This window comes from Phyllobates terribilis, unplaced genomic scaffold (genome assembly GCF_046119375.1).
Source record: "Phyllobates terribilis strain yellow unplaced genomic scaffold, ASM4611937v1 Scaffold_644__1_contigs__length_891845, whole genome shotgun sequence".
Taxonomy (NCBI): Eukaryota; Metazoa; Chordata; class Amphibia; order Anura; family Dendrobatidae; genus Phyllobates; species Phyllobates terribilis.
The window spans coordinates 588,969-661,057 of record NW_027363404.1 but is presented as its reverse complement, the minus strand read 5'-3'; the positions used below and the strand labels follow the sequence as shown (position 1 = coordinate 661,057).

Here is a 72,089-nt window from a genome sequence, read left to right as displayed (position 1 = left end):
ATGTGTGTGTTTCTTACAGTCTAGAGGCTGCTTATTCTGATGGAGGAAAACACTGACAGCATCCTTCATGATCACTGAAAGAACTGTTCTCCTTTCTCCTGCCCCACACTGATCTATCTGATCGGTGCAGTGCAGGGGAGAAAGTCACCAGGACTTGCACGGATGTTGCGCATCCTGTGTAGCTGAAAAAACTTCTGCAAGACTAGCCCTTGGACCTCTTTATGAAAAGAAGAACGACACTCCTGATATGTGAGGTGGCATGGATAGGGTCCCAATCAAACAAAGTTGTTGATTAGCCATTGAACCTTTCAGGTCATGTGATCAGTCACATTCCTGGAAGGAATTTCAAGATGTGGTAATGTATACGATGGATGAGTGTACATATATATATATATATATATATATATATATATATAAGTGTTTGTGTGTGTGGAGCTGCATGAGTATATAAGAGAGCTGTTGGTGTATGTAAGAAAGCTGTGTACAAGTATGTAGCAAAACAGTGCGTGTATGTAACAGAGGTGTAAGTGCATACTTCAAAGCTGTAGAAAAGCTATATGTGTTAGAACTGTGTTTGTGTATGGAGGAGAGTTGTGTGTGTATTTCGGAAAATTGCGTGTGTGATAGTAGTAGAGTTGTGTGTATGCAGGAGAGATGTGTGTATGTAGGAAAGAGGGTGGAAACTTATCAATGCTATAGGACCTATGCAAGAACCTAACATGATCAAATTTGACTCATGACAATACAGCTTTAAAAAATGCATTGGCAGCAATTGTACCGATCATCTACTTTCAATGAATTATCAGCAAATTGGTGAAAGTACACCTATTAAAAAAAAAATAACAGCCTCCTCCATATCCCCTCTAGCTGTCCTGTCCATCACCAAGATAGGTGCGTTTTCTGCCATTTTAGGTAGAAGTAATGTTCAACCAATTTGCTTCTAATTTAGACAAAGTAGTAGGAAAGTTTATCAAACAAACTCTACATATGAGCTCTATCTATTTTACAATACGTGTAATATGTATTCACAAAATGTCCATTTTCTATATGTGTGAACTTCACATCTTTTTTTTTTTTAGTAAGTTTTAGTGCATGATGAGGTGGTGTTTACCTATAGGATCCACCATCTCTTGGACTGGGCACCATTGATGGTATTTATTGGGCCCCACGTTCTTAAGTAAATCTCAATATTGCTTCAAAAAGGTAGCTATGCATATACAGTTTACAGACAGAATGTTAACATATTAAGCAAGAGTGTGACAACTTATCAGTGCTAAATGTGCCATAAAAAAACCCAGCATGTAAAATTCTTAGCTTTGACAAGTGACAACATATCTGGCAAAATGCATTGTAAACCAAATGTAATTTTTAGCTGCAGTAAATTTTAGACAATCAAAATGATGTTAAAATGTGTGTGTTTCTTACAGTCTAGAGGCTGCTTATTCTGATGGAGGAAAACACTGACAGCATCCTTCATGATCACTGAAAGAACTGTTCTCCTTTCTCCTGCCCCACACTGATCTATCTGATCGGTGCAGTGCAGGGGAGAAAGTCACCAGGACTTGCACGGATGTTGCGCATCCTGTGTAGCTGAAAAAACTTCTGCAAGACTAGCCCTTGGACCTCTTTATGAAAAGAAGAACGACACTCCTGATATGTGAGGTGGCATGGATAGGGTCCCAATCAAACAAAGTTGTTGATTAGCCATTGAACCTTTCAGGTCATGTGATCAGTCACATTCCTGGAAGGAATTTCAAGATGTGGTAATGTATACGATGGATGAGTGTACATATATATATATATATATATATAAGTGTTTGTGTGTGTGGAGCTGCATGAGTATATAAGAGAGCTGTTGGTGTATGTAAGAAAGCTGTGTACAAGTATGTAGCAAAACAGTGCGTGTATGTAACAGAGGTGTAAGTGCATACTTCAAAGCTGTAGAAAAGCTATATGTGTTAGAACTGTGTTTGTGTATGGAGGAGAGTTGTGTGTGTATTTCGGAAAATTGCGTGTGTGATAGTAGTAGAGTTGTGTGTATGCAGGAGAGATGTGTGTATGTAGGAAAGAGGGTGGAAACTTATCAATGCTATAGGACCTATGCAAGAACCTAACATGATCAAATTTGACTCATGACAATACAGCTTTAAAAAATGCATTGGCAGCAATTGTACCGATCATCTACTTTCAATGAATTATCAGCAAATTGGTGAAAGTACACCTATTAAAAAAAAAATAACAGCCTCCTCCATATCCCCTCTAGCTGTCCTGTCCATCACCAAGATAGGTGCGTTTTCTGCCATTTTAGGTAGAAGTAATGTTCAAACAATTTGCTTCTAATTTAGACAAAGTAGTAGGAAAGTTTATCAAACAAACTCTACATATGAGCTCTATCTATTTTACAATACGTGTAATATGTATTCACAAAATGTCCATTTTCTATATGTGTGAACTTCACATCTTTTTTTTTTTTAGTAAGTTTTAGTGCATGATGAGGTGGTGTTTACCTATAGGATCCACCATCTCTTGGACTGGGCACCATTGATGGTATTTATTGGGCCCCACGTTCTTAAGTAAATCTCAATATTGCTTCAAAAAGGTAGCTATGCATATACAGTTTACAGACAGAATGTTAACATATTAAGCAAGAGTGTGACAACTTATCAGTGCTAAATGTGCCATAAAAAAACCCAGCATGTAAAATTCTTAGCTTTGACAAGTGACAACATATCTGGCAAAATGCATTGTAAACCAAATGTAATTTTTAGCTGCAGTAAATTTTAGACAATCAAAATGATGCTAAAATGTGTGTTTCTTACAGTCTAGAGGCTGCTTATTCTGATGGAGGAAAACACTGACAGCATCCTTCATGATCACTGAAAGAACTGTTCTCCTTTCTCCTGCCCCACACTGATCTATCTGATCGGTGCAGTGCAGGGGAGAAAGTCACCAGGACTTGCACGGATGTTGCGCATCCTGTGTAGCTGAAAAAACTTCTGCAAGACTAGCCCTTGGACCTCTTTATGAAAAGAAGAACGACACTCCTGATATGTGAGGTGGCATGGATAGGGTCCCAATCAAACAAAGTTGTTGATTAGCCATTGAACCTTTCAGGTCATGTGATCAGTCACATTCCTGGAAGGAATTTCAAGATGTGGTAATGTATACGATGGATGAGTGTACATATATATATATATATATATATATATATATATAAGTGTTTGTGTGTGTGGAGCTGCATGAGTATATAAGAGAGCTGTTGGTGTATGTAAGAAAGCTGTGTACAAGTATGTAGCAAAACAGTGCGTGTATGTAACAGAGGTGTAAGTGCATACTTCAAAGCTGTAGAAAAGCTATATGTGTTAGAACTGTGTTTGTGTATGGAGGAGAGTTGTGTGTGTATTTCGGAAAATTGCGTGTGTGATAGTAGTAGAGTTGTGTGTATGCAGGAGAGATGTGTGTATGTAGGAAAGAGGGTGGAAACTTATCAATGCTATAGGACCTATGCAAGAACCTAACATGATCAAATTTGACTCATGACAATACAGCTTTAAAAAATGCATTGGCAGCAATTGTACCGATCATCTACTTTCAATGAATTATCAGCAAATTGGTGAAAGTACACCTATTAAAAAAAAAATAACAGCCTCCTCCATATCCCCTCTAGCTGTCCTGTCCATCACCAAGATAGGTGCGTTTTCTGCCATTTTAGGTAGAAGTAATGTTCAACCAATTTGCTTCTAATTTAGACAAAGTAGTAGGAAAGTTTATCAAACAAACTCTACATATGAGCTCTATCTATTTTACAATACGTGTAATATGTATTCACAAAATGTCCATTTTCTATATGTGTGAACTTCACATCTTTTTTTTTTTTAGTAAGTTTTAGTGCATGATGAGGTGGTGTTTACCTATAGGATCCACCATCTCTTGGACTGGGCACCATTGATGGTATTTATTGGGCCCCACGTTCTTAAGTAAATCTCAATATTGCTTCAAAAAGGTAGCTATGCATATACAGTTTACAGACAGAATGTTAACATATTAAGCAAGAGTGTGACAACTTATCAGTGCTAAATGTGCCATAAAAAAACCCAGCATGTAAAATTCTTAGCTTTGACAAGTGACAACATACCTGGCAAAATGCATTGTAAACCAAATGTAATTTTTAGCTGCAGTAAATTTTAGACAATCAAAATGATGTTAAAATGTGTGTGTTTCTTACAGTCTAGAGGCTGCTTATTCTGATGGAGGAAAACACTGACAGCATCCTTCATGATCACTGAAAGAACTGTTCTCCTTTCTCCTGCCCCACACTGATCTATCTGATCGGTGCAGTGCAGGGGAGAAAGTCACCAGGACTTGCACGGATGTTGCGCATCCTGTGTAGCTGAAAAAACTTCTGCAAGACTAGCCCTTGGACCTCTTTATGAAAAGAAGAACGACACTCCTGATATGTGAGGTGGCATGGATAGGGTCCCAATCAAACAAAGTTGTTGATTAGCCATTGAACCTTTCAGGTCATGTGATCAGTCACATTCCTGGAAGGAATTTCAAGATGTGGTAATGTATACGATGGATGAGTGTACATATATATATATATATATATATAAGTGTTTGTGTGTGTGGAGCTGCATGAGTATATAAGAGAGCTGTTGGTGTATGTAAGAAAGCTGTGTACAAGTATGTAGCAAAACAGTGCGTGTATGTAACAGAGGTGTAAGTGCATACTTCAAAGCTGTAGAAAAGCTATATGTGTTAGAACTGTGTTTGTGTATGGAGGAGAGTTGTGTGTGTATTTCGGAAAATTGCGTGTGTGATAGTAGTAGAGTTGTGTGTATGCAGGAGAGATGTGTGTATGTAGGAAAGAGGGTGGAAACTTATCAATGCTATAGGACCTATGCAAGAACCTAACATGATCAAATTTGACTCATGACAATACAGCTTTAAAAAATGCATTGGCAGCAATTGTACCGATCATCTACTTTCAATGAATTATCAGCAAATTGGTGAAAGTACACCTATTAAAAAAAAAATAACAGCCTCCTCCATATCCCCTCTAGCTGTCCTGTCCATCACCAAGATAGGTGCGTTTTCTGCCATTTTAGGTAGAAGTAATGTTCAACCAATTTGCTTCTAATTTAAACAAAGTAGTAGGAAAGTTTATCAAACAAACTCTACATATGAGCTCTATCTATTTTACAATACGTGTAATATGTATTCACAAAATGTCCATTTTCTATATGTGTGAACTTCACATCTTTTTTTTTTTTAGTAAGTTTTAGTGCATGATGAGGTGGTGTTTACCTATAGGATCCACCATCTCTTGGACTGGGCACCATTGATGGTATTTATTGGGCCCCACGTTCTTAAGTAAATCTCAATATTGCTTCAAAAAGGTAGCTATGCATATACAGTTTACAGACAGAATGTTAACATATTAAGCAAGAGTGTGACAACTTATCAGTGCTAAATGTGCCATAAAAAAACCCAGCATGTAAAATTCTTAGCTTTGACAAGTGACAACATATCTGGCAAAATGCATTGTAAACCAAATGTAATTTTTAGCTGCAGTAAATTTTAGACAATCAAAATGATGTTAAAATGTGTGTGTTTCTTACAGTCTAGAGGCTGCTTATTCTGATGGAGGAAAACACTGACAGCATCCTTCATGATCACTGAAAGAACTGTTCTCCTTTCTCCTGCCCCACACTGATCTATCTGATCGGTGCAGTGCAGGGGAGAAAGTCACCAGGACTTGCACGGATGTTGCGCATCCTGTGTAGCTGAAAAAACTTCTGCAAGACTAGCCCTTGGACCTCTTTATGAAAAGAAGAACGACACTCCTGATATGTGAGGTGGCATGGATAGGGTCCCAATCAAACAAAGTTGTTGATTAGCCATTGAACCTTTCAGGTCATGTGATCAGTCACATTCCTGGAAGGAATTTCAAGATGTGGTAATGTATACGATGGATGAGTGTACATATATATATATATATATATATATATATATATAAGTGTTTGCGTGTGTGGAGCTGCATGAGTATATAAGAGAGCTGTTGGTGTATGTAAGAAAGCTGTGTACAAGTATGTAGCAAAACAGTGCGTGTATGTAACAGAGGTGTAAGTGCATACTTCAAAGCTGTAGAAAAGCTATATGTGTTAGAACTGTGTTTGTGTATGGAGGAGAGTTGTGTGTGTATTTCGGAAAATTGCGTGTGTGATAGTAGTAGAGTTGTGTGTATGCAGGAGAGATGTGTGTATGTAGGAAAGAGGGTGGAAACTTATCAATGCTATAGGACCTATGCAAGAACCTAACATGATCAAATTTGACTCATGACAATACAGCTTTAAAAAATGCATTGGCAGCAATTGTACCGATCATCTACTTTCAATGAATTATCAGCAAATTGGTGAAAGTACACCTATTAAAAAAAAAATAACAGCCTCCTCCATATCCCCTCTAGCTGTCCTGTCCATCACCAAGATAGGTGCGTTTTCTGCCATTTTAGGTAGAAGTAATGTTCAACCAATTTGCTTCTAATTTAAACAAAGTAGTAGGAAAGTTTATCAAACAAACTCTACATATGAGCTCTATCTATTTTACAATACGTGTAATATGTATTCACAAAATGTCCATTTTCTATATGTGTGAACTTCACATCTTTTTTTTTTTTAGTAAATTTTAGTGCATGATGAGGTGGTGTTTACCTATAGGATCCACCATCTCTTGGACTGGGCACCATTGATGGTATTTATTGGGCCCCACGTTCTTAAGTAAATCTCAATATTGCTTCAAAAAGGTAGCTATGCATATACAGTTTACAGACAGAATGTTAACATATTAAGCAAGAGTGTGACAACTTATCAGTGCTAAATGTGCCATAAAAAAACCCAGCATGTAAAATTCTTAGCTTTGACAAGTGACAACATACCTGGCAAAATGCATTGTAAACCAAATGTAATTTTTAGCTGCAGTAAATTTTAGACAATCAAAATGATGTTAAAATGTGTGTGTTTCTTACAGTCTAGAGGCTGCTTATTCTGATGGAGGAAAACACTGACAGCATCCTTCATGATCACTGAAAGAACTGTTCTCCTTTCTCCTGCCCCACACTGATCTATCTGATCGGTGCAGTGCAGGGGAGAAAGTCACCAGGACTTGCACGGATGTTGCGCATCCTGTGTAGCTGAAAAAACTTCTGCAAGACTAGCCCTTGGACCTCTTTATGAAAAGAAGAACGACACTCCTGATATGTGAGGTGGCATGGATAGGGTCCCAATCAAACAAAGTTGTTGATTAGCCATTGAACCTTTCAGGTCATGTGATCAGTCACATTCCTGGAAGGAATTTCAAGATGTGGTAATGTATACGATGGATGAGTGTACATATATATATATATATATATATAAGTGTTTGTGTGTGTGGAGCTGCATGAGTATATAAGAGAGCTGTTGGTGTATGTAAGAAAGCTGTGTACAAGTATGTAGCAAAACAGTGCGTGTATGTAACAGAGGTGTAAGTGCATACTTCAAAGCTGTAGAAAAGCTATATGTGTTAGAACTGTGTTTGTGTATGGAGGAGAGTTGTGTGTGTATTTCGGAAAATTGCGTGTGTGATAGTAGTAGAGTTGTGTGTATGCAGGAGAGATGTGTGTATGTAGGAAAGAGGGTGGAAACTTATCAATGCTATAGGACCTATGCAAGAACCTAACATGATCAAATTTGACTCATGACAATACAGCTTTAAAAAATGCATTGGCAGCAATTGTACCGATCATCTACTTTCAATGAATTATCAGCAAATTGGTGAAAGTACACCTATTAAAAAAAAAATAACAGCCTCCTCCATATCCCCTCTAGCTGTCCTGTCCATCACCAAGATAGGTGCGTTTTCTGCCATTTTAGGTAGAAGTAATGTTCAACCAATTTGCTTCTAATTTAAACAAAGTAGTAGGAAAGTTTATCAAACAAACTCTACATATGAGCTCTATCTATTTTACAATACGTGTAATATGTATTCACAAAATGTCCATTTTCTATATGTGTGAACTTCACATCTTTTTTTTTTTTAGTAAGTTTTAGTGCATGATGAGGTGGTGTTTACCTATAGGATCCACCATCTCTTGGACTGGGCACCATTGATGGTATTTATTGGGCCCCACGTTCTTAAGTAAATCTCAATATTGCTTCAAAAAGGTAGCTATGCATATACAGTTTACAGACAGAATGTTAACATATTAAGCAAGAGTGTGACAACTTATCAGTGCTAAATGTGCCATAAAAAAACCCAGCATGTAAAATTCTTAGCTTTGACAAGTGACAACATATCTGGCAAAATGCATTGTAAACCAAATGTAATTTTTAGCTGCAGTAAATTTTAGACAATCAAAATGATGTTAAAATGTGTGTGTTTCTTACAGTCTAGAGGCTGCTTATTCTGATGGAGGAAAACACTGACAGCATCCTTCATGATCACTGAAAGAACTGTTCTCCTTTCTCCTGCCCCACACTGATCTATCTGATCGGTGCAGTGCAGGGGAGAAAGTCACCAGGACTTGCACGGATGTTGCGCATCCTGTGTAGCTGAAAAAACTTCTGCAAGACTAGCCCTTGGACCTCTTTATGAAAAGAAGAACGACACTCCTGATATGTGAGGTGGCATGGATAGGGTCCCAATCAAACAAAGTTGTTGATTAGCCATTGAACCTTTCAGGTCATGTGATCAGTCACATTCCTGGAAGGAATTTCAAGATGTGGTAATGTATACGATGGATGAGTGTACATATATATATATATATATATATATATATATATAAGTGTTTGCGTGTGTGGAGCTGCATGAGTATATAAGAGAGCTGTTGGTGTATGTAAGAAAGCTGTGTACAAGTATGTAGCAAAACAGTGCGTGTATGTAACAGAGGTGTAAGTGCATACTTCAAAGCTGTAGAAAAGCTATATGTGTTAGAACTGTGTTTGTGTATGGAGGAGAGTTGTGTGTGTATTTCGGAAAATTGCGTGTGTGATAGTAGTAGAGTTGTGTGTATGCAGGAGAGATGTGTGTATGTAGGAAAGAGGGTGGAAACTTATCAATGCTATAGGACCTATGCAAGAACCTAACATGATCAAATTTGACTCATGACAATACAGCTTTAAAAAATGCATTGGCAGCAATTGTACCGATCATCTACTTTCAATGAATTATCAGCAAATTGGTGAAAGTACACCTATTAAAAAAAAAATAACAGCCTCCTCCATATCCCCTCTAGCTGTCCTGTCCATCACCAAGATAGGTGCGTTTTCTGCCATTTTAGGTAGAAGTAATGTTCAACCAATTTGCTTCTAATTTAAACAAAGTAGTAGGAAAGTTTATCAAACAAACTCTACATATGAGCTCTATCTATTTTACAATACGTGTAATATGTATTCACAAAATGTCCATTTTCTATATGTGTGAACTTCACATCTTTTTTTTTTTTAGTAAATTTTAGTGCATGATGAGGTGGTGTTTACCTATAGGATCCACCATCTCTTGGACTGGGCACCATTGATGGTATTTATTGGGCCCCACGTTCTTAAGTAAATCTCAATATTGCTTCAAAAAGGTAGCTATGCATATACAGTTTACAGACAGAATGTTAACATATTAAGCAAGAGTGTGACAACTTATCAGTAGAGATGAGCGTTGTTCGACTAGAACTGTTCGCCAATCTCAAATTCGAGCTGTTTTGGGCGGTGTTCGAGTTGTTCGACGAACCCGAACGATTTGCAAAAAATTCGGCTGTTCGAGGTTATGTTCGATAACTGTTCGTGCACCAAAAGCTTGTCCTGCATGTCTGGCGCTATTTAGAGCACCAATCATGCAGGGATTGTCTGCCACTCACTGTAATGCCACAGCCATGGTGGTTGTGGCATTAGTGATTGCCCAAATCGATGGGAACAGTGCCAACAGTGAAACATGAAAAGCCGGCAATTCAGCAGCGGCATACACCTGTACCCGACAATTTAGAACCGAAAGAATAGAGCTTCACACATAGATTAGATAGATAGAAACATGTCAGCCACATATATACGAAGTACAGTGAAAGTGCTGCTTACTGTACTTGTCATTTAGCGTAAAGGATTTATCAAAAAAAATAATAGTGTTTTCATGCACCGTCTCTTTAAAAAAGCCGGCCGGCAATTCAGCAGCGGTACCCGACAATTTATAACAGACAGAATAGAGCTTCACACATAGATTAGATAGATAGAAACATGTCAGTCACATATATATGAAGTACAGTGATAGTGTTGGTTACTGTACTTGTCATTTAGTATTAAAATAAAGGATTTATTATTAAAAAAATTGGCGTGGGGTTCCCCTTAATTTTAGGCTCTAGCGGAGGTTAAGCAGACAGCTGGGGCAGATGTTTGAAGCCTGGGAAGGGGGTAATACCCACGGAGCTTCCCAGGCTACTAATATCAGCCCCCAGCTGAATACATAGCCTTTACTAGCTATTAAAATGGGGGACCCCCCCCAAAAAAATGACGTGGGGTCCCCCCTAATTTAATAGCTAGCAAAGGCTAGGCAGACAGCTGGGGGCTGATATTAATAGCCCAGGAAGGGAGCCATGAATATTGGCCCCCTCCCAGGCTAGAAACACCAGCCGTCAGCCGCCCCAGAAATGGCGCATTCATAGGATGCGCCAATTCTGGCACTTAGCCTCGCTCTTCCACGCTGCCCTGTAGCGGTGGCAGGGGGTAATAGGGTTGGGGTTGATGTCAGCTTATAATGCCAGCTGACATCAAGCCCAGGTTAGTAATGGAGAGGCGTCTATAAGACACCCCCATTACTAACCCCATAGTCAAAGTTAAAAAAAACACAAACACCCAGAATAAAGTCCTTTAATTGAAATAAAGACACAATCCTTTATTGTTCTAAATTAAACCATACTTACCGTCACGCCCATTCCAGCTGAAGCCAACGATCTCCTGCAATAAAAGAAAAATAATAAAGCAACCTCATCCTTACCTTTCCATGGTTCCCACGACAGCTTCAGCTCTGCTACATCGAGATGACAGGCTGGACCGCAGCAGAACGCTGCCATCCAGCCTCTCATCCCGCAGACACTGAGAAGCGCAGGCTTACTTGCGCTGCTCAGCGTCTCTCTGTGACGACATCCAGATGAGCCGAGGTCATGTCCAATGAACTCGGCTCACCTCATGCACGTCACTGACAGCGTGGGAAAATTCTCACGCTGAAGCGGTGAGTGCAGGAGAATTCTCCCACGCTGTCAGTGACGTGCATAAGGTGAGCTCATGTCCAATGAACTCAGCTCACCTCCTGCACGTCACTGACAGCGTGGGAGAATTCTCCTGCACTCAGCGCTTCAGCGTGAGAATTCTCCCGCTGAAGCGCTGAGTGCAGGAGAATTTTCCCACGCTGTCAGTGACGTGCATAAGGTGAGCTCATGTCCAATGAACTCAGCTCACCTCCTGCACGTCACTGACAGCGTGGGAGAATTCTCCTGCACTCAGCGCTTCAGTGTGAGAATTCTCCCACGCTGAAGCGGTGAGTGCAGGAGAATTTTCCCACGCTGTCAGTGACGTGCATGAGGTGAGCCGAGTTCATTGGACATTAACTCGGCTCATCTGGATGCCCTCACAGAGAGACACTGTGGAGCGCAAGCAAGCCTGCGCTTCTCAGTGTCTGCGGGATGACAGACTGGATGGCAGCGTTCTGCTGCGGTCCAGCCTGTCATCTCGATGTAGCAGAGCTGAAGCTGTCATGGGAACCATGGAAAGGTAAGGATGATGTTGCTTTATTATTTTTCTTTTATTTCAGGAGATCGTTGGCTTCAGCTGGAATGGGCGTGATGGTAAGTATGGTTTAATTTAGAACAATAAAGAATTGTGTGTTTATTTCAATTAAAGGACTTTTTTCTGGGTGTTGTGTTTTTTTTAAATACTTTACTAGAAATTCATGGTGGTCATGTCTAATATTGGCGTGACCCCATGAATTTCGGGCTTAGGGCCAGCTGATAATGCCAAGCTGGCCCTAACCCCTTTATTACCCAGTGAGCCACCGCATCAGGGCCCTGGATGAGTTGGGTACAGCGCCAGAAGATGGCGCTTCTATGAACGCGCCATTTTCCGGGGTGGCTGCGGACTGCAATTTGCAGCGGGGGTGGCCCAGAAAGCTTGGGCCTCCCTGCGCTGCGGATTCCAGCCCCCAGCTGCCTAGTTGTACCTGGCTGGACACAAAAACAGGGCGAAGCCCCACGTCAATTTTCTTTAAATTATTTCATGAAATAATTAAGAAAAAAAGGGCTTCCCTATATTGTTGTGTCCGGCCAGGTACAAATAGGCAGCTGGTGGTTGGGGGCAGCCTGTTCCTGCCTGCTGTACCTGGCTGGACACAAATATAGTGCGAAGCCCCACGTCAATTTTTTTTAAATTATTTCATGAATTTCCTGAAATAATTTAAAAAAATTGAAGTGGGGCTTCGCACTATATTTGTGTCCAGCCAGGTACAGCAGGCAGGAACGGGCTGCCCCCATCCACCAGCTGCCTATTTGTACCTGGCCGGACACAACAATATAGGGAAGCCCTTTTTTTCTTAATTATTTCATGAATTTCATGAAATAATTAAAAAAAATTGAAGTGGGGCTTCGCACTATATTTGTGTCCAGCCAGGTACAGCAGGCAGGAACGGGCTGCCCCCATCCACCAGCTGCCTATTTGCACCTGGCCGGACACAACAATATAGGGAAGCCCTTTTTTTCTTAATTATTTCATGAATTTCATGAAATAATTAAAAAAAATTGAAGTGGGGCTTCGCACTATATTTGTGTCCAGCCAGGTACAGCAGGCAGGAACGGGCTGCCCCCAACCACCAGCTGCCTATTTGTACCTGGCCGGACACAACAATATAGGGAAGCCCTTTTTTTCTTAATTATTTCATGAATTTCATGAAATAATTAAAAAAAATTGAAGTGGGGCTTCGCACTATATTTGTGTCCAGCCAGGTACAGCAGGCAGGAACGGGCTGCCCCCATCCACCAGCTGCCTATTTGCACCTGGCCGGACACAACAATATAGGAAAGCCCTTTTTTTCTTAATTATTTCATGAATTTCATGAAATAATTAAAAAAAATTGAAGTGGGGCTTCGCACTATATTTGTGTCCAGCCAGGTACAGCAGGCAGGAACGGGCTGCCCCCAACCACCAGCTGCCTATTTGTACCTGGCCGGACACAACAATATAGGGAAGCCCTTTTTTTCTTAATTATTTCATGAATTTCATGAAATAATTAAAAAAAATTGAAGTGGGGCTTCGCACTATATTTGTGTCCAGCCAGGTACAGCAGGCAGGAACGGGCTGCCCCCAACCACCAGCTGCCTATTTGTACCTGGCCGGACACAACAATATAGGGAAGCCCTTTTTTTCTTAATTATTTCATGAATTTCATGAAATAATTAAAAAAAAAGTACGTGGGGCTTCGCCCTATTTTTGTGTCCAGCCAGGTACAACTAGGCAGCTGGGGGCTGGAATCTGCAGCGCAGGGAGGCCCAAGCTTTCTGGGCCCCCCCCCCGCTACAAATTGCAGTCCGCAGCCACCCCGGAAAATGGCGCGTTCATAGAAGCGCCATCTTCTGGCGCTGTACCCAACTCATCCAGGGCCCTGGTGCGGTGGCTCACTGGGTAATAAAGGGGTTAGGGCCAGCTTGGTATTATCAGCTGGCCCCAAGCCCAAAATTCATGGGGTCACGCCAGTATTAGACATGACCGCCATGAATTTCTAGTAAAGTAATTAAAAAAAACACAACACCCAGAATAAAGTCCTTTAATTGAAATAAAGACACAATTCTTTATTGTTCTAAATTAAACCATACTTACCATCACACCCATTCCAGCTGAAGCCAACGATCTCCTGCAATAAAAGAAAAATAATAAACCAACCTCATCCTTACCTTTCCATGGTTCCCACGACAGCTTCAGCTCTGCTACATCGAGATGACTGGCTGGACCGCAGCAGAACGCTGCCATCCAGCCTGTCATCCCGCAGACACTGAGAAGCGCAGGCATGCTTGCGCTCCTCAGTGTCTCGCTGTGACGGCATCCAGATGAGCCGAGGTCATGTCCAATGAACTCGGCTCACCTCATGCACGTCACTGACAGCGTGGGAAAATTCTCACGCTGAAGTGCTGAGTGCAGGAGAATACTCCCACGCTGTCAGTGATGTGCATGAGGTGAGCTCATGTCCAATGAACTCAGCTCACCTCCTGCACGTCACTGACAGCGTGGGAAAATTCTCCTGCAATCAGCGCTTCAGCGTGAGAATTTTCCCACGCTGTCAGTGACGTGCATGAGGTGAGCCGAGTTCATTGGACATGAACTCGGCTCATCTGGATGTCGTCACAGAGAGACGCTGAGCAGCGCAAGCAAGCCTGCGCTTCTCAGTGTCTGCGGGATGAGAGGCTGGATGGCAGCGTTCTGCTGCGGTCCAGCCTGTCATCTCGATGTAGCAGAGCTGGAGCTGTCGTGGGAACCATGGAAAGGTAAGGATGAGGTTGCTTTATTATTTTTCTTTTATTACAGGAGATCGTTGGCTTCAGCTGGAATGGGCGTGATGGTAAGTATGGTTTAATTTAGAACAATAAAGAATTGTGTCTTTATTTCAATTAAAGGACTTTATTCTGGGTGTTTGTGTTTTTTTTAACTTTGACTATGGGGTTAGTAATGGGGGTGTCTTATAGACGCCTCTCCATTACTAACCTGGGCTTGATGTCAGCTGGCATTATAAGCTGACATCAACCCCAACCCTATTACCCCCTGCCACCGCACCAGGGCAGCGTGGAAGAGCGAGGCTAAGTGCCAGAATTGGCGCATCCTATGAATGCGCCATTTCTGGGGCGGCTGACGGCTGGTGTTTCTAGCCTGGGAGGGGGCCAATATTCATGGCTCCCTTCCTGGGCTATTAATATCAGCCCCCAGCTGTCTGCCTAGCCTTTGCTAGCTATTAAATTAGGGGGGACCCCACGTCATTTTTTTGGGGGGGTCCCCCATTTTAATAGCTAGTAAAGGCTATGTATTCAGCTGGGGGCTGATATTAGTAGCCTGGGAAGTTCCGTGGGTATTACCCCCTTCCCAGGCTTCAAACATCTGCCCCAGCCGTCTGCTTAACCTCCGCTAGAGCCTAAAATTAAGGGGAACCCCACGCCAATTTTTTTAATAATAAATCCTTTATTTTAATACTAAATGACAAGTACAGTAACCAACACTATCACTGTACTTCATATATATGTGACTGACATGTTTCTATCTATCTAATCTATGTGTGATGCTCTATCTTTCTGTTCTAAATTGTCGGGTACCGCTGCTGAATTGCCGGCCGGCTTTTTTAAAGAGACAGTGCATGAAAACACTATTATTTTTTTAAATAAATCCTTTACACTAAATGACAAGTACAGTAAGCAACACTCTCACTGTACTTATTATATATGTGACTGACATGTTTCTATCTATCTAATCTATGTGTGAAGCTCTATTCTTTCTGTTCTAAATTGTCGGGTACAGATGCTGAATTGCCGGCCGGCTTTTTTAAAGAGACGGTGCATGAAAACACTAATATTTTTTTAATAAATCCTTTACACTAAATGACAAGTGCAGTAACCAACACTGTCACTGTGCTTCTTATATGTGTGACATGTTTCTATCTATCTAATCTATGTGTGATGCTCTATTCCTTCTTGTCTAAATTGTCGGGTACCGGTGTATGCCGCTGCTGAATTTGCCGGCCGGCTTTTTTAAAGAGAGTGTCTTCTGAGCAGTTTGTCAGCTTTTGGACACCTTTGCAGGTGTTTTCTATGTGTTTCTATGTGTTTTTGTTTGCCTGCCATTGGTTTTAACGGTGTTCGACGGTGTTCTAAGGTGTTCGACGAACAGTTCGACGAACAGTTCCTCGAACATCCCGGTGTTCGACGAACCGAACCGAACCCGAACACTACGGGGGTGGCTCAACACTACTTATCAGTGCTAAATGTGCCATAAAAAAACCCAGCATGTAAAATTCTTAGCTTTGACAAGTGACAACATATCTGGCAAAATGCATTGTAAACCAAATGTAATTTTTAGCTGCAGTAAATTTTAGACAATCAAAATGATGTTAAAATGTGTGTGTTTCTTACAGTCTAGAGGCTGCTTATTCTGATGGAGGAAAACACTGACAGCATCCTTCATGATCACTGAAAGAACTGTTCTCCTTTCTCCTGCCCCACACTGATCTATCTGATCGGTGCAGTGCAGGGGAGAAAGTCACCAGGACTTGCACGGATGTTGCGCATCCTGTGTAGCTGAAAAAACTTCTGCAAGACTAGCCCTTGGACCTCTTTATGAAAAGAAGAACGACACTCCTGATATGTGAGGTGGCATGGATAGGGTCCCAATCAAACAAAGTTGTTGATTAGCCATTGAACCTTTCAGGTCATGTCATCAGTCACATTCCTGGAAGGAATTTCAAGATGTGGTAATGTATACGATGGATGAGTGTACATATATATATATATATATATAAGTGTTTGCGTGTGTGGAGCTGCATGAGTATATAAGAGAGCTGTTGGTGTATGTAAGAAAGCTGTGTACAAGTATGTAGCAAAACAGTGCGTGTATGTAACAGAGGTGTAAGTGCATACTTCAAAGCTGTAGAAAAGCTATATGTGTTAGAACTGTGTTTGTGTATGGAGGAGAGTTGTGTGTGTATTTCGGAAAATTGCGTGTGTGATAGTAGTAGAGTTGTGTGTATGCAGGAGAGATGTGTGTATGTAGGAAAGAGGGTGGAAACTTATCAATGCTATAGGACCTATGCAAGAACCTAACATGATCAAATTTGACTCATGACAATACAGCTTTAAAAAATGCATTGGCAGCAATTGTACCGATCATCTACTTTCAATGAATTATCAGCAAATTGGTGAAAGTACACCTATTAAAAAAAAAATAACAGCCTCCTCCATATCCCCTCTAGCTGTCCTGTCCATCACCAAGATAGGTGCGTTTTCTGCCATTTTAGGTAGAAGTAATGTTCAAACAATTTGCTTCTAATTTAGACAAAGTAGTAGGAAAGTTTATCAAACAAACTCTACATATGAGCTCTATCTATTTTACAATACGTGTAATATGTATTCACAAAATGTCCATTTTCTATATGTGTGAACTTCACATCTTTTTTTTTTTTAGTAAGTTTTAGTGCATGATGAGGTGGTGTTTACCTATAGGATCCACCATCTCTTGGACTGGGCACCATTGATGGTATTTATTGGGCCCCACGTTCTTAAGTAAATCTCAATATTGCTTCAAAAAGGTAGCTATGCATATACAGTTTACAGACAGAATGTTAACATATTAAGCAAGAGTGTGACAACTTATCAGTGCTAAATGTGCCATAAAAAAACCCAGCATGTAAAATTCTTAGCTTTGACAAGTGACAACATATCTGGCAAAATGCATTGTAAACCAAATGTAATTTTTAGCTGCAGTAAATTTTAGACAATCAAAATGATGCTAAAATGTGTGTGTTTCTTACAGTCTAGAGGCTGCTTATTCTGATGGAGGAAAACACTGACAGCATCCTTCATGATCACTGAAAGAACTGTTCTCCTTTCTCCTGCCCCACACTGATCTATCTGATCGGTGCAGTGCAGGGGAGAAAGTCACCAGGACTTGCACGGATGTTGCGCATCCTGTGTAGCTGAAAAAACTTCTGCAAGACTAGCCCTTGGACCTCTTTATGAAAAGAAGAACGACACTCCTGATATGTGAGGTGGCATGGATAGGGTCCCAATCAAACAAAGTTGTTGATTAGCCATTGAACCTTTCAGGTCATGTGATCAGTCACATTCCTGGAAGGAATTTCAAGATGTGGTAATGTATACGATGGATGAGTGTACATATATATATATATATATAAGTGTTTGTGTGTGTGGAGCTGCATGAGTATATAAGAGAGCTGTTGGTGTATGTAAGAAAGCTGTGTACAAGTATGTAGCAAAACAGTGCGTGTATGTAACAGAGGTGTAAGTGCATACTTCAAAGCTGTAGAAAAGCTATATGTGTTAGAACTGTGTTTGTGTATGGAGGAGAGTTGTGTGTGTATTTTGGAAAATTGCGTGTGTGATAGTAGTAGAGTTGTGTGTATGCAGGAGAGATGTGTGTATGTAGGAAAGAGGGTGGAAACTTATCAATGCTATAGGACCTATGCAAGAACCTAACATGATCAAATTTGACTCATGACAATACAGCTTTAAAAAATGCATTGGCAGCAATTGTACCGATCATCTACTTTCAATGAATTATCAGCAAATTGGTGAAAGTACACCTATTAAAAAAAAAATAACAGCCTCCTCCATATCCCCTCTAGCTGTCCTGTCCATCACCAAGATAGGTGCGTTTTCTGCCATTTTAGGTAGAAGTAATGTTCAACCAATTTGCTTCTAATTTAGACAAAGTAGTAGGAAAGTTTATCAAACAAACTCTACATATGAGCTCTATCTATTTTACAATACGTGTAATATGTATTCACAAAATGTCCATTTTCTATATGTGTGAACTTCACATCTTTTTTTTTTTTAGTAAGTTTTAGTGCATGATGAGGTGGTGTTTACCTATAGGATCCACCATCTCTTGGACTGGGCACCATTGATGGTATTTATTGGGCCCCACGTTCTTAAGTAAATCTCAATATTGCTTCAAAAAGGTAGCTATGCATATACAGTTTACAGACAGAATGTTAACATATTAAGCAAGAGTGTGACAACTTATCAGTGCTAAATGTGCCATAAAAAAACCCAGCATGTAAAATTCTTAGCTTTGACAAGTGACAACATATCTGGCAAAATGCATTGTAAACCAAATGTAATTTTTAGCTGCAGTAAATTTTAGACAATCAAAATGATGCTAAAATGTGTGTGTTTCTTACAGTCTAGAGGCTGCTTATTCTGATGGAGGAAAACACTGACAGCATCCTTCATGATCACTGAAAGAACTGTTCTCCTTTCTCCTGCCCCACACTGATCTATCTGATCGGTGCAGTGCAGGGGAGAAAGTCACCAGGACTTGCACGGATGTTGCGCATCCTGTGTAGCTGAAAAAACTTCTGCAAGACTAGCCCTTGGACCTCTTTATGAAAAGAAGAACGACACTCCTGATATGTGAGGTGGCATGGATAGGGTCCCAATCAAACAAAGTTGTTGATTAGCCATTGAACCTTTCAGGTCATGTGATCAGTCACATTCCTGGAAGGAATTTCAAGATGTGGTAATGTATACGATGGATGAGTGTACATATATATATATATATATATATATATATATATAAGTGTTTGTGTGTGTGGAGCTGCATGAGTATATAAGAGAGCTGTTGGTGTATGTAAGAAAGCTGTGTACAAGTATGTAGCAAAACAGTGCGTGTATGTAACAGAGGTGTAAGTGCATACTTCAAAGCTGTAGAAAAGCTATATGTGTTAGAACTGTGTTTGTGTATGGAGGAGAGTTGTGTGTGTATTTTGGAAAATTGCGTGTGTGATAGTAGTAGAGTTGTGTGTATGCAGGAGAGATGTGTGTATGTAGGAAAGAGGGTGGAAACTTATCAATGCTATAGGACCTATGCAAGAACCTAACATGATCAAATTTGACTCATGACAATACAGCTTTAAAAAATGCATTGGCAGCAATTGTACCGATCATCTACTTTCAATGAATTATCAGCAAATTGGTGAAAGTACACCTATTAAAAAAAAAATAACAGCCTCCTCCATATCCCCTCTAGCTGTCCTGTCCATCACCAAGATAGGTGCGTTTTCTGCCATTTTAGGTAGAAGTAATGTTCAACCAATTTGCTTCTAATTTAGACAAAGTAGTAGGAAAGTTTATCAAACAAACTCTACATATGAGCTCTATCTATTTTACAATACGTGTAATATGTATTCACAAAATGTCCATTTTCTATATGTGTGAACTTCACATCTTTTTTTCTTTTAGTAAGTTTTAGTGCATGATGAGGTGGTGTTTACCTATAGGATCCACCATCTCTTGGACTGGGCACCATTGATGGTATTTATTGGGCCCCACGTTCTTAAGTAAATCTCAATATTGCTTCAAAAAGGTAGCTATGCATATACAGTTTACAGACAGAATGTTAACATATTAAGCAAGAGTGTGACAACTTATCAGTGCTAAATGTGCCATAAAAAAACCCAGCATGTAAAATTCTTAGCTTTGACAAGTGACAACATATCTGGCAAAATGCATTGTAAACCAAATGTAATTTTTAGCTGCAGTAAATTTTAGACAATCAAAATGATGCTAAAATGTGTGTGTTTCTTACAGTCTAGAGGCTGCTTATTCTGATGGAGGAAAACACTGACAGCATCCTTCATGATCACTGAAAGAACTGTTCTCCTTTCTCCTGCCCCACACTGATCTATCTGATCGGTGCAGTGCAGGGGAGAAAGTCACCAGGACTTGCACGGATGTTGCGCATCCTGTGTAGCTGAAAAAACTTCTGCAAGACTAGCCCTTGGACCTCTTTATGAAAAGAAGAACGACACTCCTGATATGTGAGGTGGCATGGATAGGGTCCCAATCAAACAAAGTTGTTGATTAGCCATTGAACCTTTCAGGTCATGTGATCAGTCACATTCCTGGAAGGAATTTCAAGATGTGGTAATGTATACGATGGATGAGTGTACATATATATATATATATATAAGTGTTTGTGTGTGTGGAGCTGCATGAGTATATAAGAGAGCTGTTGGTGTATGTAAGAAAGCTGTGTACAAGTATGTAGCAAAACAGTGCGTGTATGTAACAGAGGTGTAAGTGCATACTTCAAAGCTGTAGAAAAGCTATATGTGTTAGAACTGTGTTTGTGTATGGAGGAGAGTTGTGTGTGTATTTTGGAAAATTGCGTGTGTGATAGTAGTAGAGTTGTGTGTATGCAGGAGAGATGTGTGTATGTAGGAAAGAGGGTGGAAACTTATCAATGCTATAGGACCTATGCAAGAACCTAACATGATCAAATTTGACTCATGACAATACAGCTTTAAAAAATGCATTGGCAGCAATTGTACCGATCATCTACTTTCAATGAATTATCAGCAAATTGGTGAAAGTACACCTATTAAAAAAAAAATAACAGCCTCCTCCATATCCCCTCTAGCTGTCCTGTCCATCACCAAGATAGGTGCGTTTTCTGCCATTTTAGGTAGAAGTAATGTTCAACCAATTTGCTTCTAATTTAGACAAAGTAGTAGGAAAGTTTATCAAACAAACTCTACATATGAGCTCTATCTATTTTACAATACGTGTAATATGTATTCACAAAATGTCCATTTTCTATATGTGTGAACTTCACATCTTTTTTTTTTTTAGTAAGTTTTAGTGCATGATGAGGTGGTGTTTACCTATAGGATCCACCATCTCTTGGACTGGGCACCATTGATGGTATTTATTGGGCCCCACGTTCTTAAGTAAATCTCAATATTGCTTCAAAAAGGTAGCTATGCATATACAGTTTACAGACAGAATGTTAACATATTAAGCAAGAGTGTGACAACTTATCAGTGCTAAATGTGCCATAAAAAAACCCAGCATGTAAAATTCTTAGCTTTGACAAGTGACAACATATCTGGCAAAATGCATTGTAAACCAAATGTAATTTTTAGCTGCAGTAAATTTTAGACAATCAAAATGATGCTAAAATGTGTGTGTTTCTTACAGTCTAGAGGCTGCTTATTCTGATGGAGGAAAACACTGACAGCATCCTTCATGATCACTGAAAGAACTGTTCTCCTTTCTCCTGCCCCACACTGATCTATCTGATCGGTGCAGTGCAGGGGAGAAAGTCACCAGGACTTGCACGGATGTTGCGCATCCTGTGTAGCTGAAAAAACTTCTGCAAGACTAGCCCTTGGACCTCTTTATGAAAAGAAGAACGACACTCCTGATATGTGAGGTGGCATGGATAGGGTCCCAATCAAACAAAGTTGTTGATTAGCCATTGAACCTTTCAGGTCATGTGATCAGTCACATTCCTGGAAGGAATTTCAAGATGTGGTAATGTATACGATGGATGAGTGTACATATATATATATATATATATATATATATATATAAGTGTTTGTGTGTGTGGAGCTGCATGAGTATATAAGAGAGCTGTTGGTGTATGTAAGAAAGCTGTGTACAAGTATGTAGCAAAACAGTGCGTGTATGTAACAGAGGTGTAAGTGCATACTTCAAAGCTGTAGAAAATCTATATGTGTTAGAACTGTGTTTGTGTATGGAGGAGAGTTGTGTGTGTATTTTGGAAAATTGCGTGTGTGATAGTAGTAGAGTTGTGTGTATGCAGGAGAGATGTGTGTATGTAGGAAAGAGGGTGGAAACTTATCAATGCTATAGGACCTATGCAAGAACCTAACATGATCAAATTTGACTCATGACAATACAGCTTTAAAAAATGCATTGGCAGCAATTGTACCAATCATCTACTTTCAATGAATTATCAGCAAATTGGTGAAAGTACACCTATTAAAAAAAAAATAACAGCCTCCTCCATATCCCCTCTAGCTGTCCTATCCATCACCAAGATAGGTGCGTTTTCTGCCATTTTAGGTAGAAGTAATGTTCAACCAATTTGCTTCTAATTTAGACAAAGTAGTAGGAAAGTTTATCAAACAAACTCTACATATGAGCTCTATCTATTTTACAATACGTGTAATATGTATTCACAAAATGTCCATTTTCTATATGTGTGAACTTCACATCTTTTTTTCTTTTAGTAAGTTTTAGTGCATGATGAGGTGGTGTTTACCTATAGGATCCACCATCTCTTGGACTGGGCACCATTGATGGTATTTATTGGGCCCCACGTTCTTAAGTAAATCTCAATATTGCTTCAAAAAGGTAGCTATGCATATACAGTTTACAGACAGAATGTTAACATATTAAGCAAGAGTGTGACAACTTATCAGTGCTAAATGTGCCATAAAAAAACCCAGCATGTAAAATTCTTAGCTTTGACAAGTGACAACATATCTGGCAAAATGCATTGTAAACCAAATGTAATTTTTAGCTGCAGTAAATTTTAGACAATCAAAATGATGCTAAAATGTGTGTGTTTCTTACAGTCTAGAGGCTGCTTATTCTGATGGAGGAAAACACTGACAGCATCCTTCATGATCACTGAAAGAACTGTTCTCCTTTCTCCTGCCCCACACTGATCTATCTGATCGGTGCAGTGCAGGGGAGAAAGTCACCAGGACTTGCACGGATGTTGCGCATCCTGTGTAGCTGAAAAAACTTCTGCAAGACTAGCCCTTGGACCTCTTTATGAAAAGAAGAACGACACTCCTGATATGTGAGGTGGCATGGATAGGGTCCCAATCAAACAAAGTTGTTGATTAGCCATTGAACCTTTCAGGTCATGTGATCAGTCACATTCCTGGAAGGAATTTCAAGATGTGGTAATGTATACGATGGATGAGTGTACATATATATATATATATATATATATATATATATATATATATAAGTGTTTGTGTGTGTGGAGCTGCATGAGTATATAAGAGAGCTGTTGGTGTATGTAAGAAAGCTGTGTACAAGTATGTAGCAAAACAGTGCGTGTATGTAACAGAGGTGTAAGTGCATACTTCAAAGCTGTAGAAAAGCTATATGTGTTAGAACTGTGTTTGTGTATGGAGGAGAGTTGTGTGTGTATTTTGGAAAATTGCGTGTGTGATAGTAGTAGAGTTGTGTGTATGCAGGAGAGATGTGTGTATGTAGGAAAGAGGGTGGAAACTTATCAATGCTATAGGACCTATGCAAGAACCTAACATGATCAAATTTGACTCATGACAATACAGCTTTAAAAAATGCATTGGCAGCAATTGTACCGATCATCTACTTTCAATGAATTATCAGCAAATTGGTGAAAGTACACCTATTAAAAAAAAAATAACAGCCTACTCCATATCCCCTCTAGTTGTCCTGTCCATCACCAAGATAGGTGCGTTTTCTGCCATTTTAGGTAGAAGTAATGTTCAACCAATTTGCTTCTAATTTAGACAAAGTAGTAGGAAAGTTTATCAAACAAACTCTACATATGAGCTCTATCTATTTTACAATACGTGTAATATGTATTCACAAAATGTCCATTTTCTATATGTGTGAACTTCACATCTTTTTTTTTTTTAGTAAGTTTTAGTGCATGATGAGGTGGTGTTTACCTATAGGATCCACCATCTCTTGGACTGGGCACCATTGATGGTATTTATCGGGCCCCACGTTCTTAAGTAAATCTCAATATTGCTTCAAAAAGGTAGCTATGCATATACAGTTTACAGACAGAATGTTAACATATTAAGCAAGAGTGTGACAACTTATCAGTGCTAAATGTGCCATAAAAAAACCCAGCATGTAAAATTCTTAGCTTTGACAAGTGACAACATATCTGGCAAAATGCATTGTAAACCAAATGTAATTTTTAGCTGCAGTAAATTTTAGACAATCAAAATGATGTTAAAATGTGTGTGTTTCTTACAGTCTAGAGGCTGCTTATTCTGATGGAGGAAAACACTGACAGCATCCTTCATGATCACTGAAAGAACTGTTCTCCTTTCTCCTGCCCCACACTGATCTATCTGATCGGTGCAGTGCAGGGGAGAAAGTCACCAGGACTTGCACGGATGTTGCGCATCCTGTGTAGCTGAAAAAACTTCTGCAAGACTAGCCCTTGGACCTCTTTATGAAAAGAAGAACGACACTCCTGATATGTGAGGTGGCATGGATAGGGTCCCAATCAAACAAAGTTGTTGATTAGCCATTGAACCTTTCAGGTCATGTGATCAGTCACATTCCTGGAAGGAATTTCAAGATGTGGTAATGTATACGATGGATGAGTGTACATATATATATATATAAAGTGTTTGTGTGTGTGGAGCTGCATGAGTATATAAGAGAGCTGTTGGTGTATGTAAGAAAGCTGTGTACAAGTATGTAGCAAAACAGTGTGTGTATGTAACAGAGGTGTAAGTGCATACTTCAAAGCTGTAGAAAAGCTATATGTGTTAGAACTGTGTTTGTGTATGGAGGAGAGTTGTGTGTGTATTTAGGAAAACTGCGTGTGTGATAGTAGTAGAGTTGTGTGTATGCAGGAGAGATGTGTGTGTATGCAGGAGAGATGTGTGTATGTAGGAAAGAGGGTGGAAACTTATCAATGCTATAGGACCTATGCAAGAACCTAACATGATCAAATTTGACTCATGACAATACAGCTTTAAAAAATGCATTGCCATCAATTGTACCGATCATCTACTTTCAATGAATTATCAGCAAATTGGTGAAAGTACACCTATTAAAAAAAAAAATAACAGCCTCCTCCATATCCACTCTAGCTGTCCTGTCCATCACCAAGATAGGTGCGTTTTCTGCCATTTTAGGTAGAAGTAATGTTCAACCAATTTGCTTCTAATTTAGACAAAGTAGCAGGAAGGTTTATCAAACAAACTCTACATATGAGTTGTATCTATTTTACAATACGTGTAATATGTATTCACAAAATGTCCATTTTCTATATGTGTGAACTTCACATCTTTTTTTTTTTAGTAAGTTTTAGTGCATGATGAGGTGGTGTTTACCTATAGGATCCACCATCTCTTGGACTGGGCACCATTGATGGTATTTATTGGGCCCCACGTTCTTAAGTAAATCTCAATAATGCTTCAAAAAGGTAGTTATGCATATACAGTTTACAGACAGAATGTTAACATATTAAGCAAGAGTGTGACAACTTATCAGTGCTAAATGTGCCATAAAAAAACCCAGCATGTAAAATTCTTAGCTGTGACAAGTGACAACATACCTGGCAAAATGCATTGTAAACCAAATGTAATTTTTAGCTGCAGTATATTTTAGACAATCAAAATGATGCTAAAATGTGTGTGTTTCTTGCAGTCTAGAGGCAGCTTATTCTGATGGAGGAAAACGCTGACAGCATCCTTCCTGATCACTGAAAGAACTGTTCTCCTTTCTCCTGCCCCACACTGATCTATCTGATCGGTGCAGTGCAGGAGAGAAAGACACCAGGACTTGCACGGATGTTGCACATCCTGTGTAGCTGAAAAAACTTCTGCAAGACTAGCCCTTGGACCTCTTTATGAAAAGAATAACGCCACTCCTGATATGTGAGGTGGCATGGATAGGGTCCCAATCAAACAAAGTTGTTGATTAGCCATTGAACCTTTCAGGTCATGTGATCAGTCACATTCCTGGAAGGACTTTCATGATGTTGTAGGAGAGCTGGGTGGTTATATTAGAAAACTCTGTGTATATATGTAGCAGAGCTGTGTATGCATATATAGCAGAGCTTGGTGTGCATGTCCTGTGGATGCAGAAGTGATGTGTTTGTGTGCATTGTAGTGAATGCATATAATTTGCCTGCTGTAAAGCTGTATGAGTATAATACACATGCTGCAGAGAAACATTAATATTAGATCTCTAACTACTCTATTGTACCCTAAAGCATTAAAATTAGTGTAATTGACTTCTCCACATATCTACACCTCCAGGAAATTTGTAATTAGTTGGAAAAGTGTTTTTCCTAATTTTTTACTATGTAGTCCTCCTGAGTTTTTTATAGAAAGCATTAAAGTGAAAAATATGATAATTTATGCTAAGTATTAGGAAAATGTTGAAATTACACCTATCAAAAAAACAGCCTCCTCAATTTCCCTTAAAGCTGCCCTATCCATCTCCATGAGTAGCGGGAGTATATATCATTCAAACTCTACATGTGAAGTTCACCTATTTTTCAATATTTGAAATTTGTATTCACAACACTTTAGTTTTTTATATGTCTGAAGTATGCGGCTATGTGCCCACGATGTAGATATGCTCAGGATATTTTCCTGAGCGCTTCTGCATCTCCCTGGCAGAAAAAACGCATGTGGATTGTACATGCGGATTGTACATGCGTTTTTCCTGCCAGGGACATGCGGATGTGAAGCGTTCTTCACATGCATTTCCGCATGTGGGTTGACAAGCGCTTTCCAAGCGATTTTAGCATCACTTGGAAAGTGCTTGTCAACTTGGTCACACTATATAAATCCATGCAAACAGCATGGATTTATATAGTGTGACCCCCAAAGAATGTGAAAATATAAAAAAAATAAATCTATACTCACCTTCCGATGGCCCCCGCAGTCTTGCTACGCTCCGTCCTGGCTGCCGGCAACTCTCGGTGCACTGTACTGAAGGACCTGCTGTCACATGACTATGACGTCAGCGCAGATCCTACAGTTCACCGCGAGATGCCGGCAAAGGAGGACGAGCGCTGCGGGGGCCGCCAGAAGGTAAATATGATATTTATTTTTTATTTTATTTTTTTTTCACAGGTTCTATGGTACCTGGGTCCAGAGGAGAGTCTCCTGTCCTCCACACCCGGGTACCATCCACACATTTCATCTGTAGATGTGCCTTCCATGCGTTCCAGTGATGCGTAATCCATGCGTTCCAATGCAAGTCAATGGCGGCGAAAACGCAGCGTTTCCGCAAAATTAATGGACATGCTGCGTTTTTTTCCGCAATGATAATCCGCAGCGGAAATTTCCGCAGCATGTGCGCAGCACATGCGGATTATCATTGGGGAGCATGGCTGGCCTTCTACCATGCATTTTTTAAGCATTTCTGCAGCGTTTTTGCCGCTGCGGAAACGATTAAAAAACGTATCGTGGGCACATAGCCTACTACGTGTTTTGATAATCAGGTATTAGTACATAATGACGTGGTATTAGCTTATAGGACCCATCCATCTCTTGGATTGGGTGTCATTAACGGTACTTTTTAGGCCACAGGTACCTAATCATGTCTCAATATTATTTGGCCACAGGTACCTAGTCATGTCTTTATATCAGTGTTGTGAAACCAAAATCAAGAGTGAAACATAAACATAATCTATTATGAAAAGATCTGCACCTGTTTTGGGTTTTTCACCCACTCCTGATTTTGGCTTAGAAATACCGATGCCAAATCCAAGCCAAAATGTGTCTGTGTCCTTACAGTGTAAGTATCCAAAGCATGAAGAATGACAACTGTGTTGCAAAATGCATGAGTTACAGCATCAGTTATCACAACCTCCCCCACCCCCTTGTCTCATAAATGTGTAACAGTGTTGGATGAAGCTTCGGGAGCTCTGCGATATTGATGTGAGCGCAGAAGATCAAGTCCTATGGAAAGGATTTATTCCTGTACCCACAGAATGGTGGCAGTAATATGGGATAGGGTTTACATGGTTTCTCCCACAGTTCCCACAGCTTCAGCCGTACAATAAACAGATATGATATGAGGCAACCTCTGCAATCCTGGTACTCAGCAGTACTTCGGTCATTGTTCTGGGGTCCTAGAAATTTATACTATAGGGAGCACAGTGGAGGGGAGAAACACTGACAGGAGAGACAAAGTCTGAATGTTGCTACCTACCTTTTGTAAACGTTTAGAACTTGATTATTGATACTTACCTGTGACTTTGTGATTGGCTTTTTGTGCAGAGTCTGAGATTATTCAATCATAATCTTCCATCTATGGCATGAAGAAAATGCTGGTCTTGTTTGGCATCTAAGGCGACACGTCTATTGGGAAGAAGACTTGTCTGCTCAAGTGATCGGCTGCAACTGGTGCATGTGGAGGATCCAGCTGTGTTATATAGGAGGAGGCTATGATGTCATAAGAGAGAAAAGAGAAGCCAATGAGGTCATAAGAGAGAAGCCGATGATGTCATAAAATAGAATCTGATGATGTCATAAGAGAGAAAAGAGAAGCTGATGAGGTCATAAGAGAGAAGCCGATGATGTCATAAAATAGAATCTGATGATGTCATAAGAGAGAAGAGAATCCTAGTACTAGCATGGCAATATTTCCTACAGCAATTCATTATATAATCTGGAATAAATATTTATTTAGAGATATCTCCTTGTTAAACTTTTTCACCCCAAAAAACTCACTATGGCAATTTACTCCATAACTACTATTATTATTATTGACATGATAAAATGTATAAATATTTAAAGTGCTCATCCTGGCACTATTAATCAGAACTCATTTTACCTGATGCAGTTACACTATACAGATAAATGAACATACACTGTATACTCTATACCTATATACTATATATACACAAACCTACCATATATACTCTATATGCAAATGCATGTACACTGTATATTGGATACTCTATATCTATATACACAAACCTACCATATATACTCTATATGCAAATGCATGTACACTGTATATTGGATACTGTATATCTATATATACAAACCTACCATATATACTCTATATGCAAATGCATGTACACTGTATATTGGATACTCTATATCTATATACACAAACCTACCATATATACTCTATATGCAAATGCATGTACACTGTATATTGGATACTGTATATCTATATATACAAACCTACCATATATACTCTATATGCAAATGCATGTACACTGTATATTGGATACTGTATATCTATATATACAAACCTACCATATATACTCTATATGCAAATGCATGTACACTGTATATTGGATACTCTATATCTATATACACAAACCTACCATATATACTCTATATGCAAATGCATGTACACTGTATATTGGATACTGTATATCTATATATACAAACCTACCATATATACTCTATATGCAAATGCATGTACACTGTATATTGGATACTGTATATCTATATACACAAACCTACCATATATACTCTATATGCAAATGCATGTACACTGTATATTGGATACTGTATATCTATATACACAAACCTACCATATATACTCTATATGCAAATGAATGTACACTGTATATTGGATACTGTATATCTATATACACAAACCTACCATATATACTCTATATGCAAATGCATGTACACTGTATATTGGATACTGTATATCTATATACACAAACCTACCATATATACTCTATATGCAAATGCATGTACACTGTATATTGGATACTCTATATCTATGTACACAAACCTACCATATATACACTACATACTAATGTACATAGACTTTATATATGCTACACCTACATATCTGCATATTTTCACATCCACCTTATATACATTACACGCATATATACTCACTCTCATACACTGTATAAACACATTCACCTTATATATAAGTAAAAACATAGAACTGGATTATTGATATTTACCTGTGACTTTGTGATGAACTTTTTCTGCCGAGTCTGAGATTAGTCAATCACAATCTTCCATCAATTTCACAAAGAAAATGCTGGTCTTGTTTGGCATCTAAGGGGAAACATCCGCTGGGAAGAAGACTGCTCTGCTCAAGTGATCGGCTGCAACTGGTGCATGTGGAGGATCCATCTGTGTTATATAGGAGGAGGCTATGATGTCATAAGAGAGAAAAGAGAAGCCAATGAGGTCATAAGAGAGAAGCCGATGATGTCATAAAATAGAATCTGATGATGTCATAAGAGAGAAGAGAATCCTAGGACTAGCATGGCAATATTTCCTACAGCAATTCATTATATAATCTGGAATAAATATTTATTTAGAGATATCTCCTTGTTAAACTTTTTCACCCCAAAAAACTCACTATGGCAATTTACTCCATAACTACTATTATTATTATTGACATGATAAAATGTATAAATATTTAAAGTGCTCATCCTGGCACTATTAATCAGAGCTCATTTTACCTGATGCAGTTACACTATACAGATAAATGAACATACACTGTATACTCTATACCTATATACTATATATACACAAACCTACCATATATACTCTATATGCAAATGCATGTACACTGTATATTGGATACTCTATATCTATATACACAAACCTACCATATATACTCTATATGCAAATGCATGTACACTGTATATTGGATACTGTATATCTATATATACAAACCTACCATATATACTCTATATGCAAATGCATGTACACTGTATATTGGATACTGTATATCTATATACACAAACCTACCATATATACTCTATATGCAAATGCATGTACACTGTATATTGGATACTCTATATCTATGTACACAAACCTACCATATATACTCTATATGCAAATGCATGTACACTGTATATTGGATACTGTATATCTATATACACAAACCTACCATATATACTCTATATGCAAATGCATGTACACTGTATATTGGATACTGTATATCTATATACACAAACCTACCATATATACTCTATATGCAAATGCATGTACACTGTATATTGGATACTCTATATCTATGTACACAAACCTACCATATATACACTACATACTAATGTACATAGACTTTATATATGCTACACCTACATATCTGCATATTTTCACATCCACCTTATATACATTACACGCATATATACTCACTCTCATACACTGTATAAACACATTCACCTTATATATAAGTAAAAACATAGAACTGGATTATTGATATTTACCTGTGACTTTGTGATGAACTTTTTCTGCCGAGTCTGAGATTAGTCAATCACAATCTTCCATCAATTTCACAAAGAAAATGCTGGTCTTGTTTGGCATCTAAGGGGAAACATCCGCTGGGAAGAAGACTGCTCTGCTCAAGTGATCGGCTGCAACTGGTGCATGTGGAGGATCCATCTGTGTTATATAGGAGGAGGCTATGATGTCATAAGAGAGAAAAGAGAAGCCAATGAGGTCATAAGAGAGAAGCCGATGATGTCATAAAATAGAATCTGATGATGTCATAAGAGAGAAGAGAATCCTAGGACTAGCATGGCAATATTTCCTACAGCAATTCATTATATAATCTGGAATAAATATTTATTTAGAGATATCTCCTTGTTAACCACTTCGCGCCAGAGCCTGTTTTTGCCTTCGTGACCGGGCCAATTTTTTCAATTCTGACCACTGTCACTTTATGAGGTAATTACTCTGGAACGCTTCAACGTATTCCCCTGATTCTGAGATTGTTTTTTCATGACATATTGTACTTCATGATAGTGGTAAAATTTCTTCGATATCACTTGCGTTTATTTGTGAAAAAATCGGAAATTTGGCGAAAATTTTGAAAATTTTGCAATTTTCAAACTTTGAATTTTCATGCCCTTAAATCAGAGAGATATGTCACACAAAATAGTTAATAAATAACATTTCCCACATGTCTACTTTACATCAGCACAATTTTGGAACCAACATTTTTTTTTTGTTAGGGAGCTATAAGGGTTAAAAGTTGACCAGTGATTTCTCATTTTTCCAACAAAATTTACAAAAACATTTTTTTAGGGACCACATCATATTTGACGTCACTTTGAGGGGTCTTTATGACAGAAAATACCCAAAAGTGACACCATTCTAAAAACTGCACCCCTCAAGGTGCTCAAAACCACATTCAAGAACTTTATTAACCCTTCAGGTGCTTCACCGGAATTTTTGGAATGTGGAAGAAAAAAATTAACATTTAACTTTTTTCACAAAAATGTTACTTTAGACCCAATTTTTTTTATTTTCACAGGGGTAACAGGAAAAAATAGACCCCAATTTTTTTTGTGCAATTTCTCTTGAGCGTGCTGATACCCCATATGTGAGGGAAAACCACTGTTTGGGCGCACTGCAGGGTTCGGAAGGGAAGGAGCGCCATTAGACTTTTTGAATGTAAAATTTGTCTGAATAATTAGCAGACGCCATATTGCGTTTGGAGAGCTCCTGATGTGCCTAAACAGTGGAAACCCCCCACAAGTGACACCATTTTGGAAACTAGACCCCTTAGGGAACTTATCTAGATGTGTGGTGAGCACCTTGAACCCCAAGGTGCTTCACAGAAGTTTATAATATTGAGCTGTAAAAATAAAATTTTCACATTTTTCCCACAAAACCGTTTTTCATCCCTTAATTTTGCATTATCATAAGGGTAATAGGATAAATTGCACCATGAAATTTGTTGTTCAATTTCTCCTGAACACGCCGATACCCCATATGTGGAGGCAAATTACTGTTTGAGCACATGGCAGGGTTTGAAAGGGAAGGAGCGCCATTTGACTTTTTGAATGTAAAATTTGTCTGAATAATTAGCAGACGCCATGTCGCATTTGGAGAGCCCCTAATGTGCCTAAACAGTGGAAACCCCCCACAAGTGCCACCATTTTGGAAACTAGACCCCTTAGGGAACTTATCTAGATGTGTGGTGAGCACCTTGCACCCCCAGCTGCTTCACAGAAGTTTATAATATTGAGCCGTAAAAATAAAATTTTCACATTTTTCCCACAAAAAATGTTTTTCATTCCCTAATTTTGTATTATCATAAGGGTAACAGGATAAATTGCACCATGAAATTTGTTGTGCAATTTCTCCTGAACACGCCGATACCCCATATGTGGAGGCAAATTACTGTTTGGGCACATGGCAGGGTTTGAAAGGGATGGAGCGCCATTTGACTTTTTGAATGTAAAATTTGTTTGAATAATTAGCGGACGCCATGTCACATTTGGGGAGCCCCTAATGTGCCTAAACAGTGGAAACCCCCCACAAGTGCCACCATTTTGGAAACTAGACCTCTTAGGGAACTTATCTAGATGTGTGGTGAGCACCTTGCACCCCCAGCTGCTTCACAGAAGTTTATAATATTGAGCCGTAAAAATAAAATTTTCACATTTTTCCCACAAAACCGTTTTTCATCCCTTAATTTTGCATTATCATAAGGGTAATAGGATAAATTGCACCATGAAATTTGTTGTGCAATGTCTCCTGAACACGCTGATACCCCATATGTGGAGGCAAATTACTGTTTGGGCGCATGGCAGGGTTTGAAAGGGAAGGAGCGCTATTTGACTTTTTGAATGTAAAATTTGTTTGAATAATTAGCAGACGCCATGTCGCATTTGGGGAGCCCCTAATGTGCCTAAACAGTGGAAACCCCCCACAAGTGCCACCATTTTGGAAACTAGACCCCTTAGGGAACTTATCTAGATGTGTGGTGAGCACCTTGCACCCCCAGCTGCTTCACAGAAGTTTATAATATTGAGCTGTAAAAATAAAATTTTCACATTTTTCCCATAAAAAATGTTTTTCATTCCCTAATTTTGCATTATCATAAGGGTAACAGGATAAATTGCACCATGAAATTTGTTGTACAATTTCTCCTGAGTACGCCGATACCCCATATGTGGGGGAAAACCACTGCTTTGGTGTACGGCAGGGTTCGGAAGAGAAAGGAGCGCTATGTTGGCTGGGATAGGCAGCAGACGCCATGTCACATTTGAAGAGTCGCTGACATGCCAAAACAGCAGAAACCCCCACAAGTGACCCCATTTTGTAAACTACACCTCTCAAGGAATTCATCTAGGGAAGTAGTGAGTATTTTTTAATTTTTAAATTTATACCATTGGGCAGTGAAAAAAGCATAATTATATTTTTACCACAAAAAAATGTTTTACCCTCAGATTTTACATTTTCACACAGGACAATGGGTAAAAATGGTGCCGAAATGTGTCACACAATTTCTTCTAAAAGTGGCAATACCCCATATGTGGCTGTATTGTACCGCTCAGCCGTACCGCGAGATCTGGGGGGGACGGAGCACTATTTGACAATTGGAGAACAAACTATTGTAGAATAGGCATTTGGATTTGGGAGCACAAAATTTTCTGAATTTCTTTTGGGGGGCAAGGGTCATTTTGCTTTTCCAGAGCCTTTCTGCTACCAGTAACTTGGAAGTCCCTTATATTTTTAACAGATGACGGACCTGAGTGGGGACTAGCTTTTTTTGAGGACTGAGTTGAAGCTTTTATTGGGAACATTTTACGTAACATTTATCCGGCGCTCTAGGCTGAGCACTTACATCGGGGTTTCCATCTAAATTTCCAAGTGATGTAATTCAGATGAAACCCCTGCAGGATCCATTCACTATAATGAGGCAGCAGAGTTACTCTGGACTCCGTCTGGCCTCTGTTTAGCGGTGTCCTTTTTTTCAGAAGTGCACAAAACTGTGGCCAACCACACTTTTATGCACGCCTAAAACAAATGACACCGTGGGATCCCAGGCTAGACGGCGTCCACAGTGGCCTATATCTGCCTCATTACAGGGAATCTTCCATCATGGGTTCCGGCTGAATCACGTATTTCAGAGATTTACACAGAAACTCTGGTGTAAGTGCTCAGCGCAGAGCACAGGATAAATGTGAGCAGAGCCTTACTGGGATCTTTGGGAGACATAATAAACAAATCAGTAGCAGGTGAAGAATTGGTTTTATTTATTTTTTACGCCGTTCCTAGTGTGATATAACTGATTAGATTACTTTATTCTTCGGGTCGGTGCGATTACAGAGATACCAGATTTATATCGGGTTTTTATGACTGACAGCTGTCACACACTAAAATACGCTTTTTTTGCAAAATCTAGTTTTTGCATCACCATATTTTGAGAGCTATAATTTTTCCATATTTCGGCCGACAGAGTCATGTGATGGCTTGTTTTTTGCGAGACGAGTTGACATTTTTATTGGTACCATTTTTGGGAACGTGACATTTTTTGATCGCTTTCTATTCCGTTTTTTGGGAGGTAAAATTAACAAAAACAAACAATTCAGGAATTGTTTTTTGAGGTTTTTGTTTATGCCGTTCTGCGTGTGGTAAAAGTGATCAGGCAGCGTTATTCTTGGGGTCAGTACGTTTACAGCGATACTACACTTACTGTATTTTTTTTATGTTTTGGCGCTTTTACACAATAAAACAATTTTATAGAAAAAAATATTTTTTTTGCATTGCTTTATTCTGAGCGCTATAACTTTTTTATTTTTCGGCTGATGGAGCTGTATGGCAGCTTTTTTTTTGCGGAACAAGGTGACGTTTTCAGCGGTACCATTTTTATTTCTATTTTGTTTTTTGATCGCATTTTTTTCCACTTTTTGTTTGGCGATATGATGAAAAAGCATATTTTTTTGTTCCGTTTTTTATTTATTTTTATTACGGTGTGCACAGAAGGAGTTAATTAGTGTGACAGTTTTATAGCTCGGGTTGTTTCGGACGCGGCGATACCAAATATGTGTACTTTTTTTGGTTTTGTAAAAATATACGGATTTATTGGTTTAATATTTTATTTATTTTTATTTATTTTGTGATTTTTTTTTTAATAGTTTAAAACTTTTTTTTTACTTTTTTTTACATTTTTACTTAGTCCCTGTATGGGACATTAATTTTTATTTTTCTGATCACTGATCTCATGTAATGTAATACACATATATTACATTACATGAGATCTTCCCTGACTGTTTCAGTCAGTCTCCTGTCTGGCTCAGCTTGCAGGCTGAGCCAGACAGGACACCGTATATGGCAGAGCTGGAGGCGGTCATGTGACCTCCAGCTGCCATAGCAACCCCAGGTCCTGGAAGGAAACGGAGGTCTTCGGAGAGGTAAGATGACCCCCTCTCCTCCTGCTGTCTCCTATATGCCGCGATCACTATAGATCGCAGCATATAGAAGACAGCAAGGGGTTAACATCACTGGGACCTGATCTAATCAGGTCCCGATGATGTTCCCTGTCAGAGCTAACGCTCTGCACTGGAATCGCAGCGCTTGCAGGACCCTGGGGGTCCTGAGCGCTGCGAGACCACCCACCGTTTTTAAACATCGGCGCTGCACAGAGCCCGGCAAGCGCCGACGTTTATCTACAGTGGGCGGTCGGGAACCGGTTAAACTTTTTCACCCCAAAAAACTCACTATGGCAATTTACTCCATAACTACTATTATTATTATTGACATGATAAAATGTATAAATATTTAAAGTGCTCATCCTGGCACTATTAATCAGAGCTCATTTTACCTGATGCAGTTACACTACACAGATAAATGAACATACACTGTATACTCTATACCTATATACTATATATACACAAACCTACCATATATACTCTATATGCAAATGCATGTACACTGTATATTGGATACTCTATATCTATATACACAAACCTACCATATATACTCTATATGCAAATGCATGTACACTGTATATTGGATACTCTATATCTATGTACACAAACCTACCATATATACACTACATACTAATGCACATAGACTTTATATATGCTACACCTACATATCTTCATATTTTCACATCCACCTTATATACACTACACGCATATATACACATTCTTATACACTGTATAAACACATTCACCTTATATATAAGTAAATACATAGTAAAAACATAGAACTGGATTATTGATATTTACCTGTGACTTTGTGATGAACTTTTTCTGCTGAGTCTGAGATTAGTCAATCACAATCTTCCATCAGTTACACGGAGAAAATGCTGGTCTTGTTTGGCATCTAAGGGGAAACATCCGCTGGGAAGAAGACTGCTCTGCTCAAGTGATCGGCTGCAACTGGTGCATGTGGAGGATCCAGCTGTGTCATATAGGAGAAGGCTATGATGTCATAAGAGAGAAGCCGATGATGTCATAAGAGAAGAGAGAAGCCCAGGACTAGCATAGCAATATCTCCTACAGAAATTCATTATATAATTTGGAATAAATATTTATTTAGAGATATCTCTCTGTTAAACATGATAAAATGATGACATGTATAAATCTATAAAGGACTCATCTTGGTACTAATATTAATCAGAGCTCGTTTTGCCAGATGCAGATACACTATACAGATGCACATACACTGTATACTATATTACTATGTACTCTATACCTATACACTATATACAGTGGTGTGAAAAAGTTTTTGCCCCGTCCCTGATTTCTCACTCTGAGCATCCAGTGCTCCATAAACAGGCGGTGCTGCAGAGGATCGGTCGGGGCCTGGTCCGCAGATTTGGGGTGCAGCGCTCTGCTACCCAAATCCGTAAAAAGCTGGCGGACCTGAAATATAGGTCTGCCGACCGAATCGTCAGCATCCGGTCACGGACCCTGCCCCGCCGTGGTGAGTGGTTTTAAAATATGTTAACACAATATATGGCAGCACATTAGTTACAACTGCAATCACCTTAGGTATCTAATGTTATTTGTTTTCCAGCGCCTGCAGCCCCAGAGCCCCCAAGGGAGTCACCTCCAGCCCTGGAGCCCCAGCAGCATTCCTCTGCCAGCTCGCCAGCATCACTCCGTGATATAGGTGCAGCTTCATCTTTCGGTAATGCTTTGACATAAAATACGGTCCATACAACTTGGAAAGTATAGGGCTGTCATGTACTATTAAGTGTTGTGTCTTTCTCTAGCCGGTGGTGCCAGGGGATCCGGGTGGTCCTTAAGCTCGTCATCATCCGAGCAACCTGAAAACCGTAAGTGTTAAATACCAAACATGTACCTCATAGGCTGTGTGCCCACGATGCGTTTTTTAAGGTGTTTCTGCAGCGTTTTTGCTGCTGTGGAAACGCATTAAAAGCGCATGGTAGAAGGTCTGCCATGTTCCCCAATGATAATCCGCATGTGCTGTGCACATGCTGCGGAAATTTCCGCTGCACATTATCATTGCGGAAAAAAACGCAGCACTACCAATTATTTTGCATAAGGTGGTTTTTTTGCGCCGCCATTGACTTGCATTATAATGCGCCAATTCCGCAATACTGCATCTGTACTTGCGTAATTAGCGCGTTCTAATGTGCGGATGGTACCCGGGAGTGGTGCATCGTGGGCACATAGCCTTAATTTGATGAATGTACAGAATTATTGGACTTTTAAGTTTAACAATTACCTCCGTAGAAATCCCAACACTACAAGATCTCCTGGCGTCACAACGGAGACTGAGTGAAGAGATCCACCAGCACGGAGTGATGCTGGCAAGATTTGTGGCAGCCCATGACCGTCACGGCAGCCAATAACTTATTTTTTGTTATGTAGTTGATATTATTTGGTTGGTTATATTTTTTATATTTTTATAAAAAAAAATTAGTTTATATCCACTATTGTCTACACTTTGTTACATCTAATCCTATCCTGTGTGATACTGCCTGACGGGTTGTGTATCTAATCCTATCCTGTGTGATACTGCCTGACGGGTTGTGTATCTAATCCTATCCTGTATGATACTGCCTAAAGGGTTTTGTATCTAATCCTATCCTGTGTGATACTGCCTAAAGAGTTGTGTATCTAATCCTATCCTGTGTGATACTGCCTGACGGGTTGTGTATCTAATCCTATCCTGTGTGATACTGCCTAAAGAGTTGTGTATCTAATCCTATCCTGTGTGATACTGCCTGACGGGTTGTGTATCTAATCCTATCCTGTATGATACTGCCTAAAGGGTTGTCTATCTAATCCTATCCTGTGTGATACTGCCTAAAGAGTTGTGTATCTAATCCTATCCTGTGTGATACTGCCTGACGGGTTGTGTATCTAATCCTATCCTGTATGATACTGCCTAAAGGGTTGTGTATCTAATCCTATCCTGTGTGATACTGCCTAAAGAGTTGTGTATCTAATCCTATCCTGTGTGATACTGCCTGACGGGTTGTGTATCTAATCCTATCCTGTATGATACGGCCTAAAGGGTTGTGTATCTAATCCTATCCTGTGTGATACTGCCTAAAGGGTTGTGTATCTAATCCTATCCTGTGTGATACTGCCTAAAGAGTTGTGTATCTAATCCTATCCTGTGTGATACTGCCTGACGGGTTGTGTATCTAATCCTATCCTGTGTGATACTGCCTAAAGGGTTGTGTATCTAATCCTATCCTGTGTGATACTGCCTAAAGAGTTGTGTATCTAATCCTATCCTGTGTGATACTGCCTGACGGGTTGTGTATCTAATCCTATCCTGTGTGATACTGCCTAAAGGGTTGTGTATCTAATCCTATCCTGTGTGATACTGCCTGACGGGTTGTGTATCTAATCCTATCCTGTGTGATACTGCCTAAAGGGTTGTGTATCTAATCCTATCCTGTGTGATACTGCCTAAAGAGTTGTGTATCTAATCCTATCCTGTGTGATACTGCCTGACGGGTTGTGTATCTAATCCTATCCTGTGTGATACTGCCTAAAGAGTTGTGTATCTAATCCTATCCTGTGTGATACTGCCTGATGGGTTGTGTATCTAATCCTATCCTGTGTGATACTGCCTGACGGGTTGTGTATCTAATCCTATCCTGTGTGATACTGCCTAAAGGGTTGTGTATCTAATCCTATCCTGTGTGATACTGCCTGACGGGTTGTGTATCTAATCCTATCCTGTGTGATACTGCCTAAAGGGTTGTGTATCTAATCCTATCCTGTGTGATACTGCCTAAAGAGTTGTGTATCTAATCCTATCCTGTGTGATACTGCCTAAAGGGTTGTGTATCTAATCCTATCCTGTGTGATACTGCCTAAAGAGTTGTGTATCTAATCCTATCCTGTGTGATACTGCCTGACGGGTTGTGTATCTAATCCTATCCTGTGTGATACTGCCTGACGGGTTGTGTATCTAATCCTATCCTGTGTGATACTGCCTAAAACAAGCAGTGCAGGGGCAGTAAAGCCCACTCCAAAGTCGGCTTTCACACCCTCCTGCTTATTGATGTTATCAGCTGAAGTTGTGTAGGGGCAGGAAAGCCGTCTGAAGTCGGCTTTAATAGCCGCCTGCAAATTGATGTTATCAGCTGAAGTTGTGTGGGGGCATGAAAGCCGTCTGAAGTCGGCTTTAATAGCTGTCTACTAATTGATGTTATCAGCTGAAGTAGTGTAGGGGCAGGAAAGCCGTCTGAAGTCGGCTTTCATTGCCGCCTACTTATTGATATTATCAGCTGAAGTTGTGTGGGGGCAGGAAAGCCGTCTGAAGTCGGCTTTAATAGCTGTCTACTAATTGATGTTATCAGCTGAAGTAGTGTAGGGGCAGGAAAGCCGTCTGAAGTCGGCTTTCATTGCCGCCTACTTATTGATATTATTAGCTGAAGTTGTGTGGGGGCAGGAAAGCCGTCTGAAGTCGGCTTTCACAGATGCCAGCTAATTCAAGAAGAAGAGAGAAGAGGAAAGAATAGGAACATAGTATGAAAACTATAAGGAAGACCTAACATGTTGATCCAGAGGAAGGCAAAAAAAAACCATGCTCCGTTTTGGGAAAAAAAATTCCTTCCTGACTACACATACGGCAATCAGACTAGTTCCCTGGATCAACGCCCTATCAAGAATCTAATATATACAACCTATAATCTGAGTCAGACTCATAGTGCATGGTATGGCAGATCATTGCCATACCGTGCACCATGACTATGACCCCAAAGACTAAAAGAAGGGAAGTAGGAAGAGGAGGGGAAGAAAACCAGCTGTGAAGAAGACCAGAGGACACAGGGAAAAGACAGAAGACAGGTGATAAAGCCTGGAGCCGGAGGAGGAGAAGGGGAGGAGGTGATCACCAGCGGAGAGCAGGGATGGGAATAGACGGTAGAGAATGGAGGGGAGGGAACGGAGATTGGGAAGGGATCGGAGGGCAGGGGTGAGGGGTCCCACCCTCGGGAAGAGGTAAAGCAGAAAATAAGGCAACCAAAAAACATTTTTATTTCAATCAGGGTGAGATCAGAGGGCAGGGGTAAAGTTAAAAAAGAGGACAATAAACCTTGTTTTTATAAACAAACAAAAATATAAACAATTTTAACAATTTAAATAAGTATTAAATTAACAATATTTACAAAATGATAAAAAAAAATTGAAATGAAACATCACTACAGTTCTTCATATCGATTACCTGTATTTGTGTATCCGTGCCTGGGGGAAACAAAAGAATCAGAACACATGGGATACTGTGGGGGGGGGGCAAGGCTTTGTGGACGCCGGATCCTCTGCACTGGTGTGCTGTGAAGTGGGTCCGGCCTATGGGTCCAAGAATGTTGTTGAAAATGGCCAGGGTCAATCAGAGTATGTACAGTAGACGTTTCATTAAGTTCACCGGCTGCCGCTTTATTTAAAGTCTCAAACATGACCCTTTCTGCATGCGCCCTCTGTCGGTCATCCAGCCTCTGTAGTCTCTCGCCAGCATATGTTGCAAAGCTGTCCCGCTTGGCCTGGGTCTGCAGAAGTAGAATCTTGTTCGCCAGAGATACTAGATCTGGCGATGGCGGCAAGCTGGCCTTTCTTTTCCTTGATTTTCTCTGTCGCCGAGGCACAAGGTCTTCACTTGTAGAGGCCATAGGGTCTTCATTCACCGATGCCATAGGTTCCTCATTCCTTGACATAACACTCGCCTCCTCCATACCACGTTCCGTAGCCGAGATGTCGTCATCTTGCCAATGGTGCTGTGGGAACACAAAAATAAAGTTAAGATTTGGTTACAACATCCAGCAGGTATGTTATGACCAGCATGGGTACACGTGCACTAAAAAACAAATATGAGGGGCGGCTAAACTAGGGCATGTACATTGAAAGTATAAATGCTATTTACAGGGAAGCAAAGAAGGTACTTACATCTTCAACAGGGGAGTCAGTCCGTATGTCGGGGTCTTCTTCCGGGGTCTGCCGTATCGTACACACCATTCGCCGAGGTAGCTCCTGGTCACGGGTGAAGGCAAGCAAATCATAATACCATAATGTCGGCACATAAACCTCATCTGTGCCGGTACCTGACTTCTTTGATTTCTCCACCCGGTTGAGTTCTTTCTTATATACGGTACGTAGACCCTGGATCTTTCTCTTCACCAGCTCTTCATCCACCTTCTCGTTGGGGCCATGCCTTTTAAAGAGGGAAATCAATTGCTGGTAGGCCTCCCTCTTTTTCTCTCTATTGCAGTAGTCTGTTGATTTTATTTGCCAAAGGCACGGCAGGGAGCGGTAGAGGTCAATCATTTCCCTCACAAACTCTTCACTTTTGAAAGCCATCTGAAAAGGATAGCAATACAGTGAGCATACATGAAACATTTTCAAACAAAGTAAAAAGTACTACACACCATTTGCTGACTAAAAATGGCCTCCAATATATAAGCAAATATATACTTATTGAGTGTGATAAAAATCCACTAAAATAACTTACCGTGGAAACAAAGCAATATAGCTGCCTGAAGAACCCAAAAGTCAATGTTCAGTCACAGCTGAAGAAAATCCACAAATGAATGGAATCACAGCAGTAGATCGCAACTAGGATCCAAAAATCAGGACGCTGACAAGGCTTCAACAAATCCCAGATGGACGAAACTTGCCCGGAGAACACTGCTACGATCCGAAAGCAAAGCGCAGATAGGAACAAGGGAGCGGAATTGCCCCAACGTCGCCTTTTTAAAAACCCCCGGCCAATCAGAACGCAGTAGCGTCCACCAATCGAAGATGAGTGGGCGCGGAAAGGTAATTTTATGTACGCCTTTCTGTCACAGTACAGTCCCTCAAAGTGTGTATCGTTGAGTGTGGATCGTTGAAATAGCTGCTGTGTGACAGCGTCCCAGCGACCAACGAGATCGTTAGTTAGATCGCTGGGGCGGCCGAAATCGTTGGCAAGTTTACATGTTTGACGGCTCCCGAACGATCTCTCCAGCGATCTCAAAACTGTGACGTAGTAACGATCTCGCTAGCGATCTCGTTATGTGTGACAGGGCCTTAACACTTAAATGTTTCAGATCACAAGACAAATGTAAATATTAGACAAAGATAACACAAGTAAAGACAAAATGCTATTTTAAATAAAGGTCTTTATTATTAAGGGAAAAAGAAATCCGAACTTACAGGGACCTGTGTGAAAAAGTGATTGCCCCCCTCCTTTAAACATAAATTAACTGTGAAAAACTACTGAATCTATCGCGCTACTTACAATATGGTAAGTTATATAGACCCAAAAAAAGGAATAAGTAAAATGATAACCTCAAAAAGAAGTAAAATGTGATATTAAGAACATAGTGATATTAATAGGCACAAGTTAACAGCACAATTTCACAAAATATCAGTTTTCCATAGGATAAATAAAGGTACACAAGATTAAAAAGAGTCCATACAGACTTCCGGTTCCGGCTCTGACAGGGATGCGTCTGAGCTCCCAGCCCCCGTGGCGGTTAAACAGCAACATCGCACCACGCACCGATGCCACAACGCTCAAAATGAGCTCTAAGAAGGCAGCGTCACCGGCAGCAAAGGAGGGACGCATGGAGAGGTGACTCCGCAACACCGGGAGCGAGCACGGAACCTCGTCTCCTCAGCCCCAGCGGCAGAAGGTAACCGCCAAGATGGCGGCGGGCGGGAAGCAGAGGGACACAACGCGGGGACAACGACAGCAGAAGAAGCTGGAGGGTTCCGTAAGCACAGACAGTAGCATAGATGTGGCAGCCAGTGGAGGGGAGTGTAGTGAAGGAGACGAAGAAGTACCCTCACCTGGTCACACTATGCCCCCACTAGATTATAAAAAGCTGGCACAGGAAGCATCACACTACCTAGCAGAAGATCTCAGGGAGACAATCAGAGAGGTGATGAAAGAGGCTCTGCTGGGCTTGCAAATCATATCTGACCAGCATGAATCCAGACTCCATACCTTAGAACAGAGGTTATCTGATTCGGAGGACAGGGTGTCACAACTGGAGAACCAAGTCTCTGATCTTCTCCAACAGTCAGCTTACACTAAAGACAAACTAGAGGATCTGGAGAACCGCTCGAGACGCATCAACCTGAAAATCATAGGGCTGCCTGAATCTATACCAAATGGGGCACTAAATGACATCTGAAAATTGAAATTTCTCGTGCCTTAGGGATTTCGCACAAATGCAAGGTAGAAAGAGCCCACAGAGTTGGCATGCCTCCAGCGACAAGACCAGATTCCAGCAAAATCAACAATTCTGAGTCTCAGATGCGTGAAAAGAACCGCACCTCCCTCCAGTCAAGACCAAGACAAGTGATTGTGCGCTACCTTGATTATAAAGACAAAGAAAATATCTTGCGCACCTTTAAGGGTATGAGACGTCCAGTATTGATTGGAGAGCATAGGATCCTGATTTTTGGAGATTTTTCTGTGGCGGTTACCAAGTTGAGAAAAGCTTTTAGCCCGGCATGTAGCATCATGTACAAGAGGAACATCCGTCTCCAACTCCTGTACCCTGCAGTGCTTAAATATAGAGGCCCTGATGGCAGGCTTAAAGTGCAGCGTGATCCCCAGGAAGCGCTAAGACATCTCACGCAAAGAGAGCCTGCGGATAGAAGTAATCACATATCTCCCAGATCGGATGAAATTAGACCGTCGGGGTCTCCGGACCTTGCCGTGATGCAGACTCCCGATCGCCTGGGCCCCGGCATGGTGAAATCTTGCCCTAGTCATCGGGAGGAGGTGTCCAAACCTTGTCCCCGAAAGAAAAGGGGGGCACAAACTACAGTGGGCCCACATGAGGTCAGCACTCAATCGCTTCTGAACCTTTGCCTATTCAAGACAGTGAAGATTTGTGCTAAGTCTGTCTCTCACTGGTAACATTAAGCTGTTTTTCTTGGGGTTTCTTCCCCTTTTTTTTTAATCTTTTCCCTCTTTTCCTTCCTCCGTGGACTCTATTCTACACTATTGGATGACTTCTTGAGCATTTGGAGGATTGGAACAGGGGTTGAGGAGAGGCGCTATGTATATGCAAAGACGGTTGCTACACTTTAAACTTTGTTCATAAGCCGTTGGGCGGGAGAGAAAGGAGGTTACCTGTCAGTATATGGAAGTTCGTTTACGTCGAATATTTAGAGGGATAATTGTTGAGGGGAGGGGGAGGGTATTTTTACAAGGGGGGGAAATGGGAATGGTTTTTACTGTTGTTGTATAAAGAGTTTTCAGAGCGCGATCCACTTAATGCAACGTCGTCTCAAATTATAATGTGCTGTTATACCACAAATTATGCTTACCCAGTTAGAGAGTACCATCACCTAATCTCACTATATAACAAAGAACATGGTTAAGGTTATAACCTGGAACGTTAAAGGATTAAGATCCCCGGAATAAAGATCAATGATATTGCGACATCTGAAGAGACTTAACGCTGATATTGCCATGTTACAGGAAACTCATTTGTCCCAAAATGAAATGTTTAGAATGCATAGAATGTGGGTAGGGCAGTATATGGCTCTGGGGCGGAAGGGAGGAAAGCAGGCGTGCTAATTCTGGTCAACAGGGCCTTCCAACACAAAATCCTCTCTGAGGTCAGGGACGATGGGGGACGCCTGATACACCTGGTACTGGATAGTCCGTCAGGTAGACTAAGTCTCTATAATATTTATGCCCCTAACTCGGCCCAGAAAGACTTCTTTACATACATTCAAAAGTTGGTCCTGGAAGATGGAGAGGATACAAAAATTTTGGGGGTGACTTCAATACAGTAGTATCTAGCTTAGAAGATAGAAGAAGGGGAGGACGTCATGGACTCTGTGTTGCCCAAAACGAGGAGTTCCAGGAGGGGTCGGGACTACTCCACAATTTGATTTCCTGCTTATGCTTGGGGGATGTGTGGAGAATGTATCATCCCCTATATCGTGGTGAATTCACACATTATTCTCACCCGCATGATTAGTGGTCACGTATAGACATGTTCTTACTGGGGGGGGTGCCGATAGATAGAGTAGAAGATGTGACCATAGAAGACATGGCTATTTCAGACCACAATCCAGTCACTCTACAATTGACAGATTCATCGCCAAGAGGGACAGATTATCTGTGGCGCTTCTCGTCATATCTTAGACGAGACGGGAATTTTGACAAATTATTAGGGGAATGGTGGACTGAATTCTCATTAGACAATGAAGCTCACAGGTCTGATCCACGGTTATTTTGGGAAACGAGTAAGGCCGTAATGAGAGGTAAAATCCTAGCCTACACAAAGACACAGAAATGTAAGGCCAATGAGCAGTTTAAAACTGCTAGCGAGGCCGTCAGGAAGGCGTACACTCAATTGAAAAATCTACAAACGTTGGACTTGAAATCCCAGTGGGTGACAGCTAAACAAAAATTTGACGCATGGGCCAAGAAAAAAGAGCTATTTTGGAAAGCCCAATGGGAGGTTGATTTATATAGATACGGGGATATAGCAGGAAAAATTTTAGCCAATTTAGCCAGAGGAAAGAGGCCGCATACGGCAATAACATCTTTGAAAAAGAAGGATGGTACTTTAGAATCCACTCCAAGGGGGATAAACAATCTACTGGGAAAATACTATTCAGAATTCTACAAAGACAATCTAGGGCCAAGAGAGGGAAGGGAGGACTGGTTGAAAAAAGTAAAATTACCAAACTTAGCAGAGGGAGAACTTGAGGGGTTAAATAGAGAAATAACCCAAGAAGAGGTCCTTGAGACGATAAAAAACCTGGGTTCCCACAAGGCTCCGGGTCCTGACGGGTTCACTGGGGAATATTATAAAGCGCTTAATGATAAAGTTGCCACCTGCATGGTCCCTTACTTTAATAAGATCTTGAGGGGTGAGCGCCTGTCTGATCAAACCAATATGGCATATATTAAACTTTTCCCGAAAGGAGAAAGGGTAGCAACCGATCCCTCCAGTTATAGACCCATTTCACTAATCAATCAGAATCTCACGATTCTGCCCAAGATTATGGCAGACTGTCTGGCACAAATTATGCCACGGCTTATCGGGAGCCAACAATCGGGGTTTATAAAGGGAAGGTCGGCAGTGGGTAATATTAGGAAGGCTATATTGATCCTGGATGAGGTGGGAAGGGGGAGGTTATGCAGGGATGATCCACCGGCATTACTATTGTTGGACGACGAAAAAGCGTTTGACAATGTAAGTTGGGCATGGCTTGATATGGTTTTGGATGCCTTTGGCTTTCTCGGGTCCTTTAGTACCTTTCTAAAAACACTATACTTTAACACAAGAGCGAAGGTGAACACCCCGGGCTTTCTGTCTGCAGCCTTCCCCTTGGAGAAGGGAAAACGCCAGGGATGTCCCTTGTCTCCTTTGCTTTTCAACCTGGCAATTGAACCTTTTTCTCGATTCCTCAATGATGGCGATGCATTTGAAGGAATACGAGTAGGGCAAAGAACTGTTGAATCAGCTTTATTTGCTGACAATGTAATATTATTTTTAAATAGACCGGGAAGAGATATGGGCAACCTGCTTGCACAGCTTGAAGTCTATGGCTCCTTTTCTGGCTTCAAACTAAACAAATCTAAATGTGAGCTGCTCAGACTGGGTGAGTCAGGTCGCAACATCCATCATGAGAGGTTGGTGGACCGGATAGGAGGTATTAAGGTTAGACGTGACCACATAAAATATCTAGGGGTTTATCTGGGGAGGTCTGCGAGCTCTGTGTATTCTCTGAACTTTGGCCCGTTAATTGCCAAGATAGAGAAAGAGTTGGAGGAGTGGAAAAACCTCCCATTGTCTCTATTGGGGAGGTGTCATCTGATAAAGATGATTAGTTTAGCGAGACTGCTGTACCCACTACAGACGATCCCTCTTCTCCTCCGATATACAGACATCAAACGACTCAATGTAGCATTCACGAGATTCTTATGGAGAGGAAAGAGAGCGAGAATAAGAACTGATACCCTGACGCTTCCCAAAGACAGGGGGTGGTTAGGACTCCCGGATATTAGGGGATATAATTTGGCTTGTCTTTCCCGACATGTGCTAGACTGGCTAAAGAAATCTAGCAAACACTCTAACTATGAAGATGAGGTGGAACTATGTAGACCATGGGACCCGGTTAGTCTCCTTCATGCCTCTTGGTCTGACATTCCGCAGTCTTTGAAACACTCATTGATATACAGAGACACAGCGATGTGCTGGAAGCGGTCCGAAAGAAATTTAAGTTGGCGTGGAGGGTTTCAAAATATTTGAATCCCTGGGCCCATATCGGCTTTAAAATGGGAAGGGAGAACATTCTATTCAAGGAATGGAGAGTTAGGGGCATTCAGAGGATGGGTGACCTGTTACATGTGACTAAGAAAAGATGGTTACGTGGGTCGGAAGTGTTAGAGAAGTACGGTCTATCGGCCATGCAGTTGATGCAATATGGACAACTACAGTTCCATGTCTTAAACCAGCTGAAGGATGTCTCGATGGAATGCGTTACAATCTCTTACTTATACAAACGATTGAAAGACATAACCTCATTTGAGGGCGTTGATAAGAGATTTAAAGGTTGGGAGAGATTGATTTAAACTGAAGATCTGGAGGACAAAATACTTAAAGGCTGGGAATTGGTGAGAAAGTATATACCTAATGAAAAGTGGAGGAACATGCAATTCCGTATCATGTATAGAGCGATATTTGGCTTTACCATACCACCAACACCACAAGCACCTGATAGGTTACAAAGTTGCCCAAAATGTGACACCCCTAAGACAGATATGATTCATGGCCTGTGGACTTGTACAGCTATTCAGGGTTTTTGGAGACGTGTTATTACGGCAACACAAGATATTTATAATAATGACATAGGTCACGACCCCTTGACATGGCTGTTACACTTCCCGGCGGAAAAAATTTGGAGATGAAAAGAAGCTAGATTATTGCACATTATAGCTATAACAGCTAAGAAACTTATTTTAAGGGACTGGCTGAGTGGGGCATGCCCCAAGATCCCAGACTTAGTAACAATGCTGAAAGACAACATATTGACTGAGAGGATGGAAACTGAGAGAAACAAGGATATCTTGACAGAAATTTTTTTTAATACGTGGAGAGCCTTCAAAATTTTGCATCTGACCCCGGACGAGTTGGTTCGTACGGTCCTTCCATTTAAAAATTCCAACTGGTATCTACTAGAAGACTTGAATGGTACTCTGGGGATCTTAAAGATATAGAAGTGGTTTTATTGTTTGTGGTGATAGCGGAGGAACCTTCATTCGATATCTTTCAGGACACTACTAGAGTCATTTGATATACATGATAGATGGCTGTACTGCATTTTGTGGATGTATCTATATTGGGGGCTTATGTTTGATTTTGATTTTGTGCTCTTATGATGTTATTTTGTTATTTTGCTATTTTGTACCATTGACAAACTGTAATAAAAATGATTTTGGAAAAAAAAAAAAAAAAAAGAGTCCATAATAATAATATCATAGAATCATAGAATCATAGAATGGTAGAGTTGGAAGGGACCTCCTGGGTCATCTGGTCCAACCCCCTGCTCAAAGCAGGATTCACTAGATCATCTCAGACAGATGTCTGTCCAGCCTCTGTTTGAAGACGTCCATTGAAGGGGAACTAACCACCTCTCGTGGCAGCATGTTCCACTCATTAATCACCCTAACTGTCAAAAAGTTTTTTCTAATATCTAATCTGTGTCTCCTCCCATTTAGTTTCATCCCATTGCTTCTAGTCTTTCCTTGTGCAAATGAGAATAAAGATGATCCTTCTACAATGTGACAGCCCTTGACATATTTGTAGACAGCTATTAAGTCTCCTCTCAGTCTTCTTTTTTGCAAGCTAAACATTCCCAAATCCTGCAACCGTTCCTCATAGGACATGGTTTGCAGACCAGTCACCATTCTGGTCGCTCTTCTCTGAACTTGCTCCAGTTTGTCTATGTCTTTTTTAAAATGTGGTGCCCAAAACTGTATACAGTATTCCCGATGAGGTCTGACCAAAGAGGAGTAAAGACCGATAATGACTTCACGTGATCTAGACTGTATGCTTCTGTTAATACATCCCAGAATTGTATTTGCCTTTTTTGCTGCTGCATCACACTGTTGACTCATGTTCAGTCTATGATCTATTAGTATACCTAAGTCTTTTTCACATGTACTGTTGCTTAGCTCTATTCCTCCCATTCTGTATATGCTTTAGATGATTAGTCAGTATACAGTATAGTTCAAGAGTCCTTAATGTACTCCAACTTTATGGCAAAGGTAAATATCCAGATGTTATTTTTCATAGAAGAAAGTCCTGTTGCGTAGATAAAAGTAGAGATGAGCGGTGTTCGACTCGAACTGTTCGCCAATCTCAAATTCGAGCTGTTTTGGGCGGTGTTCGAGCCGTTCGGCGAACACGAACGATTTGAAAAAAATTCGGCTGTTCGAGGTTATGTTCGATAACTGTTCGTGCACCAAAATCATAACTGGATTTTTTCTCAGTAATGCTGAAAATTAATCTTAATACGCAGTTTGAGTGTACAGCGGGGCGGGGGGAGGGGCAGGGGATGGATCTCTGCACGAATAATGAAGATCTCCATTTTTTTTTTCTTTCCCGCATTTACAGTGGGGATGTGCAATCTGTCAGCCTATCAGCAGCGCACACACGGAGCGAAGTGCTTTTTTTCACACAAGCAAGGGCATGTGTCATTGGCAGTGTATGTCACATGTCCTTGCTCTATAAGACCCAGCCATTTTCCCCGTCGCCACCATTTTCTCACTGCTGCAGCTGCGTGTTAGACGGCACCGCTGTTGCTGTGTGCGCTATACTTTCAGTGTTAATTTCAAGCCAATTTTCGCACAAATCTACAGATAGCTTGGGAGTAGGGAATAGTTCTGATTGCAGTCCTTTTAAGGACTAGGTTACATCATTTCATACGACTTTTATCAGGCAGGTCTGTGCTCTTAAATAGATAGGTTGAGAGTAAAGACTAATTGTAATTGCAGTCCTTTTCAGGACTAAGTTACATCATTTCCTATCACTTTTTGCCAGGCAGGTCTGTGCCAGTGCTGTGCAAGCTTTTTTCACAGCATTTGGCTAAATCTAGCAAAGCAAATCCTTTTTGGCCTATTGCAGAGTGTGTTAGTCAGTGGAGTAGCCTATCTGTGTTACAAGCTACACTACCTGTGTATAGAATACAAATTTTTGTACTGCACCTAGTGAAGTAAAACCTTTTGGGCATAGCATCATTCTATTAGTCCATCTATACTAACCTCCACCAGGTTGCAAATTCAATATAATTTTTTTCTGCATCTAGCTCTGAAAAAATATTTCAGCTTCTAGCAGTGTGTGGGACTTGTTCTATTAGTCCATCTATACTGACCTCCATCAGGTTGCAAATTCAATCTAATTTTTTTCTGCATCTAGCTCTGAAAAAATATTTCAGCTTGTAGCAGTGTGTGGGACTTGTTCTATTAGTCCAGCTATACTGACCTCCATCAGGTTGCAAATTCAATCTAATTTTTTTCTGCATCTAGCTCTGAAAAAATATTTTGGCTTCTAGCAGTGTGTGGGACTTGTTCTATTAGTCCATCTATACTAACCTCCATCAGGTTGCAAATTCAATATAATTTTTTTCTGCATCTAGCTCTGAAAAAATATTTCGGCTTCTACCAGTGTGTGGGACTTGTTCTATTAGTCCATCTATACTGACCTCCATCAGGTTGCAAATTCAATCTAATTTTTTTCTGCATCTAGCTCTGAAAAAATATTTCGGCTTCTAGCAGTGTGTGGGACTTGTTCTATTAGTCCATCTATACTGACCTCCATCAGGTTGCAAATTCAATCTAATTTTTTTCTGCATCTAGCTCTGAAAAAATATTTCGGCTTCTACCAGTGTGTGGGACTTGTTCTATTATTCCATCTATACTGACCTCCATCAGGTTGCAAATTCAATCTAATTTTTTTCTGCATCTAGCTCTGAAAAAATATTTCGGCTTCTAGCAGTGTGTGGGACTTGTGCTATTAGTCCATCTATACTGACCTCCATCAGGTTGCAAATTCAATATAATTTTTTTCTGCATCTAGCTCCGAAAAAATATTTCGGCTTCTAGCAGTGTGTGGGACTTGTTCTATTAGTCCATCTATACTAACCTCCATGAGGTTGCAAATTCAATATAATTTTTTTCTGCATCTAGCTCTGAAAAAATATTTGGCTTCTAGCAGTGTGTGGGACTTGTTCTATTAGTCCATCTATACTGACCTCCATCAGGTTGCAAATTCAATCAAATTTTTTTCTGCATCTAGCTCTGAAAAAATATTTCGGCTTCTAGCAGTGTGTGGGACTTGTTCTATTAGTCCATCTATACTGACCTCCATCAGGTTGCAAATTCAATCTAATTTTTTTCTGCATCTAGCTCTGAAAAAATATTTCGGCTTCTAGCAGTGTGTGGGACTTGTTCTATTAATCCATCTATACTGACCTCCATCAGGTTGCAAATTCAATATAATTTTTTTCTGCATCTAGCTCAGAAAAAATATTTCAGCTTGTAGCATTGTGTGGGACTTGCTCTATTAGTCCATTTATAGTGACCTCCATCAGGTTGCAAATTCAATATAATTTTTTTCTGCATCTAGCTCTGAAAAAATATTTCGGCTTCTAGCAGTGTGTGGGACTTGTTCTATTAGTCCATCTATACTAACCTCCATCAGGTTGCAAATTCAATATAATTTTTATCTGTATCTAACCCAGCCAATACTTTTGGCCTAATACCACAGTTTGGCCACTCAGCTCTGCTCGGTTCCCATCCATTGTTTTTTTGTGCAAACAACTCCAAAGTTGTGAATTAGTTAACCACCAAAATGAGTGGAAAAAGGCCTGCTGCTTGTGGAAAGGGGAATAGGCATGTTGGGAAGGGGAAAAAAGGTTGTGTCCATGGGGTAGGTGTTAAAGCAACAGTAACATCTGCAGAAGAAAGACCATCTTTAAGCCAAACTAAAATGTCTACTTCTTTTAGCGAACAATGTGATAAGATCCCTTTCTTACGGCCACGCCAATCGCTACAAATTCCAGATGAGGCACAAAAACAGCAGGTGCTTCAACGGATATCAAGTGCTCCTTTAAGTGGGCTCTCCTCCACCTCAACTTCAACATCACAAATACTCCAGTCCTCAGAGGTGTCACCCCAATCGCACTTGCTTCCTCACAGCTCCCAAGTCTCCAGCTGCCCGTCTGAGTATGGGGTAGAACAGATGGTTGAGTCTGCAGAGCTGTTTACTCATACTATAGCCTGGGAATCAGAGGTCGGCTCCAGAGCTTCTGTGAATCCAGACGAGGAAATGATCTGCACTGATGCCCAGAATCTTTATGAGTCGGATCCAGGACCAGACGCAGAAGGTTCTGACCATAATGTAGACCCTCGTTCCCAAACTGTAACTCCTGTTGGTGGAGACAATGAGGAAGATGATGATGAGACTCAAATACCTGATTAGTTTTTTGTCACGGCAGGAACAGGTTGGCTCTGAGGACGACGGGTGTGATAACACACAGGGTGATGATGATGAGGTTGGAGATCCCACTTACTGTCAACCCACAGTCAGCCAAGAGATGAGGTCAGCAGAGGAGGTGGAGGAGGATGCTAGTGACGACGAGGTCAGGTTGCGCCTTCCTGGACAGAGACGTAGTACTGGAAGCACGTCAACAACTGCATCCTCAAACACAACTCTGCCTCTGACCACAAGTCGTGGTGGCTCTTCAGATCGCATGGGTGCTAAGCCTTGCATAGCCTGGGCATTTTTTCAGATCGATAAAGATGACCCAACTCGTGTTATCTGTAACATTTGTCAGCAAAAGCTAAGTAGAGGCCAAAAAATACATAGTTTGAGTACTTCATGCATGAACCAGCACATGGACATGAAGCATAAGTTGCAGTGGGAAGCTCACTGTGCTACAATGTGGCCTAGCCGGCCGTGCCAACCACCGTCTGCCACATCTTGTGCATCCGCGGCCTCTTCATCCTCTGTGACTGGGGGGATAGCAGTCACACCTGTTTTGGGACGCAGACCTGCCACCTCTTTACCCGCAACAGCCAGCGTGATTGGCAGGTCATCATTTTCTTTGGAGGTGGTAACACCAGCTGGTGTTGAGCGCTGTCCGACATCGATAGCACCACCTTTGGATCAAGGCAACCTAACATGTCCGCCTGCATCTTCCTCACAGACCGGCAGTTTGCCGGGGACACCCTTCTCAACCCCGTCTAAGCACAACAGCCAGCCCTCGGTCCCTCAGATGTGGACAAGTAAAAGACCATTTCCTCCTAGCCATGAGAAAGCTAAGAGGTTGAATTTCACCATCTGCAAGCTCTTGGCTACAGAAATGCTTCCTTTCTACCTGGTGGACACAAAGGATTTTCGAGACTTTATGTCCGTCGCAGTGCCCCAGTACCAGATGCCCAGTCGGCACTACTTCTCAAAGAAAGGTGTGCCTGCGCTCCACGAGCATGTCGCACACAACATCATCGCTTCTTTGAGAAACTCTGTGTGACAGGGTGCATTTCACCACAGACACTTGGATGAGTAGGCATGGACAGGGGCGTTACATGTCGCTGACTGGGCACTGGGTAACTATGGTGACAGCAGGACAAGGGGCTGCTGTCCAAATCTTGCCGTCCCCACGAGTTGTGCGTCAGTCCTCTTTATCTCAAAGTTCCTCCACTGCTTCTGCCTCCTCAACCTCCTCTCGGTCCTCCACCTGCACCCAAAGCCTGTCTGGTCATGCCACAAGCTTTCTAACTGCGCAGAAGGGATCCTGCACACCTCCTTACTATGCTGGCAGCAGGGCTCAACGTCATCAGGCAGTTTTTACTTTGAAATGTCTGGGAAATGTGAGTCACACAGCTGAGGAGTTGTGGTCAGCTCTGGAGAACCAGCTTCATGAATGGTTGTCTCCACAGGACCTGAAACCAGGGAAGGCCGTGTGCGACAATGCTGCAAACCTGGGTGCGGCCCTTCGCCGGGGCAATGTCACACACGTGCCTTGTATGGCTCACGTGTTGAACCTGGTTGTCCAGCAATTTTTAGCCCACTATCCCGGACTAGATGGCCTTCTGCAGAGGGCACGGTCGCTGTGTGCTCACTTCCGCCGTTCGCATCCTGCAGCTCAGCGACTTACATCTCTACAGAAGTCGTTGGGCCTGCCACTTCACCGGCTAAAATGCGATGTGCCTACCCAGTGGAATTCAATTCTGCACATGTTGCAGCGACTGTGGCAGCACCGACAAGCCCTGGTGCAATACGTTCTGACATATAGCCTGGGCCAACGAGATCCAGAGGTGGGGCAAATCACGCTGGAGGAGTGGTCTCAGATCAGGGACCTATGCACCCTTCTGCACAGTTTTGAAATGGCGACGAAGATGTTTAGTGCTGACGATGCCATTATCAGCATGACTATTCCGGAGATTTACATGCTGGAGCACATGTTAAACAGAATTCGGAGTCTGGTGGTGGCACAAGAGGAGGTGGAGGAAGTAGAGGAGGAGGAGTTGTATGCGGAAGGGCTAACATCTGCAAGGTCCAGACGGTCGGCAGCACCAAGGCGGCAGGCATGTGAGGGTGGGGGAGATGGTTTTACCAGGGCGCATGGTAGCAGCCAAATTAGTGAGGAAGGTGCAGGAGCCCAGGAAGAAGTGGAGGACGAACTGATGGAAGACTCATCAGATGAGGGAGACCTTGATCACATTTCTGTTGTGCGAGGTTGGGGGGAGAGGACAGAGGAAGGAAGCATGATTGTTACCTCGCCACCAACACAACAGGGACTTGGTGCTCCTGGATGCGCAAGACACATGAGTGCCTTCTTGCTGCACTACCTGCAACATGACCCTCGAATTGTGAGAATTAGAAATAATCCTGACTACTGGGTTGCCACACTGCTAGATCCCCGGTACAAAAGTAAATTTGCAGAAATTATTCCTGCCATAGAAAGGGATGCACGCATGCAGGAGTATCAGCAGAGACTGTTGCAGAATCTTACATGTGCTTTTCCACAAAACACCAGTGGTGCACGTAGTGAATCTCACAGTTCCAACTTGCCAACCGTGGGACCTTCGAGTGTTCAGCACTCAAACCGTAACAGAAACACAGTATCTCCTGGTAACATCAATTTTGCGGAATCATTTCACCACTTTTTTAGCCCATCCTTTGCAAGGCCACAGGAGACAAGCAGTCTGGCACATAGTCAACGCCTAGAGACCATGGTACAGGAGTATCTCCAAGTAAACATTGAAGCCATGACTGTGTCACTAGACCCTTGCTCTTTTTGGGCTTCCAATCTGGATAAATGGCCGGAGCTCGCCACTTACGCCTTGGAGATCTTGTCATGCCCTGCAGCCAGCGTTCTGTCTGAACGTGTGTTCAGCGCTGCTGGTGGTGTGCTGACAGATAAGCGCACGCGGCTCTCCACTGATAATGTAGACAGACTCACGTTCATAAAGATGAACAAATCATGGATCCAAAATTACTTTTCTACCCCTGTGTCATCCTGGGGAGAGTAAAAGCTTGATGATTTGTTAAAATCACCTCACCAACCGTTTTAAGCTTTAAAATTACTAATCATGTTTATCTGTATCATTGCTGGAAAATAATTTGGGTTTGTAGCAGTGTGCAGTACTGATTCTATTAGGCCATCTATACTAAGCTCCACCAGATTTAAAATTAATAATAATTTTTAGCTGCATCTAGCCCGGAACATAATTTTGGGGCTCCTAGATGCGCAAGACACATGAGTGCCTTCTTGCTGCACTACCAGCAACATGTCCCTGAGATTGTCGAATTCGAAGTAATCCTGACTACTGGGTTGCCACACTCTTCGATCAACCTTTTCATTTTAATAAAGAATAAAAAAATGGTTTCTGCTTCAATTGTTTTGCATGAGGACAGAATACCCTCCCAGAGCTGTTGCTTAGATGTGAACTGCCTCCCGCCATAATAGACACTCCTTTTGATGATGCTCCAGAGGTACTCAATGGGGTTGAGGTCAGGGGAGCATGGGGGTCACACCATAAGTTTGTCCCCTTTTATGCCCATATCAGCCAGAGATGCAGATCTGTTATGTGCAGCATGAGACGGTGCATTATCATGCATGAAAATGATCTTGCTGTGGAATACACGGTTCTTCTTCTTGAACCATGGAAGGAAGTGCTGTTTGAGAAACTCCACATACATTATGGAGTTCATCTTTACCCCTTCAGGGATCCTAAAGGGGCCGACAATCTCTCTCCCCATGATTCCTGCCCAAAACATTACTCCACCTCCTCCTTGTTGGCACCGTAGCCGTGTTTGCGTGGGGTGTCCATCAACCAGCCATCCTCCACTCCATCTATCTGGACCATCGAGCATTGCACGGCACTCATCGGTGAACAAAACAGTTTTGAAGTCAGTCTTAATGTATTGTTTGGCCCACTGGAGCCGTTTCTGCTTGTGTGCAGTGGATAGAGGAGGTCGACAGGATGGCTTACGCACAGCTGGAAACCTCTTAAGGACTCTGCATCTTGTTGTTCGGGGGACGTTGGAGGCACCAGCAGCTTCAAAAACTTGTCTGCTGATATAACAAGGCTTTTTTGCCGCTGCTCTTTTAACCTGACGTAATTGCCTGTAGGAAAGAGTCCTCAATTTTACCTTATCAGCACGCACACGTGTGTACTGTGAATCAGCTACATACTTCTTGATTGTGCGATGATCAGGATGAAGTGTCTTGGCAATGTTGATTGTAGTCATGCCTTGACCTAAACACTCCACAATTTGTTGCTTCTCAGCAGCCGACACATCCTTTTTCTTTCCCATTTTGGCAGAAAATGTAGGCTGCTTAATAATGTGGGACAGCTTTCTTAAGTAGTCTTGCCTTTCATTGGACACACCTGCCAAACTAATTAGCACAGCTGTCTGCAATTGCTTACAGTGATATAAAGAGCCCTGACTCACATCACCATCAATGAGTTTAACTGACAAACAAACAAATTCTTCCCTTATAACTCCTAAACACTTTTTGCATAATAATTTGGAACACAGTGTACATGTGCTTTTCCACAAAACACCAGTGGTTCACGTAGTGAATCTTACAGTTCTAACTTGCCAACTGTGGTCTGTATGGAGTTGTTCAATAAAGGGCCCAAAATTAAGATAACATAGACGGGAGAGGTCTCTATGAATACGAATTCCTAAGTATTTGATACCCTGTGAGGGCCAGTCAAAGGGAAAGTTGGACTGAATGGAATCCTGTATGGATTTGGGGAGGGAGACATCGAGGGCCTCAGACTTCGCTGCATTGATTTTAAAATTTGACCATGTAACAAAGTGATCTATTTCAGCCATAACAGCAGGGATGGATATATGTGATTGAGTGATATATACTAGGACATCATCAGCAAATAGAGAGCACTTGTACTCGGTGCCTCCCACCTCAATCCACCTAATATTGGGGTTATGGCGAATTGATGAGAGCAGGTGCTCCGTCACTAGGATGTATAAGAGAGGGGACAGAGGACATCCCTGCCTTGTCCCATTGGTGATTATGAAAGGTGATGAAAATGTTCTGACGTTCCCCTGGGCCTTGGGACACCCGGAGCAGGACCCTTTTTGGTGGATGCTGGTGGTTGTAGTCTCCGTGGCGGCGACCCGGTTCCGTGGCTCAGGGCGGTCAAACCAGTGGCGGAACTATTTATGTGGTTTTGATGTTTAAATGTCTGACTACGCCACCCGTGGATTGTGGTCAGAGTGAACCGCCGTTGCAGGGCAGACCGCTGAGGCTGGTGTTGTGGGTGCAGCAGAGCGTAGTATAACTCCCCACGGGAGGAGTATAGCCTCAGGGCAGTGTATGCGGAGGATGGGGGTGAGTCAGTGATGCAGTCCAGGGCCTTTACTCACAGTTCTTATTATCCAGACCACTTCTGCAGGTAACGGCTGCCCACATCGTACTGTGCTCACCAGGTGAGGGGCTCAGACAACTCCCAGATAACTTTGGAGCGCTTCACAGGACCCCCTTTGTGTGTGCTTTCTCTGGCCTTTCTTACCCCACCAGTGACCACGCTTCTGTCCGGCTGCTTCGGGCCTCCTCTTGGTAAACTTGGCGCCAGTTTCCCTGACCCTATGTGGTGCCTTCCTAGCGGGTGTAGCGAGGGGCTGCGCCACATAAAATGTCACAGCCTCCGGTTTGTAGCTGAGGGTCGTTTCCTGCCTCCACTAGTTTCGGGGACCGGTCTCCCCCTTTGGCCTGACCCCTCCAGGCAGGTGGATTCGGGCGTGCGGTGGCGACTAGCCCGTCCGCACCCCTGGGATCTCTTCGTTCCTCGTTCCTGGAGCCTTCTCCGCTCCTCTTCCTTCCTTCTCCCTCTTCCAGGCCTGAGCCTCTGTTACTAGGCCCGCCTCCGGAGCAGAGCTCATGCAGAGCCCCTGCTCCCTGTCACTTCTGCTCAGACTTCTCTGCACTGAACTAAGATGGTGCCCACCTTTTATACTCCCTTCTCAATGCACCCAGGAACTGCTTCCTCCCTGCTCCTGCACTACAGGGTTCCCCTTCCTCGGTGTTCCCTCCCCCCACTCCAGCCAGGGACAGGGACTGTCGTGCCCATCTCAGGGGCATATTGGTCGCCCTGCCCCACGGCAATGTGGTGTAATGCATGCAGGTGTCGGAGTCCTGATCCACACTCCATCCTTACCTGAGAGTGAGATATCACACCTCTGGGTGAGGTGCAATACCTCTGTAGCAACCGAGCCCTCAGGTTGCTACAGTTCCATTTATCTTCAGCCTAGGTGACGTATTGCGATACAGGGCTGTGATTTTGGCTATAAAAGGGTCCCCTAGACCCCTACCCCAAGCTTTTTAAGAGAATAATATATGGCGTGCCAGGAGACTCTATGGAATGCTTTCTCAGCATCCAACGAGAGTATCTAATTACAAATTTTTAACTGCATCTAGTCCAGGAAATACTTTGTGCCTAGTAGCAGTGTCTGCTAGTCAGCGGATTATCCCAGCTGTTAAGCAAGCTACACCACCTGTAGTTTGGACACTTTATTTTTTCAAAGGAAATGCTTCGGGACCCCGGGATACTCAGTGAAGAGCATCAGGAGGCACCCCAAGGCATAGGGGCTGGGACTGGCGGTAGGACGCCTTGCGGTGGACCGCCGAGCTCGATCCTTATAAAAGCTTTTTAACTGCAGCAGCTTTAGTGGACGCTACTGGAGCTGGAATTACGCGGCTGCTAGCATGAGACTTGCCCTCCAATAGATCCTTGTTAAAGTGTATTCATTCAAATTAGAGAGACAATTTAAATTAAAAAGGTTAGACCTGCCTCCACCACAGGGGGGCTCGCTCGACCCACCAGCGGACAGGCACCAGTATTGGGAGAGGGGGGCTGGCCGTCAGGGTCCACCGCGGCTCTGGCACAAACCTGGCGACACGGAGGTCGCACGGGCAGGAACGGACTGGCCGTGTCGGCTTCGCACTTTTTCGGTTTTAGAAGGGCATGACATGCCTATATCTGTGTCTCCCCCTCCTTTTACTCCTCCACCTCTTTTCTTTTCACATGACTATATGTACTTGTCACTTTTCCAAGTGTTAGTTGTGTCTTCTGAGCAGTTTGTCAGCTTTTGGACACCTTTGAAGTGTTTTCTATGTGTTTTTATTTGCCTGCCGTTGGTTTTAACGGTGTTCGCAGGTGTTCGACGAACAGTTCGACGAACAGTTCGGCGAACATATGGGTGTTCAACGAACCGAACCGAACTCGAACACTACGGGGATGGCTCAACACTAGTTAAAAGGTACTACTGCAGCCGGACATCAGCTGTGAGGTTACTTACTGTAATTATTGTCTGGAGCTGGCAGCCGATGGTGGGCAGTGGGTGGTCACAGATTGCAGGAGCATGGAATAGCGTCCATGTAGTACTCATGCAGACAAGGTGTCAGCTATAAGATTACTTATTTTGCTTGTGGCACCCCAGAGGTCCGGTTGCCACAGTGGCATTGCCTCCCTCTCAGGGGTTGATGCCATGCCTGGAAGCAAGGAGGGGTCCCCTAATCAGCATTCCAGCATACCAACATTCAACACTTTCCTGGCTCCAGACCAGAAAGGGGAGCTCCTCCCCTTTAAATTGGAACCTGGAGGCGGGGTTAGAAAGAGTTAGTTGAAGGGGAGTTGGAGAAAGGAGAGTGACGAGGAAGGACCTGGGGAAGGGAGCTGTGGACAAGCTCGCCCCAGAGAGAAGTGCAAGGGAACCGGACACCGGAGTCCGTGGTTGTGCGGGCACTGAAGGCCCAGCAGCTAAATCCGGAGGGCAGGACACTGCAAGTCTCCAGGCCCCACCAGACACCTGGCGGCTCAGCAGCATCCTAGGGCCCAGCACTGCCACGATGGAGCGACACTTGAGGAAGGCCCAAGCTGCCTGCCATACAGGTGAGGAACAGATGTTTTGCTCAAGGACGAGGGTCGCAGCATAGCTTCAAGCAGCAGGGCCAAAGAGAATAGCGCAGAGGGAAGGCCTATAACTCTAACTGGCGAGGTGGATCCCCAATTTGCTTCTACACCGCCCGATCCTCCACCACCTCCACCACCTCCACCTCCACCAGCTAGTACCAGTGCCCCGGTCTGCTCTGACAAACCGCAAGTAAAGATAGAGGAAACCACCCTTAATTTGTTGTCTGGTCATTATCTGTGCCCTCAGCCCTGCATTACACCGCACCAACAACATCTACCTCCACAATTCATCATATACTGTCCTGGAGCTTAGCTCTGCCTGTGGAGAGCTGAACCAACTCTGCTGCGTCACCATCAGCTCCAGTGGAACTGCACCGCAGCGGCGGCCCCATATAGCCGCATACCACGGGTGGCGTCACAAATACATTCCTCAAAATTTACTTTTACACTTTTCCTTCATTTGACCACCCAGGGCCACGGACTGGGTCACTGCCATCGTGACATCCCCAACACTTACCAGCCCGGCACCGAGTACCTCACAGCCCCAGATTGCGCGTCATACTTGGCACCACGAACAGGATGAACCGACCCTTTACACTGGGTCCTGTGTGCCACAATAACTGTGTATAACTGTATAAACTGCAGCTATTACTGTAGCACATGCACAGTTAATGATATGTGGGGTGTCCCATCATGGGCGGAGCATCGGAAACTGTGCCAAAATAGGCCCCTCCCACTTGCTTAGACTGTACCAGAGTTGTCTGTCACTCAGGCTGAAAGGTGCCAGCCTTCCCCTTTGCATCAGACTGAGGGGGGAGATTGTCGCCTCCTCCTGCAGAGGGCTGTGTAATCCATCCACTCATCCGACGATCCCAGCTGCTGCAGCTCTGTGAATATAACACAAGTGTGAGAAGCTGTGCAGCAAGAGTGCGGCTGTACAGTGACCAGCAGAGCAGTCTCGGTGACCGGCTGTGCAAAGAGCGACAACATAAGCATCCCGAGCGGTGAGTCCTACCCTGGCAAGGGTGAACTAAGGGAGAAGAAAGATGCCTAACTTAGGTGAAGCTCCAGCAGCGGGTGCTGCCGCAGCCCTCATAATGCCACTGTCTATGCCATACATCCCAGGAGCGGCCTGGTTACCACAATACTCAGGAGAGACGGGGTGGTATGCGCTTAATGTGCAGAAGGCGAGCGCGGAGGACATGCCCCTGACTTCTGGTGTCGCTGACCCTGGCCGTCCACAAGCAGATTCTGCTCCGGCTGCAGCTAAGTACCCAGGAGACAGAGTCACCTACACCCGTCACCATGGAGAACAGGGGTGGTATGCCCTACATGTCAGGAGGGTGGAAGTGGAGGAAAACCCACCCCTGCCATCGGAGGCTGATGACCCGGCTGGGCCATCCAGTGGTGGACAGATGTTTCCCCTGAGGGAGCACCACTACTGAACTGAACTAAGTAACCATCAGAAAAAAATGTGTATATAGTTACCCGGAATAGTATTAGTGTCACTATTGTGTGAAAAAAATGTGTTTAAAAATAAAAAAAAACACAGTTTTTATAGTTACCTGGTTAAGTAAATAAAAAAAATAAAAAAAAAGACTTATAGGTTCTGGACATTGAACAGCCAAAAACTTTTATTGTACAAAGTTAGCACTTCTTAAGGTGCTTCTTGTTGGTTTTATAAAGACCACTGAACAAAAACCCGTTTGGTGTGGCCGAAGACGTGGTCCAACGACTGGATCAGCTATGCCCTGCAGCCACACCCAGGGCCTATGTTGGGGCTTTGTTGTGGATGGGTCTCCCCACTTTGCACTTACATCAGTGAGATGGACACCCTGGAAGGGATCTCACTACAGCCTGTTGACATTTACTTGAAGAAGCAAAAGAATGTTTTACGTTTGATAAAAAGTTATTTAAAGTGATTTTATAGAGGTACTGCATCTCACCTAGAGGTGTGGTACCCCACTCTCAGGTGAGGACGGAGTATTACCTGGGACCCACACACCCACATCCAATACACTCCACTTCAGTAGGGAAGGGCAAGATTGCTCATAAGGGAGAGCACAGTCCCTGGTCCCTAGCTGGAGGGTGGAACTAAGTAGAGGAGGTGGGTGGAGGAAGAAGTTCAGTGGGGCACAGACAGGAAGAGTGTAAAAGACAGATAGAAACATCTAGAAGGGGGAGTTGGGTTCAGTTCAGAGAGGAGTTTGTTGGGAGGGGGAGCTCAGGAGAAGCTCCACTCAGGAGAGCAAGTAAAGTGAAGAAGACAGGCAGTGAGGAGAGCTCCAGAGAGACAGATGGGATCCCAGGGACATGGCAAGTGCAGGATGCCACCCGTGTGCCCGAATTCACACTTACGTGGAGGGATCAGGCCGCAGAAGGGGATCGGCCCCAGACTAGTAGAGAACAATGTGGCACCCTGCTATTACAGGTACCACAGGACCCAAAAGGGTGCATGGACAGACTTCTCCACAAGAGGCCCTCACTACACACAGACACCTCCACCCTTTCACCTCATACCACCAGAGGGAGCCCTGTTAGGGATATATATACTGGAGGGTGGAGTTAGGTAGGGAGAGTGTGCTGGCACTTGAGATCATTGAAGAGGCAGCACCTGATGTGCTGCTGTGCTGAGGGCCTCGAGTGTGGCCGTAGGCAAGGAGAGGAGAGAGGAGTTAAGGGGGCAGAGGAGCAAATTAAGCTCACCCCAGGACACAAGCCGGACACCGGGTCTGTGCCTACAGGGTCCTCTACACCCAGTAGGGATAACCAGCATACCAGGAGAATTACAGACCCCTGGTCAACCTGAAGCTATAATCATTTACAGGACTAGGAACCACAAAGGCCCCAGCATCCAGGGATAGTGGTTGCCAGAGAAAAGTTCTACTACCAAGCCGACAGGTGAGAGAATGAAACAGCATAGAAGCTAGGCCTTGTTCCAGGCTGGCCAGGAGCTTTAGAGAGAGGAAGAAACGGACCAGGAGGCCTACTACCCGCTCACTGGGGAGAGTCCAGAAGTGCACCCTTGCTACTGAGTACCCTGGACCATACCTGCCATTACACCAGTAAAGGTACTGAAGCGAATCCCCTGTGTGCGTGTCCGTCATTCCCCCTGACCCAACCGGGCCACCTCTCACCTGCATCCCTTCCATCAACCCTGCCCCGGGGGCCCGCTCTGCCTGTGGGGAGCCAAAGCATCACAGCTGCCATCCCATCACCCCTGGAGGTCTGCAGCAGCACTGATACCCATTACCAGAAACCACAGGTGGCGAGACAAAACTGTTATTCATCCCTCCAAGTAACAAGCCCCTTTTAAATATTGACCACAGAGTACGGGCCCGGGAGCCGACTGCCATGACCTCCCAAGAAGGTAAAGGCCCGGGTTCCGAGTCCCCCATATCCCCCTGGGCGAGTCATCTCTTCCTGGGGTCACGAACAGGATTTCGTACCCGTTGCCACCGGGTACTGTGTGCCGTATATAAACTGTGTTTGAAATGTGGTGAAAATCGGCGCCATAACCGCGTCGCCGCGCGGGAAGAAGAGGGGCATAACCGCGGGAATCAGAGAGGCGGGCCGTTGGTAGCGCGCAACGCCCAAGCCCCGCCTCATGCTCTAACGCAGCACCAGGAAGCATCAGGTCCTGGAAGTAGACGGCAATCTGTGGAGCTGCGGCCTACCCGATAAAAGCAAAGAAGGTAGGCTATGGTTTACTAGGGGGGCGCAACCATGGCCGACGACCAGCAAAATGCCGGAGCACCGGTTAACACTCCCGATGCTCAACTCGTGCCCGGCGTTGCTCAGGCTGGAGCGGCCGCCCCACCAGCAGGGGTCGTGACTCCAGTGATACTCATGGCCCTGCCGTACATCCCCGGAGCGAAATGGCTTCCCCAGTATGACTGCAAACCAGACACCCTGTCTGGGTTCAATAGAAAAATATGCGCTGTATTGGACATGTACTCAATGACTGGTAAACAGAGAGCCGCTGTTGTGCTGGGACAATTGGCTGATGCCGCAGAGCGGGAAGTTGAAACCTGGCCAGCCGCAGACCAGGAATCAGTATCTATTATATTTAAGAGACTGCAAACTGTCTTTGAAAACCGCACTGAGACAGATCTTCGGATGAGGTTCTACCACTGTACCTAGAAACCTGAGGACAGTATCCGGGACTATGTCTGGCATTTACAAGAGGCCCCGCGGGCCCTGAAACAGGTTAGTCCAGCCAGCATACATGATGAGGACAAAATGCTGATAGAACAATTCATCCGGGGGTTAAGGTCCCAGGAGGAGAGCAGAACTGTACGGTGGTGGGCCTTAGAACATCCAAACGCCACCTTTGACGCCCTGAAGGACATGGCTATTAAGGTCCTTCAGCCCCTGGAAACATCAGATACTGCTATCCAGCGTTACCAGGGTGGGGCCACCCCAATGCCCACAGCACTCACTGCCCCTTCATTAGCGGCTGAGGCAAAAGTGCAAACAGCGTCCCCTAGCGAGCTGGACAGCCTGCGCTCTGAAGTGCGTCAGCTAAGTAAAACCCTGACCACTGTCCTGCGCGCCTGCGGCTACAGACGGAGCCCGAACCGGATGGAAGGATCCTACTCACCGACAGTCCTGAGGATGTCCCCTGGATGAGAAGAAGGAGGACAACGCCACCCCGTGGGAGGACCAACGACTGACCTCGCCCTCCAGGAGAACTCATTTGCTACCGTTGCCACAAGGCAGGCCACATCACATGGACCTGTCCTTTAAATGGGCAAACCCTGGGGCCAAGGGCCGACACCCAGGAGTAGATCAACCAGGCCCATCAAGCTGGTACGACCGGTTTGTAGGAGGAAGGCCTTTCCTGTCCATCGTGCTGGACGGCATAGCAACACCTGGACTACTGGACACCGGCTCACAGGTAACCATCATACCTGATGTCCTCTACAAAAGGTACTGGTCCATAGATGAACTCCACCCGCCAGACCCAAACCTCTCTGTGTATGTCTCCAATGGCCTTCCTCTTAACCTAGTCGGGGTTAAGGACGTGACAGTGAAGGTGGGAAGAGTGGAACTAAAGGACCAAGGACTGATTGTAATAGAGTCTAACCCTGGTGATACAAACCCATATATGATACTTGGTACAAATGTTGTTGGTAACTGTTTGGGAGAAGTGTTGTTCTTACTCCAACAGATTGCTGACACTGCCAGACCAGGGCAGAGGAAGGTGCTCCAGAAGGAAATTTGTGCCCTCCTGTACCAGCGACAGGTAAAACTAACAGGTGGTGAGATTGGTAATGTACGGGTGACAGACCTGATACCCATTGTGATTCCCCCACTTAGTGAAATGCTGATTTGGTGTAGGGCAGCAATAGGTCTCAAGGGACAGAACTACCAGGTGCTAGTAGAGCCCATTAACTCAGAGCACAGACCTACACTCCTAACTGCTAGAGGGGTAGTTCATGTATGCAATGGGAGCGTACCCATACGCCTCCTAAATTGTGGGGAGGAGGAAGTCAAATTGCCAAGATACGCCACTGTTGCCAGACTGTATACTGGGAATAATAACACACAGTGGAATCCTTGACCCCACCAGATACGGTGGAGGGCAATGACTCCAAAACCCAGCTGGAGGAATGGTGTCAACAGCTCCATGTTGGAACTGACACCACTCCTGTCCATCAAAAACACGGTGTCTACAGAGTGGTTCAGGAATATGAACAGGTGTTTAGTAAACACTCACTTGATTTTGGAAGGGTCAAAGGGGTACAGCACCACATACCCACAGGTAACCATCCACTCATTAAGGAGCGTTACAGACCCATACCACCAGCACATTACCAAAAAGCAAAAGAAATGTTGCATGACATGAAAAAGGCAGGGGTAGTAAGAGAAAGCTGGAGACCCTGGGCAGCTCCCCTGGTCCTGGTCAGAAAGAAAGACGGTAGCATGAGGATGTGTTTAGATTATAGACAAATTAATCGAATAACACGTAAGGATGCATACCCTTTGCCCCGTATAGAGGAATCCCTGGCTGCACTAAAATCTGCCAATTATTTCTCCACATTGGATCTCACTAGCGGGTACTGGCAAGTCTCTGTTGCTGAGGAAGACCGGGAGAAGACAGCCTTCACCACCCCGATGGGATTATGCGAATTCAACAGCATGCCATTTGGACTCTGCAACGCACCCGGAACGTTCCAGAGGTTGATGGAGTGTTGCTTGGGACGCCGGAACTTTGAGACAGTGCTGCTATACCTGGATGACGTTATCGTGTACTCAAGGACGTATGAAGGCCATATAAAGCACCTGGCGGAGGTATTTGAGGCATTGTCCTGGTATGGGATGAAACTAAAACCTTCCAAGTGCCGCCTGCTCAAAAGGAAGGTTCAGTACCTGGGACACGTAGTCAGCTCAGAGGGGGTAGCACCAGACCCGGAGAAGGTCACTGCCATCCAGAAGTGGCCTGAACCAAGGAACATCAAAGAACTACGTCAATTTCTGGGACTGGTAGGGTACTACCGGAGGTTCATTAAGGACTACACCAAAAAGGCAGCACCTTTACAAGATCTCCTAGTAGATCTATAACTCTGTACATCCTGGTACAAATGTTAACCCTCATTTTAGCCAGTTTTAACCTAAAAGTCAATGTCCAAACTTGAATTTTAGACTGCAGCATACAGGTGTAAATGATGTGCCAATTCTAGTTCTTAATCCAGTATATCTTTGTTCAGCGCTCCTATGGCTGCTGAACAGATCTGAATCCTCATCTACACTGTGCTCCAAATTATTATGCAAATAATATTTTCTCCGATTTTCCCAAATTACCTATATGAATTGCAGTCATTGTAATTTTCCAGTCAAATACCTATTAGAGTACAATTGAAAGGTTTTTGTACAAACTGCCTATGATAACAGTATATTTAAAAAAAAATAAAAAACTCAAACTGCACTCAAAATGCATGTTCCAAATTATTATGCACAGCAGAGTTTTCAACCTTTTCATTTTAATAAAGAACAAAAAAATGGTAATTTTTGAAATTATAAGCATTAGCAGGTTATTACAAACTGAAATCAAACAGTTTTCAACTCAAAACTTTATTCTAGGTGATGTTACATTTGCACATAGGACCGCTTGTTCGAAAGGAGCTTCTGAACTCTCTCGTCCATTGAATTTGTCAGGTTTTGGATGGTTTCTGCTTTAATTGTTTTGCATGAGGACAGAATACCCTGCCAGAGCTGTTGCTTAGATGTGAACTGCCTCCCGCCATCATAGACACTCCTTTTGATGATGCTCCAGAGGTTCTCAATGGGGTTGAGGTCAGGGGAGCATGGGTGCCACACCATAAGTTTGTCCCCTTTTATGCCCATAGCAGCCAGAGATGCAGATATGTTATGTGCAGCATGAGACAGGGCATGTGCAGAGCAGAGGTGACCTATGAGCAGAGCAGAGGTGACCTATGTGCAGAGCAGAGGTGACGTATGTGCAGAGCAGAGGTGACCTATGAGCAGAGCAGAGGTGAACTATATGCGGAGCAGAGGTGACCTATGTGCGGAGCAGAGGTGACCCATGTGGGGAGCAGAGGTGAGCTATGGGCGGAGCAGAGGTGACCTATGTGCAGAGCAGCTGCACAGCGTCATCGAGGGGAAGTGTCATCTGATGGATAGAGGATGAGGTCAGCGGGGTCAGGTCAGTCAGGGATATAGCCGGCCCTGGAGAGAGGTGAGAGATCACAGCCCTTTCTCCTCTGTGGCTGCTCAGCACACCCTCCCCCTCCTGCAATGTACACACAGCTCACAGTCAGGACGGGGGAGGGTGTGCAGGGCTGACAGGAGGTTTCTTCTGTACAATCCTCCCTATGGCTGCTGATTTTCAATGTGAAGACTCCCCCACTGCTGTCATTGGAGAAATACTGAAGAAGAAGGGAGTGAGTATGTACAGGTCATGTATTTGTATATATGTCTGTATATTTAGAATGTTTATATGTGTATATGTACAGGTCATGTGTCTGTATAATGTGTATATGTAATGTATATACGTGCATATATAATGTGTATACTTACAGGTCATGAGGATATGTACTGTATAATGTGTGTGTATATATGTATATGTGTAGGTCATGTGTCTGTATAATGTGTATATGTAATGTATATATGACGCGCCCCCTGGGCCTGTGCTGTGCAGGGGGATACCCGGAGCCGGATCGCTGGGGGTTGTAGTCTCAGTGTGGCGGTGACCCGGTCCGTGCCCAGGGCGGTCAAACCAGTGGCAGTCTTAAGTAATAACAATGTCCGACTATGCCACCCGTGGATTGCGGTCAGTGGGGACCGCCGCTGCGCTGCAGACCGCTGAGGCTGATGTTGTTTGCGCAGCCGAGTATGGGATAACTCCCCACGGGAGAAGTATTGCCTTAGGGCAGCTAGTGTGGATGATGGGAGTGATGGTGTGAGCGTCCCAGTAGTAATGGTGCTGGTGCGGCGATGAAACACAGAGACGTGTGGTGCAGTTCAGGCTCTTTACTGATGGTATAAAGCTGACCCTCCGGGAGTACTGGTTAGCAGTAGGGGTCTGGTCAGTCTGTGAGCAAGCAGGATCTCCCCTGGCCAGGTGGAGTTGTAGTCCTCCCCGTCTCTCTGCACTCTTTCCTGGCTACCTTGCTGTGTGCGGGTAGAAGTAGCCCACGTCCCTGAGTATACCGTGTGGTGCTCACCCGTATGGCCGGTGACTTGGGGCCTTCCGTTAGCCTCCGCTTCACGATGGCAGTGCTGGTCCCTTGCTTGTGACCGTGCCTCCGGGCTTCTATGGCCAGAGGACATGGAATCCCCTGCCGGTTGGATTCTGCTGCTGGACCTGGATGTCCCCACAGCCTCGGACTCCGTGTCCGGGTTTAGTGTCTTCAGCCAAGGCGAGCTATCTAGCTTCCAGCCTCTGGCACTCGCTCCTGCTCCTACAGAGCTCCTGTTGTAACTCTCCCTGTGTCTGGAACTCACTTAATCCCGCCCCAGACCCAGTTTATAAGGGCAGATTCCTCCCCTCCCAGGTCTGGGTGGGCCGTGTTGCATGCTTAGGGCTCCTGACCAGAGAAACCTCCCACTTGCTTTCAGACATAATATTTCTATTACTGTGGCAACCAGACCCCTGGGGTGCCACATTCCCCCCTAGTAAATTTTAGTAGTTCGGGACTAAACACATTTTTTTAAAGAAATATAAATGCAGGGTATAACAATAACACAATAACATATTTACAAGAAGCTTTAGTTCTTTAAAGGTCACGGCGTGTCCGCAACCGGGTGTCCATATCACCCAAGGTGAAGTTTGTGATACAAGAGGGTGTCCATGTCACCCAAGGTGAAGCTTTAAGCGAAGTAGGGGACCTGTCCAAAGCAAACCCCTTGCGTTGGCCTTGGGCGTGGCTGCAAGGCTGGAGCTAGCTACTTTGGGCCGCAAGTAGGCCACGTCAGACAGGTTTTCTCTTCTGCGGCCATCTTCGCAAAAGGCACCAAGGTGCAACTATCTACAAGAATTGTTCCGGTTATCCAGTGTCCATAACCTGTTAGTCCATAGAAATCTGCAGGGTAACTGAGAAACATAATTAATAACAGGCAACAAACATAAACCATAAACAGTTAAACAGATAAATTTACAGTGCATTACTTTATATTTCCCAGCGAGCGGGCATCTGACCTCTAGTGACTCTAGTAGACCTACGGAGCTCACTAACTGGCCCTGCACTACAGGGTGTAGGAGGGGTTATGGGCAGGCTGGGCAGCTGTCTGCGCACTCTTTGGCTCACTAGGGGCACGGCAGGCTCACTACTAGCAGAGGGTTGATCCTCCTGCGCTGCTGGTGTGGACTCTTCTGCCTCCTGGGCCGGATGCTCTTCCAGCTCTACCTGGTCTTCTGTAGGCACTTGAGGGGCTGGCTGGAGAAAGGTGAGGACGGGCACCACGATAGCGTTGTTTACTTGTGTCCAGGACCGGGGAAAGTCTCCGAGTACGGTGCTGATCATTTCCTCCTTTTTCTCTACGGGTTGAGGGTCTTCCTGATCTTCATCCGTGCTTTGCAACTTCTCGGGGCACTTTTTCAGGTGGTCTCTGGAGACAGTGGCTGTGGTCTCTCCTCCATCCTTGCTGATGACGTACACCTTTGGATTATTGTGGCTTGAGGG

General features: G+C 43.0%; 1 protein-coding gene across 1 annotated transcript; it reads right to left on the bottom strand.

Annotated features, from left to right (window-relative positions):
- Nucleotides 1-41,514: 41,514 nt before the first annotated feature.
- On the bottom strand, nucleotides 41,515-42,972 carry LOC141234834 (uncharacterized). The gene is made up of 2 exons (XM_073668049.1): nucleotides 42,414-42,972; nucleotides 41,515-42,244 (listed from the first exon to the last, which is right to left on the bottom strand). Exons 1-2 carry the CDS (start codon nucleotides 42,861-42,863, stop codon nucleotides 41,675-41,677), a joined length of 1,020 nt encoding a protein of 339 aa, XP_073524150.1. The 5' UTR covers nucleotides 42,864-42,972; the 3' UTR covers nucleotides 41,515-41,674.
- Between the last annotated feature and the right edge of the window lie 29,117 nt (nucleotides 42,973-72,089).

Excerpts from the sequence above, each read along its gene's own strand:
- LOC141234834 (XM_073668049.1), bottom strand. The coding sequence starts at position 42,863 with ATGTTTCATGTATGCTCACTGTATTGCTATCCTTTTCAGATGGCTTTC. Across the intron at positions 42,245-42,413 it reads CTGACTCCCCTGTTGAAGAT|CACCATTGGCAAGATGACGA; the intron begins GTAAGTACCTTC and ends GTGTTCCCACAG.